Raw genomic sequence first — 72,089 nt, 5'->3', positions numbered from 1 at the left:
AACAAAGCATCTCTGGCAAGCCAAAGAATGTGTTCAAAGTCTCGTCAGGAGGAGTGCAGATGATTTAAAGACATGCACATACCCATCCACACACACACATAAATAAGTAAGGAGCCCTCACCTGTCTGCAGTTCATTCGCTGTCCACTATGTGGCAGTAGTTTTAGCACTCAACCCCCCCCCGTGCAAAGGAAGCAGAGTCCAAGCGAGGGAACAGCGCCACCAGGGGAGGAGCTGCAGGACTGCAGCCACGTATTTCTGGGGAATCTGGATGGAGGGGGTTTAATCAGACAGGGAGAGAGAGAGAGATAAAAGGAGAGGCTTTTCAGAACTGCCCATATATAAGCTCTGCGTTGGTGGGGGTGCATGCAAGGGGGGATGTGAATAAAATTTGCATAAGTGCCAAGCTGAGAACCGTCCCCCTTAATCCCCTTTCCTACACTTGTCAGTTACACTCACGCTGGAGAGTTCAAAGATGTTTTACCGGATGAATAATTTACAGGAAAATGTGTTTTGTGTAAGTCTCATATTTCGCTTCACCTTCAACAGAACATTTGGGGCATATTTACTAATTTAAGACATGACAGGTGGCTTTCAAACGCGACACAGTATCTGAGAGATTCCCCCCCCCCCCCGCCCTCCTTTTGCTTTGTTGAGAAAGTGCAGGACCGCCTTGCAAAAGCTCGTGCCACGTTCTCGCACCCGCCATCCGCTGCGGGGGCATCTTTCTGCCTCTGTTTCTGGAAGGTGTGCAGAAGAAGTCATTCAGGAACCAGCAACTGGCCGTCAGAGGACTTATTCTGGGCCCAAAGGGCTGGTCTGCAACATCACCCTCACCGTCCCCTGCCTTCCATTATGCATTTCGGCTGCTTCCTACATTCCGTGCATCACAAAATTACGGCCGGAGGCACTTTGACGCTTTCCTCCAGTCTCTTCAGAATGAACAACATTGGAGGCTTGAGCAAAGTCTATCCAGTAGGCAGCACCAGCCTGGTGACTTCCAGAAGTTCTGAACTGCAACTGTTGGCTAAGGTGGTTGCAAGCTACAGTCCTGAACATCTGAGGGCACCAGGGTGGAGTAGGAGCTAGGGCAGAGATAGGAGGCCTATGGTTCTCCAGATGTTGTTGGACTCATGGGAGTCATGGGAGTTGAAGTCCAACAAATATTGGGGGAGTGGGAACACAAATATTGGGGGACGGCTGAAGTGGGGGGGGTACAAAAGGAGCACAGTAGAGGACCTGCTCCTCCAAGAGCTCCGAGCAAACCATTAAGGTTAGGCAAGTGATCTTCTCCCCCTATTAGAAAGAGCACATTAACCTTCTGATCTGGGGTAGCACAAGTTTGGGTACCAGCAGAGCAAATCCTGGGGGTTGGTAAAGATGGGCAAATCTGTCAATTTCAGTTTCTCCCCCCCCCCCAATCATTTCTGCACATTTCTACATAGGTTTGCCTTTTTTAAAAAAAAGTCCTCATGAAAATTCATCAGCATTGTGGGAGTGAGTGAATGTGCATTTTTTACATGCAATCTTGCCTGGTATACACATTTTGGCAAGGCACGTTTTCCCAAAATGCCTTTTTGCATTTTGTTCTCACCGCTATATGTATTTTTATGCACCCTAGGGTGTGCATTTTGGGGAACACCTTACTTGGCCGGAGAACAACATTGCAAAATTCAGAGGAGTGCAAATTACGAAGGGCCTGCTCTATTTTGGTACACATACGGTTTGAGAAAGTGTGAGTTTGGTAGGTTCACCTTTCAATGCAAAGTGAAAATTAATTCCTCCTCCATCCATCTCCTCCTGCCTTTTCTCCCCTCCAGCTGGCCACTCACTGTGGCTCCCTGATCTTGGGTTTCCAAAAAACTGGGGCAGTGGACAGAGCCCTTTCTTGCTTGCTTGGGGTGGGCTTCTGTTCTTAGGGAGAATTCACACCCTTGAGAGCCAGCGCTAGCTGTGCAGGACATTTACTGAGCACTACCGCTCACTTTGTAGACAGACGGGTGCTGACAGCCGCCACCACTCAGTATTTATCTATTTATTTTTAAAACGGCAGGCTGCTTTTCAAATAAAACGTTTCCCGAAAGCAGATTAAAAAGAATATGCCCAAACAAATAAAGACCTAATACAATTTCTAAACCAAGACATTTTAGAACAGCAACAAAGGGTTGTAGCCAACATTTGTCATACCATGATCCATGGAGATTAATGGGCATGAATAACATTAAGGCCATTAATTTCAATGGATCGACTCAAGAGTCTGATTTCGTTTCATACAACCGTTAATATATTACTAAAAAGGACCATGAACTAACATAGCCATACTAACAATCCTAGACTGTATCCTTCTTTCCATCCCATTCCTTCATTTGCCCCTTCCTTTTTCCTTTCTTTCTGTTTCCTGCTTCCTTCCGTCCTTCCTGATCTGGCCAATGGATCAAGCTGACTATGACCTAGTTGAGGTGGTTTGCTCCTCCCTTTGCAGAAACTGGAAAGCAAGTCAGGGAAGCAAAGCTAAACCATTACATGCAAAATATGAACTATGGTTTGGTTGGTTTTGTATAGGCTGCTTAAAATATAAAAAAATGGCTTCCTAACCAGCCAGAATCCGTAGGCAGCTTTAAACCATATATCCTGGTTTCTTTGGAAGTATTAACCATAGTATCTTACCTGTTTCGGATGCAACAGGAAGCTATAGGTAACTACGGCTTCTGTCAGAAATGAGCCAACGCCTAGTGTAACTTTACAGTCTGCTGCAGAACAGAGAGAGTTAGATCTGACACAGGCTGAACAGCAGTTCAGACAGGCGCGAACAGGAAAGGAAAGAGTTCGCCACAGCAAGAAGAGGTGGGAGCTAATCCAATCAGTCTGAGGAGTCGACGAATGGGAGGGCTGCTAGAGAGGAAGCAAAACAAGCGACGTAAGGGGCAAAAGTTCAATATCTTCTGTCAACATAGGAAGAAGTCTTCAGAAGGGTCATCTTGAGTAATGATTTTTGTCAGAGCTGTCCGGAACTATCTGTTTGTTTTTGCAATATATCCTCCTTTTTAATTACCTACGCTTACTGTGTTATCAAGCTAGGAACGTGGACTCCTGACAGCTTCCTGACTCACACAAAAGATCTCATGCACAGCCCAATTTATTAAGCCAAGACTCACTAGTCCAAACACAGCCTACTGTATATGTAATATCCAACTTTCAGAAACCAAAGCGAAAGTCCGTTTGGACCTAATTTGTGAGGTTGAGCTAATTCATCTCTGTAAAAGAGGAGTAACTAATCTCAGTTGTGTTGAGGGCCCCATTTCCCCAAGGGTAGTCTGTCGGGGACAGCCTCCTAGTAGGGTGGGTGACCAATGGTGGGCAGGGTGAGAGCCAGGAGTGGGGATGCCGCCTCTTTTTCTCTCTTTACAATACATACTTTTCCCTTCTCTTCCTTTCTGACACCCCGTTTTCTCCCCACTCACCCAAAGGGCTGTCAGGAGAGGGAAAGATTGTTCTCTCCAGACGTCTGAGCTGATTGATGGCAGAGGCCTTTTGAAATCAGACTGAGGACTTTAGGTTGACCACCACTGCTGTAAATAATTTGCAGGGAGCAATGACTCGATCTTGATCAGGACATGACCAGGTATCATCCCAGGACCTGATTGTTTTTGCGGGCTTTCAGGGTGCAGTAGAGAGTCACCCTATCGATATAACTGTTAGCGCTGGTTGTGTTATGCTTTGATTATTGCATATTAGAAGGTGGTTTTAATTTTGCTTTTACAGTTGCGTTTTTGCATGCTGTGAGCTGCCTAGGGCTCTGAACAAGGAAGGAAAATATGATATAACAATAATTCACTGGTTAATATTTAAGAGCAGTCCTGGTGGAACAGACGGAATATCCACCCAGGGCAGAATCCTGTTTCCAGCTACGCTGGCTGTGAAGCCGTCTATTTGAAGGCATTCTCCCGTTGAGGGCTCTCCAATCCAAGTTTGCTTTAAAGATAAAGAACCAGAAGGCAGGAAAACAGGTGGTGGGTCTTGGAAGTGTCCCATCAACAATTAACAGCTTCCTCCACTATGATGGTATATATATTGTATTTCTATATAAATTACAGTCGTACCTCGGAAGTCGAACGCCTTGCGAGTTGAATGGCTCCTGGACGCTGCAAACCCAGAAGTGAGTGTTCCAGTTTGCAAACGTTCTTTGGAACCCAAATGTCCGACGTGAGTTCCGCAGCTTCCGATTGGCTGCAGGAGCTTCCTGCAACCAATCAGAAGCCATGCCTTGGTTTCCGAACGTTTTGGAAGTCAAACAGACTTCCAGAACGGATTCCAGTCAACTTCTGAGGTACGACTGTATAGCCATTCTTTCTAAATGTTTATCTATGCTTATACATTTACGCATGCAAATTTCATGTAAATCCATGCCACTTTTTGGATGAGGCATTTCCTCTTGCTACCCAATTGGCAGTGACCCATGACAGGACATTCTCGGTGGTGGCTCCCTGCTTTGATGAATGCCCTTTCTAGTGAGGTGCCTTTGTCTCCCTCACTATTAGCTTTTAAGAGACATTTAGGACTCAAACATGAACCAGGAAAGAGAGGCTTGTGTGAAGCTGCTGGTTTATTAAAAAAAAAAGTTCAAGCAACAATACACACCTCTCATCCAACTCTTATTTATTTTGGGATCATAAAGAGACAACCCCCTGCTCTCTCTCACACACACATAAGGGATTATGGAGGGAAATTAAATTTTATTTTCCCCACAAAATGTTCCCAGAGTATTTGTAATTTGGTAGGCTTAATTCATTCTTGAGGGGATCCTGCACCTGCAAATTTCATCCACTTTGGCTAAGAAGCAGGGAGTTGTAGCCAATTTTAGATTCCCCATTTGAGAACACAGAGCTTCATTTTATGCTGTGCAACTTGGAACCCAAAATGCAGATAGATGCAACTGATGCAGAGCACAAAGCAACTCAGATGCTGATACAAAGTAACTCTTGGGGCCCATGAATATTCCAGTTTATGGAAGTTGCAGTTAGCTACTATAGCTAGTAGTCATGAACACCGTGCACATCTTTTGAACTTCGAGCAAGCACACTGGAGACACCGCTTGTGGATTATTTCAAAACCTAGGAAATCTCCATCACAACCTGTCGTGTCCCCTTTCATTAGGCAACCAGGTGATGTGATCATCAGCCTGTAACAGCAAGTCTAGGATAGCAGCTGAACAACTTGTGACTCTATCTGCCCTAATAATTTATCTCTGGATCTTACTTTGCAATGCACACTTTGGAAGAGGGGAAACATGCCAGGGAAAAAATCTGCATTGCAAAATAAAGTTACAAGCAGTGTAAGAGTTACAGGCAATTGAGTCTTATCGTGTAAGCCAAGCATGTGAATTAGCTCTAATTATTTTATTCATTCCTGCTTCTAACCTATCCCTTTGCAAGGACTTAAGATGGGCAAAAAGACTTTAAAAGCCAATTATAACCTGATAAAGCCATGATAATATTTCAATTAAAATACATGTGCCAAAGCAAATTAACAAGACTTCATGACTGCTTAGGTCTGGCCATTAAGGGCAGCAATGCAAGTCTTTCTTGGCATGAAAAGGAACAAGTATGCCAGCCCAGCTTAAGACATTTTGCCGCCCGAGGCAGAGGAAATGCTGCTGGATTCCCCACCAAATTTAGGAGCATAGCACCCAGCACTGCTCATCCTATATAGATGCCTTGTGCAGCACCTCTCCTACTCCCTAGCAGTAAAAATACGACAACAAACTGGGGTGACTGGTGACCACTGGGACTGGAAGACAAAAGGCAGGGAGCCCAGCCTATAGCCAATGGCAGGTGGAGCCAGCTAATTCTGGTTCCCTCCCCATCTTCTTATGTGTTGAGTTCTGCAAGAGGCAATGCTGACACTACGGACACTGGCAGCCAATGCCACCCCCTGGACCAGCTGCAAGTGGAAACCAGTTTAGGTTAGTGGGGCAGCACCCCATCTGCCCTAATGAACGAGCCTGATAAGACTACTACAGCCCTAGCCCTCTAATTTAGTTCTTTCTCTGTAACATTGAGGACAGTGGTTCCCAAACTTCCCCCTCCCCTTAGACCACTCAAAAGCTGCTGACCCCTGGGCAGACCTCTTTGTGGATTCGTGCCGTGCTAGACATTGCTTGGTTTTGAGTTGTATCTTTATGGATGCACTGCAGACCCCCTAAGTGAAGCTCACGGACCACTGCTAATCCCCTGCTTTAGGGGACACTCGCTGTAATGATCTCAGGCAGGCAGGCAGGCAAGCCATGATAAGAATTAATGAGTCTCTGGCAGTTTTATGGTAAGTTTATTTACAATTAGCATCCAGAGCGTGGCTCTGAGCCTGCTGCTCTTAGCTATGAGTTGGGCAAACTAACAATCAGCTTCTAAATCTGGCCCGGACGGTCCGGGAATCAGTGTGTTTTTACATGAGTAGAATGTGTGCTTTTATTTAAAATGTATCTCTGGGTTTTTCTGCCAAAATATAGTCCAGCCCTCCACAAGGTCTGAGGGACAGTGGACCGGCCCCCTGCTGAAAAAGTTTGCTGACCCCTGGCACTCTGAGTCTCTGCCCCTTTCGCAACACGAAGGGTGCCAAAGTCCCATCCTTCCTCTCTTGTACTTCCGTTGCATATTAACCCTTTCAGCTCTCCTGGTTCGGGGAGAAGGTGAGTGAACTCACCTCCCCCTACTATCAAACAAAGATCCCTCTAAACATAGCCTCCCTCCTGGTTGCATAGCACCCCCCTCAATGTTGTCTAGCTCCTCCTCTCCCTCTGCCTGCAATCTCTCCAAGTCTGCTGCTCTGGGAACTCTTGATGAAGCGAGGCCAAACTAACCCACTCCTGCTCTGTCTGTGGCTGCAATCCCATGGCTCCAGAGTCGGGCTCTGGCTCCCTCTGTACTTTGGGTTAAGTACTTAATTCGTTCTGGAGGTCCGTTCTTAACCTGAAACTGTTCTTGACCTGAAGCACCACTTTAGCTAATGGGGCCTCCTGCTGCTGCCACACCGCCGGAGCACGATTTCTGTTCTCATCTTGAAGCAAAGTTCTTAACCCGAGGTAATATTTCTGGGTCAGTGGAGTCTGTAACCTGAAGCGTATGTAACCTGAAGCATATGTAACCCGAGGTACCACTGTACTGGCATTCCTTCATCTCCATCAGACTCTTCCCAGGCATTCGATTCAGCCATGTCCCTGACACCCACCTTGGTCAAGACAGCATTACAAAACACATGCCCCCAATCCCTACTCCTGGGACGGGGAAATGCATAGCACAACCGGCAAACCGATAACAACCACACATACATTGAGAGAACAAGTGTGGGGCTCGCCCCACGCCACATCAGCACACCCCAGCCTTGCCTCCTCCTGCCACCCACAGGGGAAAGTCTTCTGCACTAACAAGGTGTGGTCAATAGCTCTGCATCCTCTGACCAGGCTCACATGGAGCAGCTCAATGCATGTGCATCAGCCCACACAGAGACCTCTTTCTCACACCTGCTGGAGGTGTGCAACTCTAGAGTGCTCCAGCATGGTGGCAAAACACCTCAACACTTTTTTTCAACACAGGTAAAGATGTGTAAACGCTAATGAGTAGAGTGGAGAAGATGCTTTGGCATGAACCACCAGGTGGGAGTAAAAAAAAATTCCTTCCAGTAGCACCTTAAAGACCAACTAAGTTAGTTCTTGGTATGAGCTTTTGTGTGCATGCACACTTCTTCAGATACACTGAAACAGAAGTTGCCAGGTCCTTCTATATAGTGAGAAGGTGGGGAGGGGTATTACTCAGAAGGGTGGTGGGAATGGGTGATTGGCAGATAGCTGAGATGAGCCTGTTGACGACTCTTAACGACTGCAATAGGTCTTACAGGAAAAGGCAAGGGGTGAGAAGGTGAAAAATGGCTTAGTCATGTATAATGAGATAAGAATCCAATGTCTCTGTTCAGACCAGGTCTCTCCATGGTTTTAAGTTTGGTAATGAGTTGCAATTATAGAAGTGTGCATGCACACAAAAGCTCATACCAAGAACTAACTTAGTTGGTCTTTAAGGTGCTACTGGAAGGAATTTTTTTTTTATTTTGACTATGGCAGACCAACACGGCTACCTATCTGTCACCAGGTGGGAGGTTAGTGCATTGAGCAATATGTGTGGTTTGGTTTTTGTGTTTTAAAGCATCATGGGGATGCCAGTTTCTTCAGCGGCACTTGGGTCAACTTTGATGGCTAGATCAGCACCAAGTGATCTGGTGCCCACCCATCTCTTGGTTGAACTACAACTGCGATCACCCGGGACTGTTGGCCATGGTGGTTGAGGGCCGATGTGTATTCCAGGAGGTTGGACAAGATGACACTTGGGGTTTTGTCCGACTCTACAATTCTGTGATGGTTAAAAGCATCTGATGGTCACCACGTTGAGGGAGGCTGCTCCAGAGATGCCTTGGACAGCGAGGAAGAAACCCTAAGACTCACAATTTTCTGCATCACTAGGAGGAAAGGGCATTGCAAAAACCAACAAGGACTTTATCCTCAAGGATTTTCAAAACTGGAAATGCAAGGCACTGACCCAATGATGTACCAGTGAGGTACAGACCTTTCCACAAAAGAGGAGCCACAAAAGTTAGCTCAGTTAGTTAAGAGAATGCTGATAATGACACCAAGGTTGCCAGTTTGAACCCCATCTGGACCACCTGCATATTCCTCATTGCAGGGAGTTGAACTAACTCAATGATTCTAAGCTACGAATAACACTGGAGCTTTTTTCGACTGTACCGCCTATTCATCTGACATTTTACCAGGCACTGTCTCCACCCATTTTCAAACCCGTGTGCAGTGCCATATGGACTAGAAACTTGGTTTCATTTTATTATTGCTAATTTTTTTTTTATAAGGAGCTGAAATAATTGCAGTGCAAGGGTTCTACAGTGGTTCTACAAAATTGCGAACATAAAGAATCACAGGCTACACAAAGCCTGGCTTATTCCAGACAAAGAGTTTGCATGAAAGAATCTGACTTGAGAACGAATGCAATAGGGAGTCCTTGTCAGTAGGGCGGGGGGGGGGCAGTTAATAATGCAGGAAGCACAACTCTGAAATAGTTTTCCACCCCCCTCTTCCTTCCCCCTCCCCCCGAAAAAAAAATCAAGTACGCTTTTTGTGTATTTAAGACAAAGGCCTGTTTGGTGGATTTGACAGATGGTAAGAGGCTTTTAAAAACAGACTTGCATATTTCAGGTTTCAGGAGTGAACATACTGGCTGCTAATATGACAGGTTACAAACATCAGAAGATTTTGCTGTTAATTAGCCATTTGACAAATACCACATTCCAGAATTTCACTCAAATGCTTTTTTTTTGTAGCACTTGGGCGACATCTGGTGGCCCAACCCAGATGCGTTCAATCACACAGACCTCGTTTGGTCACACTATATTTAAACATTTCTAAAGGGAGACAACAGAGCTTCTCTCCCCCCAAAAAACACCCAGAAGCCCCCAAGGTGTCTCTGAAAGTGAAATGCAGCAATACGTGTGACAAGAGTCCAGCGAGATCCTCCGTGACTCTGACTTTGTTTATGAGCTGCCGTTTTGAGTTCTTAAGGGAACAAGCTTGTTTTCTCCTGTTCTTGAAGATAGAACACAAACCAGTGGCTTCAAGTTACAAGGGGATTCCAACAAAACATCAGGAAGAACTTTGTGGCAGTAAGAGCTGTTCAACAGTGGAATGGTCTCCTTTGGAAGGTGGTGGACTCTCCTTCCTTGGAGGTTTTGAAGCAGAGGTTGGATGGCCATCTGTCATGGATGCTTCAGCCGAGATTCCTGCATTGCAGGGGTTGGGCTAGATGACCCTTCCGACTCTACGATTCTAAGTCCTTCTCGTTCAGGGCACTCGGTGTGAATGAGCAAAAGCCACCAACAGAGATCCTGCAGTGTAGGGAGCAGGGGCAAGTGGACTTCCCTATGGCCCCTTTCTACTGCCATCAACTCCAGCCTGGGTACCAATGCCCAGGGATGATGAGAGTTGCAGTCCATCAGCATCTGGAGGGCTGCAGCTCAGGGGGAGGCCTTGGCCCAGTGGCTGAGTGTCTGCCTTGTGTGCAGAAGGTCCCAGGTTCAATCCCCCGTGGCGTCTCCAGGTATGGATGGGAAATATTCCCTGCCTGGAGAACCACTGTGTCAGAGACTGGTTTGGATTTGATATCCCGCTTTATCACTGCCCTAAGGAGTCTCAAAGCAGATAACATTCTCCTTTTCCCTTCATGCCCCACAACAAACACTCTGTGAGGTGAGTGGGGCTGAGAGACTTCAGAGAAGTGTGACTAGCCCAAGGTCACCCAGCAGCTGCATGTGGAGGAGCAGGGATGCAAACCCGGTTCACCAGATTACGAGTCCACCGCTCTTAACCACCACATCGCGCTGGCTCTCGTTGGACCATGAGAGCTGGGAGGCACCAGTCAGGGAAACACCCCCCCCCCAGGGAAACCCCAGAGGAGGAAGACTCAGAGCCCCAGGGATTGGTGGCAGGACAATGAGGAGAGATCACATGGGGAAGATTGGGAGGAAGTGCTGGATGCTGAAGGGGCAACAGGGTTTAGTGAGCAGGGGGAACCTGTGACAGAGAGCAGTTCAGCAGTTTCAGGAGGATTAGAGCGCAGTTTTCAACCTGTGGGTCCCCAGACGTTGTTGGACTACAACTCCCATCATCCCTGAGATCTGGCCTTGCTAGCTAGGGGTGATGGGAGTTGTAGTTCAACAACATCTGGGGACCCACAGGTTGAGAAAGGCTGGATTAGACAGATTCGTGGAGGATAAGGCTATCAATGGCTACGAAACCATGGCACCTTCAAAGGCCAGTCACTGGGAATCACAGGTGGGAAGGAGTACTGTTTCACAGAATTATAAAACTGGAAGGGTCCTGGGGGGTCATCTAGTCTAACCCCCCTGCAATGCAGACTTCCCACTGTGAGGAAAGGCCTCGCTTCCTGTTTGTTTAGGTTACATTTATTTATTTTAAGCAGAAATATTTCTGGCTCCAAACACTTCCCAGTGACTATCGTTATAAACAACTAAATGAGCCTATGTATGCAGAATAGCAGGTCAAAAGCACAAGTCCCATTACTGAACAACAAAAGGTGATTTATTTACCTGTGTTATAATGTTGCTATAGTTATGAAAGGTAGGGGGTTTTTTTACATTAAAAAAACAAAAAACCCACAGCAAATGCTCTTAAAAATCTATTGTCTTCCCGAGTCTTGTATGGACAGAGAGAGGGTCATTCCATCTCACACAAGAACTTTTTTGGGGGGAGAAACGTTTTCTTCCTTAGCAGTGAAGGAATTTTTAACACCTCACTTTTAGGGAAGGACATAAAATAGCTTTATGAGATAGATCTACGCCACCGGACCACTCGCTGGCTATTCTTTAACCCAAATAAATAAATACTTAATTTCAGCAACCAAAGAATTGCCACAGCTCAGCAAATCAAGATGTTCTGCAAATCCACTCATTAGAAAGAAAGAAAGAAAGAAAGAAAGAAAGAAAGATCATTATGGTTATATGAAATATAGCTCACTAGAGGGGGAAGAGGAGAAAAATGTGCCAAGATCAAATGGAGTCTCGATGAATATGTATTATCTGCAGGCCTGCTGCTTTTCCAGGAAAACGCCATTTGATTTCTTTCCCAGATAGACTAGAAACAGAACAGATAAGATCTTGATCCCCCCCCCCAACACTCTCTCCTCTTGCATAGAAGGAAGCAAGTCCTCAAATTATTTGGACAGCTTGGCTTGCAAGAAATGGGTGCAAGAAATAAGTCACAGTTTTCTCTACCGGGCCTTGCCACCTTTCCACTTTAAATATGAAAGACTGAATTTGCATCTGTCTTAAGTGGGGAAGTTGGGGGGGGGGCGTGTTGTGTTGTTGTTTTAAAACATTTTCCATTTCAGTCATTCTGAGTTTTAAAGAGCGAGATTGGAAAATGTTGTATGTACTGAGAATTCAAAGCAGCTGCTGATATATTTGCACCTTTTAAAGAGAAGGATCACAAATCAGAGGCCCAATTTGTGTGTTACAAAGTGCAGTCCTGTGGCAATTTGCCCAGAACTGGGGGCGAAGAGGACCGGTGTGTGTGTGTGTGTGTGTACAGCAGTGCTTCAGTACCTAGCAGACCCGACTTAGCAGGTCACGAGTTCGAGAGGCGCGCCTTAAACACAAACATGCAGCGTCCCATACAGTTCTTCAGATTTCATCCCCGGTAGCGCATCCCTCTGCGAGGAAGATTCAATCATCGCGCAGTTGACACTTGTTTACACACCAGGCTCTTCCAACCCGCTTCCCAGCTGGAAAAAGCACTCGCGTATCACACCAGTGATATGTAGCATGGATCAGGCCGTAAGAAGTAGAGAAGGGCCACTTGAAACTGCTTACACATTAAAACTTGCAGAAATGTGTCAAGTTGCTTTGTTCTTCCTCTTGCCTAACTGCGATTCATTTCAACGAGCAAGATTTGTCAAAACTGGGGGGAAAACATGGATAACTGACATCTGGGACAAAGTATAAGAGGGCAGAAAGTAATATATGATGAAATAGTCTTTTTCTAATGCATCGGAGTAATAAGCTACAGGATCATGCAACCCTGCTCTGTGTTACTTGTAACCTTGCAAAACTGAACCATTAAAAAAAATTATTTTCCAACAGAAATTTGCCTGCTGAGTTCGGTTCAAGATATCCTTTTTAGTTTTATCTGCTGTTTTTTTATATAGTTTTCTATGTTCCATTTGGGACGCGGGTGGCGCTATGGGTTAAACCACAGAGCCTAGAACTTGCCAATCAGAAGGTCGGCGGTTCGAATCCCCGCGATGGGGTGAGCTCCCGTTGCTCGGTCCCAGCTCCTGCCAACCTAGCAGTTCGAAAGCACGTCAAAGTGCAAGTAGATAAATAGGTACCGCTCTAGTGGGAAGGTAAACGGCGTATCCGTGTGCTGCTCTGGTTCACCAGAAGCGGCTTAGTCATGCTGGCCACATGACCCGGAAACTGTACGCCGGCTCCCTCGGCCAATAAAGCGAGATGAGTGCTGCAACCCCAGAGTCGGCCACGACTGGACCTAACGGTCAGGGGTCCCTTTACCTTTATGTTCCATTTAAAAAATAGTACCTATCTCAAAATAGTACATATTTCCAGCAGATTTCCATGTAATACCACAGTGCTGGGCCCAAACAATAGTATGTAGGCTATAGATTTTAAAAATGCTAGATTAGTCTTCCCCATCTCACACCCCAAAAGAGAACTGTTGCGAAAGCACAGACCAGCCCTTGTTCTAATATAGACATGGATACATTGCCTGAGATTTGATGTTAGGCATACGCAGAACACAACCATTAAAGTCAATGGACTTGGGTTCATTGATTTTAATAGATCTATTCAAAGTACAGCTTAGTTGGCTATAGTCCATTTATCCTCTTTGGCATAAGTCCATTCTGAAGAAGTGCCATTTTCAAAGGTGACAACATGATCTTCCATTTTTTAAAAAAGCAAAAACCATCAATTTGTTACAAACCCCAACTTTAGGAATGGTCATTCCTCTAGAAGGTAAAATGGTACTTTTGGAAGTCTTGGGGTAATCTCCTGGTTCCTGGCAGCAGCTGTAAAATTTAGTATGAAATTGTTGGTAAGATGTTACCAGCAGTATTGTGTTAGCATTGCACTGTAAAATAAAATTATAGCCTACCCATTTCTGGGGTCTGTGCTTTGATAAGAAATCCCACGCACCCCCATCACCAATAAAAGAACACGCAGGACTGAAAGGGCACCAGCTTCCATTTCACCAAATTTGGGAGGTCAGGATGTTAATGGCAACAGTTTGCTCTTGCAAATGATGGAAGCCAACCCCTTTGGAGTAACTGCAGACACACTGCTTGGGGAATTCTGAAAGTCTTGAGCCGACTGATCAAAACTCAGCCGTGATTTCCCCTGAGTGAGGCTGTCCAAAGTGCTCTGAGTGACGAAAAAGAGGTAAAGCGAAGCAGTGCCTATAAACAAGGTATTCAGACCCATCAGGGAAAAAGACTGGCAGAAAGACCCAGTTCAGCAGCCTATTCCAAGGATGATGCACAACCCCTTCCAGATGACCTTTCTATCATGCATTCGTGATTATTTGTGCTCATGATGGTACCAACCCCACATTCAACGCTGTGAGTGCCGGCAGAAGTTTGAGGCTTCGTTTCCAGGCGGGTCAGCGACCCCTCAGTGAAAGTGCTAACATTAGGGAGGCAGCCAAATGAACTGAACTTCTGCTTCAGTTCTCGGTTTCCACAATTTCAGCTAAATTTTGCAATATTCTTAGGACAGAAGTTATGTGCAACTGTACCTGAATTGCCTAGGCCCAAGACCTCTTCAGCAAAGTGTATGTTTGCACGCAAGTATCGTCGTTGTTGTTTAGTCGTTTAGTCGTGTCCGACTCTTCATAACCCCATGGACCAGAGCACGCCAGGCACTCCTGTCTTCCACTGCCTCCCGCAGTTTCGTCAAACTCATGCTGGTAGCTTCAAGAACACTGTCCAACCACCTCATCCTCTGTTGTCCCCTTCTCCTTGTGCCCTCCATCTTCCCCAGCATCAGGGACTTTTCCAGGGAGTCTTCTCTTCTCGTGAGGTGGCCAAAGTACTGGAGTCTCAGCTTCAGGATCTGTCCTTCCAGTGAGCACTCAGGGCTGATTTCCTTCAGAATGGAGAGGTTTGATCTTCTTGCAGTCCACGGGACTCTCAAGAGTCTCCTCCAGCACCATAATTCAAAAGCATCAATTCTTCGGCATGCAAGTATTATTACCTAATAATTAGATGATTATATTATCTAATTAACGCATTTAAAGCCCACCTTATTTCCAAAGAGCTCATACATGGTTCTCTCCATCACTGTTTTTTCCTCCCAACAACCCTATTAGGTAGGTTATGAGATATTGCGTTAGCCCAACACCACCCAGTGGGTGCCGCACCAGTAAAGTTTGACTGGACTTGACTGTCCAGGGTCCTTTACCTCTATGTGCTTGAGGCAGGATTTGAATCTTACTCTGGTGCAACACACTAGTCTAAACAATAGTTCCCAAACTTTTTCGGGGTTCCACTCCCTTGGTTCCATAAACTCTTCCCCGAAGCCCACTACTATAGAAAAAAGCATTATTCAGAACAGTGGATTTGCACAACCCACTAACATAATTAATTGCACATTTGTTCAAAAGCCAATTAAAACTAATTTAATTTGTTCAACAAAATTAATGAACTTGATCCAGTGGTAGCCGTTTGTAATAGCCAGGTGGCTATTTGCACCGCCTGCATAATCCCACCCCGATATAGAGGGTGGTACCACACATTTCAGGAACCACTGCTCTAACCACTAGAGAGCATTGCTGTACTGTATACTGATTATACAAATAATCAAACTGGAAAAGCTCCTTTAAGGTCACAACAGACAGAGAGCAAAATGGACAGTAGATGTCATCCAATATCCTATCCAAATAAAGTAAAAAAAGCTAATTGGTTCATGACTGGTGCTATGAACCAGGACAAGATTATATAAAATAACTCAAAAAATGCTTCCTAATAATTCCAGTTCCAATAGATGAGGACTAATGAGAAACATAAAGAAGGGATCTACCAGCGGGGGTTTTCTTCCTGGAAGAGACAAATTTAAAGCCAAATTATGCCCACCAAGTGCCTGTGTTTTATTTCTTCTGCAGTTTAATAAAGATGGTATTCTAGGCCAAGTTTCCAACGGGCAGAAAGCAGGAACTGAGACAACCGCTGCTTGAATTTCAAATAACCAACTGAAGCCCAATACGCTGAGGGACACAGAATTTGTGACATGAATATTTTCAAATTAAGATATTTCTTAAACAGCTGGCTGAGAACTCAGCAAAGGATCAAGGCAGTTGGGGGTTTAAAAAAAAAACTTTTGAAAATTACCGTATTTTTTGCACCATAACACTCACTTTTTTCCTCCTAGACAGTAAGGGGAAATGTCTGTGCGTGTTATGGAGCGAATGCCTGTGGGTGGCGGGGGGGGGGGGGATCTGCTGCAGTCGTGAGCAGAGGATCCATGGTTCCCCTTCCTTCCCTCCTCTGTGGTTACAAAGCATGGATCCACATGGATCCTCAGGATTTTTGCATTGGGCTACTCCAAACTCACTGTCAGATCACTTGTCTGTGGCCGCAGCATGAACCACAAAAATCATATATCCACTATTTCGTTTAGAATATTTTTTTCTTGTTTTCCTCCTCTAAAAACTATGTGCGTGTTATGGTCTGGTGCATGTTATAGAGCGAAAAATAAGGTATATGGGAGGCCAGGGTGCAAAAAGTCCCTGCCTCTCAGCTTAACCTGCCACACAGGCTTGTTGTGGGAATAAAATAGGGAGGGGTGAAGAACCATGTATGCCACCTTGAGTTTTTGGGAGGAAAAGTGGGATATAAATGATGATGATGATGATAAATGTAATAATGCTACAAAATGGGAAGTAATGACTGGAATACCAGATACCAGCATATACATTGGGGCTAACGTTAACAAGTATGCAGTATGTTCATTGAACTTATAAACGACCTGGTATCCTAACCCAACTCAGAATAGCTAGAATTTATAACACCAGTAATGACAGCTATTGGAAAGCGGGGGAAGTTAAGATCAGATTTCACTCACTGCTGGTGGAATTGCCCTGAAGCTGAAAAGCACTGACAGGAAATCATATCTAATATAAAGCAAAGTATTGAAATGCCCTGTTCAGCTAAACCCCGAAAACATTTCCATTAAACTTACCTGAAAGACGCAGCCCCAAAAGACAGGGAGAAACTCTAGTTTCACGTGATTTTGGCAGGAATGATCTAATTATATGCAAAGCTAATGGGTGCGGGACAGAGCTCCCCGCTTAATGGAATGCTGCAATTTTAGTTCAAGAACTGGCAATTTTGAGCAAAACCATCGGAATCTTAGGGGTCTGGCAGAGGGGGAGGGAGACAAAGGAAGAGTTTTGAGAAGGAAGAGGGACGTTTAAAGAACTTCGGAACAGCAAGCTTTTTTCGGTCATTTGAGATGTCCTTCTTCAAATACTGAATACCCAGGCAGTGTGTGTAATGGATAAACCACGCAATGACAGGTGGGAAGACCCGTAATTCAAATCCACACATGGCCATAAAGTCTGCCAAGAGACCGGGACCCATCATTTTTGCTCCACATCACCTACTTCAAAGCACTGCCAAGTATAAAAGAGGTTGAAAGACCAGAATATGCCATTTGTATAACTTTTAAGCTTCTTGGAAGAAGGATTTGATGAAAAATGTTTTAAAAAAGAAGCCACTAACTTTTTATCATGAAGTCTTTTAAGTCCTGCAAACATGTGTGGACTAGGCAACTGCTCTATTTCAAAGGGAATATGCCAGGACTGTTCATCAGGAAAAACAAGTGTTCGTCTCTAACCTCAAAGGGATTTTTTTTAAAACAAAAAACAAAAACCTGTAGCACTACAAATTCAGGGGACAACATGCAAGGCCAGGATTCTTCTAGACGGCTGCTTGCAAAACCCATTAATCTTCAGTGCAAACGTTGAGTTGTCTCTTTTACCGCCGATAGCCATTACACATAAATAGCAATTATTGTGCCTGGCAAAGGGGCTGACAAGCTGCCTCTTTATGGTTTTGTATTTTAATCTCCTGATTTCTTAGCACTCACCCCCCATAAGAAATATTTAACAACGGCACACAATTTCCTCTCTGAGGCAGGTTTTATATATATATATATATATATATATATATATATATATATATATATATATATATATATAAAGGAAAAAATGGAAGAGAGTTATGAATGCAATAAAGACAAGGATGCTACTAGAAGGCATCCATGATGAATTGCTTGAAGGCAGCGTAGGCACGAAACCTTGCAAAATAAAGGTCTGCAAGCCTTGCACATTTAATTTAGTGGACACTCCAGCAGGTGGCAAGTTAAAGCTAATTTTAAAAAATCTGCTACATGCGCTTTACTAAGGGGATAGGAGATAATCTTTGCACATGCTTCTGGAATAGATTCTTACGTCTCCAGGACTTTGTGCACTGCACCGTTGGTGGCTGCATTTGTACAGAGCGCCAAGAAACTAAATTACATTATTGCTCACTGGAGCCAGAGTTGAGATGGGATGGCAAGAACAGAAATATGCCTGTACTGTATAGCCATCCTGGTTGGCAGAACAAGCGTAGCTGCCCAATGAACGTGATGGAATTAGAGACGCCACTGCAGCAGGGAGGTGGCCACTCCCGGAGCAAAAGCACTACGTAATCCATCAGGCTCCTGCCTCCTTCAGCAGTCACTTGGCAAGCAACTGTTCCATCAGGCTGCTGCAGAAGGAGAAAAAGCAGAGCCACTCCATTGGCTCTGCTGAGAGACCAGCTCCATTTGCGGGCGACGCGACCACCCCAGCTGCTTACTTTTAAGAACTGGTGCCAGAATACACTATTAATTTTATTTTTATTATTATTATTACTGAAAAACCTTTTCAACTTAGGAGCAATGAAAGGAACCCACCTTTTATTAGAATAGGAAAAGTGAATTGCAGGACTATCTGACCCATGGGGCACTTTCCAATTTTATGATTCTATGAGGTTCTGACGGGGGGAAAACATGCAGGGATTTCTCAGTAAATAACGTGGTGGTAGAACAAGTCCCCACCCCGCTAAATGAAAGGAAACTCTGAATGCCACTCCTCTTATTTGAACTGCTAACAGTATCCATCTTCAAAGCAGCAATTTGCCAGGAAAGTTCACACCGGGATTCTCAGAATCAGGACGTCTCTAGCTGCGCCAGGTAAATGTGAAATTGTGGAATTCTGTGGCTGGTGGAAGGGTCCCACAAATTCAGTTTTCATTCATGCACACACACAAAAAGTAGGAGCCAAGTTACTAGACCTCAAGATATGCATACAGACTTTGCCCAAGAGGATGGTGGGAATTTCACACAGTGTAGGTACTCTAGCATATTGCTGCCTGCCCCCTGCGCCCCCCCCATCCAAAACTCTCGGCCTTTCTTTCTCAGAAAGCTTGAACAGAAGATCACACATTCTTCAAGTACGCAAAGTAACTTTATCCACATTTAAAAGTTTTATTCCTGGCACGCACACACACGCACACACGAGAGAGAAGTCAGCCTCGGAGAAAGTGATCACACTGGTCCTAAGCCAGGGGACAAGCGGACCACCCCTAAAGAAGGGGCAGGACGACACTGATGCACACGGGGTGAATCTTAAGACTCCCTGCAGGACAAGCCCCAAGAAGCAAGAAAACTTACAGATAGATAAAAGAGCTGTTGTCCTCTTGACCCTGTCACCGACACCACAACAAACACAAGGAACAAGAAAAGGGAGCTTGGGGGCGGGGGGAGAGAGAGAAGGAAAGGAAGGCAGAGAGGCTCAGAGGGCTCAGATGTGGCCTACAAATCACCCTGAGAATGGGACCATATTAAAAAAAAAGAAGACGACAGTTCCAGAGCAAGTGCAGGAGCAACACCACCAAATCCGAACCGAACTAGCATCTCCATCTTTTATTAGTACTAAAGAGTCTCGTGTACAAGGGATTGCTTTTGTACTGTAGGGTGATCTAGTAGCCACCTAGTAGATTTTCTCCCCCCCTCCCCCCAAGTTGCAATGATTTAAAACTTTACTGGACTTCCACAAATCAAATATATAGGCCAGTTTCCAACACACCCCTCTTCTTCCCAATATAATGGGGATTTAGAGCTTTTTTTAAAAAAGGCTGAAGGAGGAATAGTCTCAAGGTTGTCGTTTTTTTTGGAAGAAATGTTGTAACTGCTCTCGTTATGGCATTGGGTTTCTTTGTACATTCAAAGCATTATTGCATCAGAGAGGGGGGGGGGAATGGAACATGCATTTTTTATGTTTTCAGACAAAAAAGTTTAACCTGTATTATTCTCTTCTGTTTCTAGCTACATTTCAAAAGGTGCACCAATTCTACAGTTTTATACTTCTTGTTTAGTCGCATGCTTTGCCTATGCGCATGCGTTTTTAAGATAATAAATATTAAATACAGGAAAGAACATTAGAAAACGAAAAGAAAAGGGGGGGAGGGGGGAACCAACGACTGACATCGGGAATATTTTGTGGCAGGTCCGCCGGTTAAGGAGCATGTCAGAAAAAAATGTTTGAGGTAATTGTGTTGGCCACACTGCTCCTCCAAGACTCGTTTTGAAATCCATGGAAGTTTCTCAGAAAATTCAAGTACACAAAATACCAGCCAGGGCTCTTCGAAAATGCTGAAAGGAGTAGCTTCTCTCTTTCCTCCTCTTCCTTTTTATTAGTCTATTAGCCGGCATTCGCAGAGCTCCTTGTAAATCCTTTTTCGCACCCGAGGCATGTCTTCCTGGGAGAACTGAAAAGGCTGGTCTAAGGCGAGGCACTTGCAGTACTGCGGGAGGGGAGAGAAATGAGAGAGAGGCTTAGGAACCAGAACCGAAAATTATTACAAGGAAGATTCTAAAGAGGGAGGAAGCCCACACAAAAATAAAAAAATATAAAAAAATGATTGTGTCCTTACCTGGAGCACAAAAACTCCACAGTCACTGTCGTTTTTCTGTTGTGGAATGCACTAGAAGGGGAAGAGGGGTGGGGGGAAACGCAAACAAATTTCAAACATCCATAGAATGATTCCCCATTCAAGACTCTCCTCCAAATGAAAGCTGGGGGAGCAGCCTCCGCACTTCCTAGCCACACCTGCCCAAAGGGTGATACAAGAGAAAGAACCCTGGGTGCACAGGTGGGAAGAGAGCTGTCCTGCAGGTATCCAATTGGCCACTGAGAGAACAGAGTGCTGGACCTGATGCTGGGATAGCTCAGTTGGTAAAGCATGAGACTCCTAATCTCAGGATCGTGGGTTCAAGCCCCACGCTGAGCAAAAGATTCCTGCATTGCAGGGAGTTGGAATAAATGACCCTCGTGGTCCCTACCAGCTCTACAAGTCTATGACTAGATGGGCCTTGGGCTGATCAGGCAGCCACTTTTCTTATATACTCCTCTTCGTGGCACAAGTCCTTTGCCAATTGGGCTTGTGGGACACCAGGCAGATAACCACTTGCGCTCTTCGACTGCTTGCAGGATGATCCAGTAGCAGCGAGCAAGGGGTACCCAGCAGTTGCTGATCAACCACTCTCATATTTTTCTGCACTGTCTCACATCTCGACTCTCCCTACTTTGCTCTCGTCTGGAGCCAGCAAAGAGGAGTGACTCCTAGCAGCAATGTGGAGAGGGAGAGAGAGAGCAGCCAACACCTCATCACTTCTACACTGTGCCAGGGAAGGAATGTTTTTGCAGGAGCAACAGCATCTGCAGACTCAGAAGGTGGAACCCAACATAGCACTAACTCCCTTGTCCTGTCAGCACAAAGAACGCCCCCTCTTTTGCTCTTGCTCCCTAAATCTGTCCTGGAAGTTCCCCCAAACTTCTGGAGCAGATGGAGGGGGCGTGGGACACATACAAGTAGATTGGAAATCCCTGGGATCCCAGAGCAAGGGTGGATTCGTCCCAGGACCTTTTGGGATGAAGTCTATATCCACATCAACCAGAAATTCAGCTATAATTCAACAGCAAAACATTTCTTTCTTCCATTTTGAAGAGAAGGAAACAGTTCTAACAGTTCAGGGATGGGGAACCTGCAACCATCTCTGACCACAGGCCATTCTGGCCGGGTCTAAGGGCCTCAGGTTCCCCATCCTTGTTTCTTTTTTTTAAAAAAAGAGAGAGAGTAGCTTATTTTAGGGGATGGTCCTCTGAAGCGAATCAAAGCCAAGAGGTCACGACAGACTGGGCTGTGTCACACAGCCCATGCATTCTATACTCAAGGAGGTGCTCAGATCCTTGCATGGATCGGGCCAAGTAATTTAACACAAATACACATTTTATAATAGAAAACAAATTACATCTCCCAGCCCAGCACCTAATTTTTAATGACCTCAGCAGGATAGTTTCTCCTCAATTATTCTGAGTAAATATTTGAACATTGCTATCTGCTTTACACAGGAAGAATTTGTTTCGTGCTTGCACACTGGTGCCCGCAGAAGCCCAAATGTGCCAGATCAGAGAAGCATTTGTCTCTAGGCTTCATGGGGGGGGGGGGTGAGGGAGGGAGAGAGAGATTTCTGCATCCCACCTCCTTAACAGCTTTAGAAAGCTACAAAGGCATAAAGCTATGGCAAATGGAAGTATTTTAGAGTGATTAGCCTGCATATCAATGCCAGTAATTTGAAGGTTTGGTACGGGACACATTTTTACTCATCGGTTCTGTGGGAACCAAGTCAGTGTGTTTCAGGCTAATCTGTAGCAGGTGCTCAAAGAGGCACAGAAAGCAGCCCAACATCACGGGCCTAATCCTCAGCAACACGGCCACAAGCACTTTCTAGTGTTGGAAAGAAGGAAAGTAAGTTCTGGCTGGGTCTTAGTGGGGCTAATCGACGGCTGCTTCATGCATTATGCCAGTGTTTCTCAAAGTTGGGTCCTCAGCCATTGCTGGACTACAACTCCCATCATCCCTGACCACTGGCCCTCCTCGCTAGGGATGATGGGAGTTGTAGTCCCAACAACAGCTGGGGGCTCAAGTTTGATCAACAGTGGCATAATGCATGAAGTGACAAGTATGTTTTTGCAACCAAATGACCATTCTACAGCCCCGTGTTTTTACTGTGCTTTGGCACCCGCCACCCCCAGCCAGAGCCTGTGGGCCCCGGCAACTAGCCCACCTGCCTGCATCCAAGGTCCCCTCTGCAGGTCTGGTTGGTGTGTGCCATTATCCGATCCACCCCTCCCCAAAATTGCTACGTCCATGCAAGCTTCCCCCAGTGAATCCTGGAGACCTGTTTCATAAGTATACAAGGAAGGAGAGAACTGGGTTTCTTAAGGAAGACTTCGGCAATATGTCCACTAGGCCAAGTAGGACAGCCACCCACCACCCTGAGTCACTCCCTACAAACATACAACAATTATTTATATCCCATCTTTCAGGATATGAATCCTACCAAAGTGGCTTACAAGTAATATGAAATTAAATAGGTTCTCCTTTTACTTCCTCCATGGTGCAAATAGTCTTTAGATTGTAAGCACAGGGAGAAGGGCCTGTCAGATCTATATTTTTGAACAGTGCAGTTTTAGGTACAATAATATTCAAAATATATATTTAAAAAGGCAGGTGCCACAGTTGCATCTCTGTTATTTTTAGGTGTGCACTTGAAAAACACAACGCGAGGATAGGTCCTGAATGTCCTGCTCCCTGCAGCAATTACAACAAAGCCAAGCTGGCTTGGGAACACTCCAGCTTTGCCAGCACATCTTCCAGATTCTCCAGACATAAAAATCACCAGACACTCCAGAGGTTAGGTTATGTCCTAGACCTCAAACTACCTCCCCGCCCCCAGGGCTGCAGAGAGTCACTTTTTTGGGGGGGTGGGGGTGGAGGAGAAGTGAGAGAACTTCCTCATGCAGTAATAAAGCCTCAAGATGCCTCATTGTACCAGGAAGCCGTTGGGAGACAGCTTAATGTTCAATGACCCATTTTATCTCTTCAGAACTATTACAGGATATGGTTATGCAAGTCACAAATTCCCTCGTTTGCACTTCACACAAGTTGTTCCCTTTTATCACTGCCAGACTACATCTGGTTGCAAGCGGCTGTCGTACTGGAGTAACGTGGATGTCTTGGTAGCTTGGGGGGGGGGGAGTCACTTCCACCACTTTTAAACCCCCCCCCCGCCATTCACTGCAGCAGCCCCCCAGGCACCTCAGATAAGATGTGCTTCTTTCGGTCATGCAACACGCCGTTGCCTACAATCTGCTAACTCCATCCAAGCAAAGCCATGAACCCACAGCAGTTTTGAACGTAAAATACTGCCCAACTCTAATTTCCCCATTCTACCTCCACCACAGATTTTTTCCATTTCACAATTTCATTTATTTCACCAGAATTACTGTATTTTTTGCTCTATAAGATGCACCAGAATGTAAGACGCACGTAGTTTTTGGAAGAAGAAAACAAGAAAAAAAATATTCCGAATCCCAGAAGCCAGGGCAGCCAGCGGAATCCCTGCACAGCGATCGCGCTGGCTGTCCTGGCTTATGGGATAGCCGCGCGCAGCCTCTCCCAGGCAGCGGGAGCCTTCCCCCCCCCCCCCTTAGCTGCGCGCGGCTAAGACTCCCCCAAGAGCCGCGCTCCCTTTAAAGAGTGCACAGAGTGTGTGTGCGGCTCTTTAAAGGGAGCGCTGAGCAGAGCCTCCCACCTGCAGTCACTCCCTAAGACACACATTTCCCGTTACTTTTTAGGAGGGGAAAAGTGAGTCTTATAGAGCAAAAAATATGGACTCCGTAAGACGCACACACATTTCCCCTTACTTTTTAGGAGGGGAAAAGTGAGTCTTATAGAGCAAAAAATACGGTATATACTGCCTGGTTGCAAATGGAGGCAACTAGTTTGGCTGCGGCTGAATCCCTGGGAATCCCTGCCCATTCTCACGCAGAAGCAAGAGGCATCATTGCAGCGCAGATAGAGCTTGTGGCAAGCCAACCCCCCCCCAATGCTTCTCACTGGCTGCCAGCCCTGGTGGTTATGTTCTGCCTACCCTGTCAAGAGGCAGCAATGCTTCTGAATAGTAGTTGCTGGAAAATGCAGGAGGGAGAGTGTTTTGTGCTCAGGTACTGCTCAGGAACCCTAAAGGCATCTGGTTGGCCACTAGGAGACCAGTATGCTGGACCAGAGAGGTCACTGGCTGATCCAGCAGGTTATTCTTATGCTCACTGTGCCTTCCAGATGTCCCTGGACTCCATTTCCCATAATTCCTGAGCATTGGCTACACCAGGAGGAGCTGATGAGAGTTGTAGTCCCAAAGAATCTGGGGGGCTACAGGCTCCCCATCCCTGCATTCTTAGTTTGGTGGGAACACGTCACATGTTGAGGGTTTTCGTAGCAAACGCTCTCTGGGCTTCCTGGAGAAAGGCGGAGATTTCTGACTTCCGGTGAATTTTGTGTGTTTCATCTTACTCAACAAAGCCATCATTCTAAAAACCACACAGGTGGTCCTTACCTTTGTAACAGCAGTCTGCCAATCCTGAAGGAAATCGGGGTGGTTCTTTTCTCTAGCTTCTGTCAGCAAGTATTTGCGTATGTTCTTTAAAGAAGAGGGGGTGGGGGACATGAATAAGGGCCATTTGAATACTGCTATGAAAACTTCTTAACTGAGTGCTTCCCTGCAGAGGATACCTGTGGGTATAGTGAAGAGTTTTCGGCTTGGACTGAAGGAGACTGGGATTAATTCTGCAATAGCCCATCGTGTGAAGCTGGGAGACCCCAAGCTCACAAGAACACCGAGCAGGCCCAATGCAAAAATGAAATAAACATCATACACAGGGCCTTGACTGAAGGGAGCGGGGTAGAAGTGGGACTGATGAAGGGCATAAACTATTTCGAAGCTATTTAGGATTAATTTAGATACACTGGATAGGAACTGTCACTTTCGTGAATGTGGGGTATGCACGAAATGTACTGCTGGAGAAGCAAGTCTTGAAATTATATAAACTCCTAGGGTTTGTGGCTGCAGCAGAGTTGCAAGAACAAAAGGTTTTGGGCAGAGCCAAGACAAGCTTCAAGACAAGGAAACGCTACCAAACAATATAGCACCTGGCCTGGGATCCTTGAGACTGGTATGTCACTTGCCTGAAGATTAGAGTCTAATTCGCACAACAACTTCTGAACTACATCTGGGCCAGTTTCCACACTGACAGTGCTCTCTCTTTTGGGCCAAAGAGTCCTGAAATGTGTAGATTAGAAGCTTCAAAGGATTACCGAAAAAATCAGAGCCCTGTGAAAGGATTGGGGGGGGGGCTAAGTGCTTTTTCTAAGGCCGACGCTGTTTAGTAGAACAGCTATAACAACAAGTTGCTCTTACCTCGACACAGAACTTAAAGTGAATGCCTTGAGAGTCGTAAAACGAAATAATTCGGTTAGGGAGATTCACAGTAATTAGTGACCAGTGGACTTCCAGATGAATAGGAATTAACAAGAGCGTCTTTTTGAAGAGGTCCACCTAGTGAAGGGGAAGAGAGCACCCATCACCACAAAATACAAAGTCATGTGCAATTCAGACAGAATGATCCCAAACCACCGTAGGAAGAGAACAGCCTGAAAACGTTTCACCCTGTGTGTATTTAAGTCACCGAAAAGCAAGTGGGTGGAGCAGCCTATTTCTCATAAGACACATTCTTCCTTCCCCTATACTATGAAATCAAAAAACAGGGATCCAGTGAAGCAGCAACAACTACAATGATTTTTCTTGAAAATGAATGTTCTGTTGTCAGGTGTAAAAGCATGTAAGCTGTGTTACTCTTGAGTTACTCTACTCATTGTAGGCTTGGAAGGCCATTGTCTTCTCAGACTTGGAGCAGGGAGACCCAGGTTCAAACGGCCACTCACTGTGCAGTCTTCAGTCACCATATCTAATTTTATAGAGTCATAAACTGCGACAAAACAACCATCCCTTAGCTCCTTAGAAGAAAGAGAGCATACAAAATGTGATAAAAATCAGGTAGTGGTGGCACATTCTGGTTTCTGACAAAGCCAAATTAAACAAAACAAAACCCACTAGCCTTGGAGGCAGCAATGATTACCAGGCAAGTACTACACAGACATTGAACTAGGCAAGACTTTCCAAGTGGAAGCAAGCCCTCTTGCCCCAGCCATACCCACCCAGTACATTTCCGAGCACAATTCAAAGTGTTGGTGCTGACCTTTAAAGCCCTAAACGGCCTTGGTCCTGTATACCTGAAGGAGCGTCTCCACCCCCATCGTTCAGCCCGGACACTGAGGTCCAGCACCGAGGGCTTTCTGGTAGTTCCCTCCCTGCGAGAAGGGAGGTTACAGGGAACCAGGCAGAGGGCCTTCTTGGTAGTGGCGCCTGCCCTGTAAGGCAATAAACTACTATCTTATCTTTAAAAGACATCTGAAGGCAGCCCTGTTTAGGGAAAATGTTAATATTTAATGCTGTAATGTTTTTAACACTCGATTGGGAGCCACCCAGAGCCGCCCAACAAGATGGGTGGGGTATAAATAAATTGTTGTTGTTGTTATACAGGTAAGAGCATACATGCATGAGAACACACCCAATTATTTCTTTGCAATCCAGTGTTCTAAGTTTGGCAGCGAATGCAAGCCCCACCGCTTTCAGCAGGAGTCTGACCCGCTCAGCATAAAGGCTGGTGCATGGGCTAAGGCCCTTCTGGTGATACCGCAACTGCACAGAGCAGTACCAACAGGAAAGCTCTTGTTTCCAAGTCTGCTCCAAGTATTTGTGGGAAAACCAGAGGTGAAATGTTCTTCCTCCAATCCCTCGCAAGCCAGCTCCATTCCTTCCACTAGTTGAGACCTGATCTACACCCTATAAAGGCTACAGGTCGAAGAAAGTGGCATTTTCAATGCTCCCCACAAAAAACACTCCCAACACAGTAAAATAAAGTAAGAAAAGCAGCACGTCAGCGAGAAAGGTTCTCACTCAGCCCACTTTCTGCTCTGTTGGTTTTCTTCTTGCAAGGAGTATTGGAAAAATATGACTCTCACCCCCACCCCCTGCCTGCGATATAAAGTCCATTCTACTGCTTCGAATTTGCTTCTTTATGTAGATTAAGCCTTAGAGCTTATAGACATTCACTTTGGGTTCCGTTTTCCTCCTCAGACGCAATTTATTTGATGCCATTTGCTTATTTAAACAGATGCTTCAATTTATTTATTTTTAAGCAGCGCGGCTGTTACTGCTTTACATCTCTTCATGCTGAATTATTCAAAATCAATATTTTTTGACAAGTGTGCTATGAGATGGCATTGGGTTTTAAGCATGAAATTAGCATTCCTAAGAGACAGCCTTCCGCACGTGAACGCACGCAGCATCAGCAGCACAACGCAGCCAAAAGACAACGAAGGAGCTCTGCATTCTGCATCTAGCCTACGAGTGAAGATGTCGAAGGCATATAGAGAGGTGGAAACAGCCTTGGGCGAGTGATGAGGATGGCAGCTTAATGGATAGGACAAACATTTATGCAAGGCAGGCTGCATGCGTTTAATACTTGATGCTGCAAGCAAAACTGCTAAAGAACATGGAAGGGATGAATAGGACCCAACTGTCTAAGTTACGGTTTTATGCATACACAAAAAAGGAGCACACTTCTACGGAAAGGGATGCCCGTCCCATTGCTCCTGGTGTGTGCACACCGGCAAGAATGCCCAATTGTGTAAGGCAAAGAATTAGGTACACTTCTAGTGTTCTCAGCTATTGCAAGGTTGTTTTCTAGCTCTTGTGCCTGCAGAGAAAAGCCTGAAACAAGGAATTTCTCAGGGCAGGCACCCTTGCCCATGTGGTGGGAGCAGCAGAAAGGCCCCCACCAAGCACATAACATCCCATGAAGTAGTTGCCCAATACCCAAGGTGCCAACTCGTGAATGGCCAGAGGCAAGTTGCCACATTGCTGTTTTCACTTAAGAGAAACTGCTTCAGTCCAAAGCAATGGAGGTGCTTTCCTCAGCAACCAATTAAGACACCCGTTCCCACAAAAAGGTGTGGGAAGTAGAAAAACCAGGTACAAACTACTAAGGTTCCGCGACTATAAAATACTGGGCTTGGATGTAGGAAGTCTCAGTTCTAAACCTGGGTGAACCATTTATCTTTTTGCTCGACCCACCTCAGAGGATTACGCTAAAATGTAAGGAGGGAGTAATATTTAGCGTTTGCAGAGAGCACTTGCAGCTGTTTGCACGCATTATTTTGGTGAAGTCCTTACAATCACCCTACAAGGTAGGTCAGTATCACTGCCATATCGCAGGTGGGGCACATAAGCTGAAAAGAAGAGGCTTGAGGTGAGATTTGAACAGGGGGCTTCCTGGTGTGTAGTTTAACCTTAGCCATTCTTATATACAAGCTCCTTGAGGTCATGGTGAGAATTAGCATTTGCTTTGAGGAAGAAGTGAGAGCAATCTTATCACAAGCGTCAAAAATCAGATACTCTTATTCTGGGGCAAAAGATGGAAAGCGAATGCACCCCAAGTTTAATTAAAATTCAGTCAGGTGAAACAGATGTTTGCTGCAGACTTTGAAATGCTGCACAAGGCATGAACAAAACAAAAGCAGAGATCTAGTATGCAAGCTAAGTAACAAAATCCAATTTAGCTTCCCATTCCAAGAAGCAGAACAGCACATTTCAATTTATGAGGCCCCGTTTTAAATGAATCCTTACAAAAGAGGATTGACTTTCTATCTCAAAAAAGAAAGACAAGAAAGAAAGAAAAGGAGGAGGGATGGAAGAGATCACACTCAGTAGCTACTGAGGAGATCACATTTTTGCCAAAGCAGAAGTACAACAGACAGCTGAACCTCAAAGAGAGTTTGGGAACAAAATTGTGACAGCATCAGAGGGTGCAAAGGTTTCAAAAACAAGACAATTTCAAGTTAACAAAAATAAAAATAAAGGCTGACTTAAATAATTGATTTAATCAATATTCCATCTGATAATTCATGTGCTTCCGACAAAGTGACTACTTGACCCTTGTTATCAACTAAAAACAATTTCATTTACACCTGCTGCACTCTACATACAGTTCTGAACACTTTCCATTTTTACCTACAGAGGGCATACTTTTAAAATATCCCCATAGAGAGACTTTCTTATCAAAAAGAAGCCGTATCAGTTTTGAGCTAAGGGGAGGACTGTAGGAAGCTATGCTCTTAGAGACTTCCGGGTTGGCGCGATCTGGAAATGGCGGATTCCCTCCGAGCTCCGGAGGGAATCGGCTCAGCGGTGGATGGGTCTTTGCCGTGCCGGCGACACGGGGACCCTTAAAAACCGCAGGCGCGGATGCCTGCGGACTGAAGACTCGGCGGGTGCCTTAAGCGCCCCCCCTGATCCGCGAAAGGGGATACGGGGGACGGCGCGGCACTGAGAGTCGTCTACTACCGCCGCTGAGAGAAGCCGCGAGCCATAACTGGAGAGCGCTGACTTCCTTCCTTGAAATTTGGACTGAAAAAAAAGAACCCGTGAGTAATCTGGAACCGAACTTTAAAAATTTTACCTTCTGAATTAGAGACGACCGGGGGGTGTGCTAAAAGGAAGTCCCCACACCCCCCCTTGCAGAAGATCCAGAGCAACGATTTATGAACTAAGCTGGAGTGCCTACCCGGTAAAGGGTGAGTTTCAAAGAGACAGTAACTTCCAAGATTTGGAAAGGTAAATTTGAGCAGGAGAGTGGAGTGTTGGAAGAGCCTTCGTTTTGTGGTAAACAACCCTCCCTCCCGGGCCCGGGAGCGACCTGCTTTGGAGCCTGTACAGAGGAGCAGAATTTGACAGCTGTCAAAGCTGTCAAATGGACGGTTAATAGTGGAAAAATTGCTATTTAAGACCTCTCCGGATTAAAAGGAGCTACAATTGAATCAAAAGTGGGGGAAACAAAGAAACAATAACAGGACAGAGGATTGTTGGAGAAAAGACTATTAAGTAACCAGATTCCCTCTAGGGGGAACTCTGTGGAATTACAATGGCTGTGGGTGGAAAGATACTGAGAGAAATCGAAAGGATGTTTGTACTGGTGGGAACCTTACAGGAGCAGACTACAGTTATGACTGAACAATTGATGACCTTGAATTTGGAAACAAGTAGTTCTGCTGAATGTGATGAGGACCAGAGTGAGAAGGAACCCACAGCTGAATTTGAAATAATAAATAAAGAAGAGGAAAAGACAAAACAAGAAAGAGAACAAGTTATGTGGGAAAATACAAACCAGAAGCCGACATCTGGAGAACACAAGCAAGGAGACTACTGGATTAAATCCATTTTAAGCCTACGAAAGATACAGAAGACGAAAGTGGAGGCCCTGGGAGTTTATAAAATTCAGGAATTTGAAATAAAGAAGTACAAATGGGGCCTCCACATAGACTTTGATTTCGACTATCATCAAGACTTAGGCCTTGTGGAAATTTTTCAGCAGTTGTCTTTAAATATGGGAAGAGACTATGGACTGACTGGATTGATCGCTAAAGAAATCTTTCGAGATCTGATGACCGACAAAAAGGGCTACCAACGAAACTGGCGGAGAGGGACTGAAAGGGATTTGAGAGCCTCGGATGTGCGGAATCCAGGCTAAAAACTGTTATTTTGGACATGCTTTGGGAAAGGACGCAAAGCGGGGATGGGAGGGAGGGAAGCATTTAAATTGAAACAACACTCAAGACCAGGGGGTTTAGTTAATAAGAAAACTAGTCAAGAAAAAATGAGAATCGAGGGAAGAGAATTGGGGTCCAACTTAGGGAAAATTTATTTTTGTTTTTATAAAAGGATTAATATTAAGATGGAAAGAAACGCTAACTTGCTGACATAAATTTGGGAATAGGGATGCAAGGGAGGGGGTGGGGGGAAGTCAAGGACCAGGGTTAGAAAATAAGATTTTTGGGAATTATACATGTTTGTTGTCTTTTATGTCTGTTTTGGTGTTATGTGTTTTGTCTTTGTCTATATAAAATGTGAAAACCCAATAATTTTTTTTTTTTTTTTTTAAAGGAAGCTATGCTCTTATCTAAAACTTTGCCTATTGCTTCCAGCACTGCTTCTTTCTGCTTCACTCTGCCTTGGCTGACCCAGCCCTGTCTTCACAGAAACAGAGCAGCAAAACGAACTAGTGCTTGTGATCAAAGGCTGGGATAGCTCAGCTGGTAGAGCACGAGGCTCTTAATCTCAGGGCTGTGGGTTCGAGCCCCACACTGGGCAAAAGATTCCTGCACTGCAGGGGGCTCGAATGGATGACCCTCGCTGTCCCTTCCGGCTCTAGAATTCTATGCACAGGCTGAAGGAAGGCCTGAGAGTCACTGGGCAGGTTAGAGCAACCCTGTCTTCACAGGGTCAATATACAGTGCCCATGGGCCGCATCTAATGTTTACTGTCGACTCGCACAAAGGTGAGTTTTAATGTTGAGCAGAGGACGCCAATGCAACCACTGCAATAGCAGAAACTCGTTGCAGAGGATTGTGGAACTTGCTCCACAAGACTGCGCAACGAAATTACCAGCAACCTTTTGGTGCGATCCTCTTGCGCAACGACGTCCCGCTGGAATAAAACATTTCGCGAGCGGCACAAGTTTACCGCTAAGTGACTTTGATTTGGGGCAAACATTGGATACAACCCTATGTTTCGAAAGTGGGCAAGACATTCCAGAAGTGGGCCCCACCAACAAAAAATGTTGGGAGCGCAGAATGCTCTCATTCATTGTGCCAACCAGCTGCACTCCTTTTTATGCCTCCACCTCGGTTTCCTCCCCCTGCAACAGTCAGTATTGCACACACAAGCCAAGCAAGCTCAGTTCTTGCTGGATGTTTTGGAGTCTCTCCCCCACTTTAAGTCCTAAAGGCAACGTATGTCTGCAAGCCTTAACAAAATAAAAAGATTCAGATATCTGAAGAAGTGTGAAGGCACACAAAAGCTCATACCAATAACAAACTTAGTTGATCTCTAAGGTGCTACTGGAAGGAATCTTTTTATTTTGTTTTGACTACAGCAGACCAACACGGCTACCTACCTGCAAGCCTTAAGTTTCCCAAAGCCTGACAGTACTTCATTTTGCACATAGATGGTGCCATTTTGCCTACATAAGGATAGCGAACTCCGTTCTCCAAGTGACCAAGTACAAAGGATACTTTGGAAATGATCAACATGCTTCTTCATTCGCACAGAAAAGTCTCAGCGTATCTGGTAGGGACATTGATTAGCTTTATGGTTTAACGGCAGGGCTAGCTTTGCTAATATTAATCTGAATGTAAGTTATTCCTCAAGAAACAAAAGTATTTTTACATAATAAAATAAAAAGCTTATTGATTGATTGATTGATCGATCGATAGAAGGAACCTGCTTTTATTCACTCTGAAGTATTTCCAAGATTTAAGGATGTGCCTTAAATAAACATTTAATAAACATCTCAAGTCTACTTTAAGCCTCTCTGCAAACAAAGCCCATTTCAGTGTTCAGGGAAGTTTTTAATCTGTGATAGTTTACTGTATTTTGGTTTCTATGGAAGCCGCCCAGAGTGGCTGGGGAAACCCAGCCAGATGGGCGGGGTACAAATAATAAATTTATTATTATTATTATTATTATTATTATTATTATTATTATTATTATTATTATTATTTGTTGTTGTTGTTGTTGTTGTTGTTGTTGTTGTTGTTGTTGTGATTTAAGCAAACATTAAGCAAACACCTAGAATGCTCTGGAGTACTTCAGCCCAAACACTTTGCTACATGGCTCCATATATAATTCTTAGTGCTGAGTTGCTGAGCTTCCTGTAGGTTGAGGAACAAAAGCCAAGGCTGTATACTCTAAGGAGGCCATCTTTTCCGATCCTGAAGCTTGCTAGACCCTTTCTTTCTGTCTTTCTTTCACACACCTCTCTAAATATTTTAATCAGTCAACTCAGTTGGATATAGAAAGTCTTTCCTGTTACCCAGAGGTTTTTCCATCCGCCATATTAGAGAGGAACATTCTATCTGGCAAAGACTCCCTGGGCGGGTTTATTCTGCACTATCAAGTTTACTATTTGGGGCTTGGAAGGGTATTTCCACTAGGTCAGTGATGCCGGAGGGTAATTCCCCAGCTATGTGTGATGCTTGCAACCAGCACTTCTAGCACAAAGATGCTTTCCTCGCTTCTGCTTTTGGTTCGTGGCTATGTATATTCTGCAGCCGAGCCTGGGACCGTCTTTCATGCAAAACCTGTATTTTATCAGGAAACTACAGCATCTCAGATCTATCTTAAGCAGCCAAAGACACTCATTTATTTAAGACATTTACATGTCATTTAATCCTAAACCCTTCTAAGTTATGTACATTTAAAAAAACAAATAAAGTTGAATTAAAAAATAAAAGAATAAAAACTCATCATAAAACCAAATGCTACTTTAAGATGCCTGCTGGAACAAGGAAGTCTCAGTCATGTGCCTGAAATTCTGCAAAGAGGGCGCCTGTCTAATTTCAGCTGGGAAGGAGCTCCACAGGCTCACATCCACTACAATGAATGCAATGTGTCTAATAATTATGAGCCATGCATTTGAGTCATTGGGGACGAGCTGACTGGGACGAAATATAAGGAATCAGATGGTCCTTATGATATCCCGGACCCAGATTAAGGTCTTGGAAATTAATACAAGAACCTTGAACCCAGCCCGATAATTTAGCTATACACCTGTCCTGTTCCTTTAATAAACAGGGCGTTCATTTCAAATTCATTCTTCGAAATAGTTCAGTATTTCTCAGCTGTTAAGGGCTTTCAGAGCACACAGAAGCCTACCTTTTTAGTCCATCGTTTTACTCCATTATATCCTTTGGTTACCAGCTGTCTATGGAAAAAGCTGTTGAAGAAATGAACCTACAAAAGGCAGAAGAGGTCGATGACTGATCACATTCGAAGCCTCCAGTTCTAGCACAATGAACTCCAGCTGAATGCAAAGCAAGATCTGCTGCACCCCAACTAAGGAAGGTTTATTTTATTAAGAGCATTTTTATACCACAGTAAAAACCTCTTAACTAGTGAAGGAGGGGAGCTTCAGCTCATAAACCATGCTGTGTGATTCTGAAGGTCCAATTTTATTATTTTAACTGTTTTGTTATGCTTGTTTTATTGCATATTTTAATTAAGGGTGTTTTAATTCTCCAGTGGATTTGTTATTGTGTCTCTCGGTTATGTGTTGATTTACAGCTGTAAACTGCTTACATGAAATTTTGGTGTGTAAGCAATATATAAATTAAATAATAGTAGACGAATGTCCATACATAGCCAGTGTGTGCTGTAGAGTGGAGTTCATATGTAAATAAACAGCCAGCAGATTAAAGGATTGACTACTCCCTCCCCCTGTGCAAAGTTAGGAATAACTGCCCCCATAATTGCCCCTCTCCATTTCCCCTTAGGACTAATACTTTTAAGCCACCTTTCCCCCCCAATTGAGCTACTGTTGCATAATACAGAACCAAGTAAAAGAAGCTCACCTTGTCAGGGACTGCGTCCATTATTAGCTCGCCATACATGTTGATAATCTGAAAGAATTTAGAGAAGAAGAAAGTTGAAACTTTATTAGGGATGAAAATCACATTATATTTGTGAATCACTCCTCTGCAATGCTCAATGTATCTGGTCATTCTCTGAATGCATTCCTAGAAGCCAGGATACATATACTGCACATTGAAAATAGATTCTGCACAATCCAACAACAAAGAAAGCTGAATTCTTCAACCTGAACCATTTAGAATGAATGAATTTACTCTGTTTTTGCTAGTAGCAATGAGTTACGCTGGAGACTGAAAGTCTTATTCTCTGGAGGTTTATTCTGCCACCTTTTCAGCTTCTGAGACTGCAGCAGCTACTGCCCCCAAACATACAAGATTGCAACCGTGAGGACTGGAATCCCAACCACCCACAGTGCCAGATTTAAAACAGAGACTGCCCCAAATGGCAGCTCGCTCCATCTTGCAAGAGGTGTGATTTCTGCTCTTTAAAAAAAGAAGCACATGTTCGTTTTGTACCAGTGTACTCCCAACATTTTTCCACCAAAAAAGAAGGGGAATATGGCTCTGTTCTCTATGGCAGAGGCAGTTCTTCTTCCTCCAATTACATTCACATAGACAATGTGTTCAGGAATACGTTTACAACGCTGCTATGTCCTTCATTTATTTTATCTAAAGCATTTTAACTTTGCTTTTCAACCAAAAGGGCTCCCAGAGTGGCTTACATCTGATTAGTACAAACTTACTTACAGGCTTACAATCTAAACTGCACAACACAAGAGCAGCCTGGGGGGAGGAGGGAAGACCAACAAATAAAGCAAACCCACACACCAATTCTTAAAGTTGCACAGTAATTCTTAGAATGACCAGATATACAGTGGTGCCTCGCAAGACGAAATTAATTCGTTCCGCAAGTTTTTTCTTCTTGCGAGTTTTTCGTCTTGCGATGCACGGTTTCCCATAGGAATGCATTGAAAATCAATTAATGCGTTCCTAGGGAAACCGCTTGCCAGGCTGGCGGTGCGGAGAAGGGCTTTTCTCCGCACCGCAAGCCTTCAGGACAGGTACGGGAACAGAGGGGAAGGCGCGCAGCGCTTTCCCTCTGTTCCTGGGGCTTGCGTGGGAGGAGGGTTTTTCCTCCCCACCGCCAACATTCAGAACAGCATTCTGAATGTTGGCGGTGGGAAGGAAAACCCTCCTCCTACCCCAAGTCTTCAGGAAAGCCATCCGATGCCGGGCGGCGGGAGGAGGCTTCCCCCCCCCACCCGGCATCGGAGCTTCGTTCCGATGCCCGGCGGCAGGAGAAGGCTTCCCCCCCCCCGCCCGGCATCGGAGCTTCGTTCCGATGCCCGGCGGCGGGAGAAGGCTCACCCCCCCCGCCCGGCATCAGAGCTTCGTTCCGATGCCTGGCGGCGGGAGAAGGCTTCCCCCCCCCCCTGCCGCCCAGCATCGGAGCTTCGGCGGGACGAGGTCCGAGGACAGTGGGGAAGACGCGCTGCGCTTCCCCGCTGTCCCGGAGATTTCCCTATGGGCTTTCGTCTTGCGAAGCAAGCCCATAGGGAAATTCGTTTTGCGAAGCGCCTCCAAAACGGAAAACCCTTTCGTCTAGCGGGTTTTCCGTCTTGCGAGGCGTTCGTCTTGCGGGGTACCACTGTAGTATGCACAGCTTTACCTCTATGAAGCTCAGAGAGCCAGACCTGAGAAAACCGTGATCTAATTGAGCCTTTCTTCATTAAGTCAGGTAGCTCAGTGAAGATTAACATATTCGTATGTATCCAAGGAGATTAAGGGACACTTGTGACCTGCAGTTACACCCTGGCACTGAGGGAAATGACTTTGTGGGTGTATTGTAGCAGATTTGACACATGCAGTGTTAGAAACTCAGATATACACTGGTACCTCTGGTTAAGTACTTAATTCGTTCCGGAGGTCCGTACTTAACCTGAAACTGTTCTTAACCTGAAGCACCACTTTAGCTAATGGGGCCTCCTCCTGCCGCCGCGCCACCAGAGCACGATTTCTGTTCTCATCCTGAAGCAAAGTTCTTAACCTGAAGCACTATTTCTGGGTTAGCTGAGTCTGTAACCTGAAGCATATGTAACCTGACGCATATGTAACCTGAGGTACCACTGTGTAAGCTAGACACCAAACGCCTCCTTAAACCAGGATTACAGTTGCAAAAAAGAATGCCTAGTTGCCATTTTGGGGCCAGACAGCTCAAAAGTCATATTTTTCAATACAAGTTTTTGATTTCTGAAATTCATTCTGATTGTGCAGATAAAATATAATGGATAAAATTTTACAGGATGTGTTGCTAGTGCGTGGAAACGGTCAAAATCCAAGGATCCCCAGGCATGCACCTCCAGACGGTGGAGACGTCAGGCACCATCCTGGCACCCGGGCATCTTCACTTGGTCACAAGTGGCCGATTGCCAGGTGCAAAGTGCGTCTGGCACATTTCAAAGGCTGGACACATTACTTACTGGCTTGATATGCAGCAGATGGGAAGAGTCCTTTGTGAAGCAGAAATTCTCTTCTCAATCCAGAAAGAGGCTACTATTTTACATTGTATACAGATTTCCACAAATATGCAAAAGCATTTGGTATAACAGGAATCTAGACCTGACCACACAAGATAGGGTGTAAGGATGTAAATATTTTTTCCCCCTAGACCGAGACGACAGAGCGAGTTCCATGCTCACATCTTGTCTTAGAGAATTTTCAAATCTCATTTTTAGGCAGCGATGCGAATCACCACTGAATGCGGCAGACAAGTATGAGAAGGAAGCAGTCATGGTTATTTGCTTTACAATTTTGTCTTATTCTACTGTTGCAGTCAACCATCTTTGCAAGCTTCATTTTCTCATTCCGCTAAGTAAGAATGCAAATTTTGAAGGATGCACTAATCCTAGCCTGGATTACATGTTTCAAACCCAGCATTCCAATTCTAATTAGACAGTCTAGTTCTGTACAAATCAAGCCACTTACTTACACCATAGCAATCTAACCAATTTGAACCCAGAACCAGATTAAGGGGGCAATTCTATAACAAGGTCTACTAGGATGAACTCCAATGAAGCTGAGAGGTTATCCTGTCTTAACTTCCTCATACTCAACTCAGATATCCACTGGCTTATCTCCCCCACGGAAGGGCATTCCATAATAGTCATGCCTCGGATTGAAGTAGCTTCGGGATAAGTATTTTCGGGTTGCGCGCTGCGGCGACACAGAAGTAAGCGTGCTACTTCTGGGTTTCGCCGCTTGTGCATGCGCAGACGGTCAAAATGACATCACATGCATGCGCGGAAGCGGCGAATCGTGACCCGCAGACGCGGGTTGCGTTCGCTTCTGGATGCGAATGGGGCTCCGGAACGGATCCCGTTCGCATCCAGAGGTACCACTGTATAGGACCAACCAGTCATGAGGTCAACTAATGCACACATGACAGTGGCCAAACCGACCCTGTTCAGGAAAGGGGTTATTGGTATATCCATGTAAGCTGATAATAGGCGCTCCTCACTTGAGAGATCACCTGAACCTCTGGTGACAAATATGGACCTAGGAACACCCTTGAATGTACACACACAAACATGCACCAATCAATTATATTAGTAGGGACTTGAATGGTTCCTTTCCTCCCAAATCACACACCCTTCCAGCAGTATGCCAACTGGGTAGGAGAGACTTTTGAATAAATGTGTTTTTTAAAAAGTTTTTTTTTAATAAAAAAAGATGACCTTGGGTGGGAGTTTTAACAGACGTTAATGAAGATCAGTGAATTCTTGCATTGCAGACGCCTCTACTGGATAACCCTTGCCTTTTCTATACTCTAGAACTCATTTCCCCACAATAAGGACAAGATCCATGAAGACAGTATAGAAGCAGGTTAATGTTTTCCACCCTGCTCCAAAGAAAACCCAACATCCCTTCAACCTGGAAGCAAGGCAACAGGACCACGATGGTGTGACTGAAGGCACCATTTTAAGCAGCAGAACCTGCAATTGCTCTCACCTGATCGTTTAGCCAGTTCTGACCATCCAACGTTGTCAAATCATCCATATCCAGCATGTGCTTGTTATAGAAGACTCGGAAATTGCAAGTGGAAGATTTGGGATGCCTCGTCTGATACTTCATGATTTCCTTGGTGATGAATGGCTTTCTGGAACAGGCAGCCGAGAAAGAGATAAGACAATGTGAAGTTATCCCAGCACATTTGATATGCAGCTCTGCATAGCCATAGGGAGCCAGTGGAATCCGGAAGGTGAATCAGCAGAGCGAAGAATTAAGAGATAGCTACTAACCTATAGGAGAAGTCTTCATTAAAGACTTCCTTTAATCTTCCCATAACATCCTTTTCACAGAGTGGAATTAGACTGCCATATTTCTTCATTACTTCATCTAGGAATCCTTATAAATAGAGAGAGGGGTTTTTTTGAAGAAGAAAAAGTATGCATAGGAGCAGCAGTTGCATAGGAATCAGGTGACTTATTTCTATGGTTGAGTTTCTACGACCCATTTTCAAGTCAGAATGGGAACAGTACAAAATTGACGTACAAGGTTGACAACGACGCAATGACAAGTCCCAGACTTGGACCCCTGTTCAAATGAGCATAGACATACACTTTCTGCAGAGCCACAGTGTCTCTGTAGTACTGTGAGGGAGAGCAAGCATGCACTCATGAAGGACTTAGCACCCTAGTCCCTCCTAGAGAGCAAAAAGCATAAAATGGTTTCTAGGGCTTGCCTAAAATAAACCTGATATTCCTAAACCCAACCCAATCCTAAATCCAACCCAAAAGAGAAGCATGCTACAATCTCTGCCCAGATATGAGGCTTCCTGCAGCCTAAGTGAAACGAATTTTTTTTGGGGGGAGGGGCGTGTCACACAGCTGTAGTGCTTAATTAATTGCACCTTTGGTATATAGCATTTCTAGGCAGATGAAAGAGTTTCCAATCAGCACATCATCAATTTACATTACATGGCTTGGGAGAAGAGATACATACCCCTAACATCTGGATGAAATTGCGGTTCTGTTCGCATACCGTTACGCTGAGGCAGAGATGGACAAAAAATAAACGTGGAATACGCAGCCCTTTAGATGGCAGCAATCAGACTGCGTTTCTCGAAACGTAACATCTTAAATTTTGAAAGACCAGTTGGGGATAATTGCAGGGAGGGGAAGAAGCCTACAGGGTCTGAATGCAGGACAGGTGCTATACTGGCCCTGACTGAAATCAACCCAAATCAATTAGATGTGTTATTATTTGATTGTTTATTTGATTGTTGTTAGCCGCCCTGAGCCCGGCTTTGGCTGGGGAGGGCGGGATATAAATAAAAATTATTATTATTAATTATTATTAGATGTTCAGAGAATAGAGTCATGGGAATGCACACCAAATCAGTTTCAAAATTGTGGGACCCTCTACTTACATTGTGACAAGGAGAAATATTTTTAAACCCATTGTACACGCCAAGTAACCACCGACACCATGGAACATTTCTAGCAGGAATTGCTACAAGCCAAGGACTCAATCACCCCTGCATTCCAGAATGGAATTGGCCTGTGCCAGATGGATACCACTAAGGACACACCAACAGCCCAATCTACACTGGGCTGCCAAGAGGTGAGTACAAGGGATACAGATCTCCTGAGCTCACAGTCAGCAAGTACAGTGGTGCCTCGCAAGACGAAATTAATTCGTTCCGTGAGTTTTTTCGTCTAGCGAATTTTTCGTCTTGCGAAGCACGGTGTCGGAAAAGTTTTGGAAAAGCTTCAAAAATCACCAAAGTCTTCAAAAACCTCAAAAAAGGCTACCACACCACGTTCTATGAGTTGCTCCTCGAAGTCAAGTCGCAACTGTATTAACGGTGTTAAGAAAAAGGAAACAAACTTGCAAGACGTTTTCGTCTTGCGAAGCAAGCCCATAGGGAAATTCATCTTGCGAAGCAGCTCAAAACCGCAAAACCCTTTCGTCTAGCGAGTTTTCCGTCTTGCGAGGCATTCGTCTTGCGGGGCACCACTGTAGCTTCACTCCTTTCATTACCCATCTCATTAAGCACTCAGATTCTTATTTCAATATGGAAGACGGGCAACTCTAGCATGTATTGAGATTAAGCCTCCAGTCTGGGTTCTCCTAAGTAACTGGGGCCACAATAAGCAGACAAAGCGTTCTGAAGAGTTAAACTGCCTCTTGATTTTGGCTCCAACCCCCAATTGCGCCAGTCTCAATTTCGTCCCATAACAAGCCCATCAAATGAAACACCACCACCAATGCACTGTGATTGCAACCCACAGGTTTATCATGCAACTGCACTATCAAAGGGCAGGCCTGTACGATCTGTAACCCATCAAGCTTAATACAGCCCAGCAGCCATTACTAAGGTCCATTAGGTACTAAGACTGCAGCTCTTGCAAACCCAGACAGGCAAGCAAAAGCCAGAGCTTCGCTGCATTCCTGCAAAAGCCACAGTACGTGGCTTGGAGGATCACAAGAATGACAAGGACAGGCCAGCTGAACTGCTGTGTGTGCAACATCCTAATCTCAAACCCACAATAAATATAGCAAGAAGTACAACAGTGCATAAAATGTCATTATAATCTACAGGGACAGCACCCAGATTCATAGCATAAATAAACAAAACCAGCAATAAGCATTAAGAGTGTTGCTATATACCACAAAGCCACACAGCCAACTGCTCGTCAGTGACGCAAGAAGCTCTCTGGCTGCTTCTTTTCCCACTCTTTTGGGTCCCTGATTTCTGTCCTGTGCTTCCTCTCAGAGGCTCATCATGAGGGCTTTTACAGTACGGGTGATCTAAGAGCTCTGCGCCAAATACGTCCATGCTCATGGGCCCTTCCACCTCCATCTGACCACTGTCCTCATTTTGCGCTAGCTCCACGGAAGCAGGCCCATTAGCAGAGCCGTCGTTTGTGCCCAAATCTGCCTTGGAGGGCCCCAGCACTGTCTCGCCGGCACCCGTAAACTGATTCGTTCCTCGATCTCCTGGACCTAAAACCGAGCTTTCTTTCTCCGTCACAGAGATGAAACTATCAGGGCAGCTGTCCAGTGCGGGTGCCTTCTGCGCTTCCTCTTTGTGAGTAGGCTGTGCTCCACATGCCGCTTCTGCTCCATGCAACTCCGGCACGCAGGGCTCAGCGATGCCATTTTGGTCTCTGGGCGCAAGTTCCTTGTAATGGAGCTCCCTGCAGGGCAAGCGTGCGCCCTGGGTGAGGCAGGCGTCAGGCAGGTGTGTTTGACTCTCCTCAATCAATGGTCCTGGCATATGACTGTTCATATCTGACAAGCTGAACAGGTTCCAGGGAGATTTACTTTTCAGTTTCCAAGAGGGAAGCGAGGCCCCAGAGACTCCTCGGCGGAGGTCCTCTTGCCAATCTCTGCTTACTTTCTCCACCCAGCTCGGCCTCCTTATGCTCAACTTGCACGTCTTGCCTCTCCAAAACCTGGGACGAGATTTCGCGATTCTAATCCAAAACTTGACCGCAGAAAGTTTCTTATACATCATAAATAGAGATCTGTTTTTTAAAGTACACCTTTTAAATCTAGGCCTCCTCCTAATCGTCAGGAGGTCACAAGTTCCATTTTGCTCCAGGCCTTGGCAGCAGCACTTCCTTCTGGAGTTGTTCAGAACCTCAACGCCACTGTTATTGCTCTCGCCCACCTGCCGAGCAAGACCATCCTCTTTTACCAGGAAGGTAGTATTGCTGGTCTCGGTGCTGTGCTGCTTGCTTTGAGAAGGCTTTGGGTCAACCGTTAAACTGCAAAATTTATTCAGAAGTTCTTCGCTGTGAAAGGATGTGCCACCCAGCTCCTCTGCCACTGTAACAGGTCCTCCACTTTTGCACCAAGGAAAAAAGCTTCTGTGTATGTTTTGTGGAAAGGTGCAGTTTTCAAAAGGTACAACTTGCTGGGGGTTTGCATTTAGGAACACTTCAGGAGCCCACTTCCTCTGGAGCCAAAGACTCTTGCTTCTGCAGGGCTTCGTTTGTTTCAGGCTCACAGAGGTCCAAGTGCCTCGCCTCCCTCCTTTAAGTAGAGAAAGACGGTTCCTTTGGAAGCAGTACTGCTTCAGCCCCCAAAATCCCACCGTCCATTTTCGATAACCGGCCAGCAACCGACTTCTCCGCTGTATTTTTCTCCTATGCTCTTTCATTTTTCTGCTGCATTATGATCTCGAAGTGCAGCTGCAACAGCAAAGGAAACACAAGAAAGAAACAAGTTACACCACAGAGAACTTAAAAAGTTCCATCATTCAAAGCCCTCCAGCAACACAAACTGTTCAGAACCCGTTTTTTGCATGCAGCAAGGTAAGTTTCCTGAGGAAGACTGCAGAGACATACCAGGGACTATGACTTCTTTCCTGGTCATTAAAAACTTGCTGTTTGATTGGACGAGAGGCAACCACACCCTTGCTCATCGGTGCAATGCAGAAGAACTCAAGTCTCTCCTGTTTACTGATCTGTGTTAAAGATGCCCATTTCACCAGAGCTACACTTGACATGGTTCAAATTTTGACTTCCGCCCCAATTTGTTGAGCCACTCCTTATTCCTCCAGTCGCCAATGTGCCCCCAATTCTGCATGTGTATTTGCATCCCTTTGCAAACCAGATCATAGCTGTTAATGTTTTCCTTTTTTTAAGGGAAATTCCCTTATTCTGAATAGGATTTCTCACAAGGGAAAAGTTGACAGCTATGAACCAGATGCCTACTGTGCTGCCAGGAAGGCAAGAGGTTATGGGAAAATTTGAGAAAGGCATGTTGGGAAATAAGCTACTTTTCCTTTAAGATCCGGTGGGAGAGCAGAGGCTAGGAATACAGGACAGTTTCTCATCCCAGGCACAGGTGTCCTCAAAATGCCACTAAGCTCAGGGTCATGGCCCCATCTGCAATATGGCAGCAATGCTAGCCTACCTTGCAGGGTTACTGAGAAATTGTTTGTGAAGTGTTTCCAACACCTGAGGCATTATTCCAGCCTTCCTCATCTGGAGGGAACAGCTTCCATCAGACTGCCAGCACAACTGGGAGCTGTGATCCAAACCTTCTAGAGTGCACCAGGTTGTGAAAGGCAACACCATGCAAATACTTATGTAGTATATAACCTCACCCCTAGCCAGTTTGAACAGTCTTATTTTTTCAGCACAGTGAAAAATTGCACAGTGTTGCAGGCTATTTGTAACTGGTATTACTATTATTATTATTATTATTATTATTATTATTATTATTATTATTATTTTAAAAAGGAGAAAACAACCCAAATATGCTAAACAGAATTAGGAAGCAGTCAGAAAAAAGAACAGAAATTGTCATATGTGGTGGACATGCCAATTTCCAAAGAAAAAAGGGGGGGAGACCCTAATAAGAATGACAGGACATGAGATTGTGTTGGATCTCATTTTTGTTTTTTTAATTAAACTATGCAGGTGGTTCAGAAAAGAGCTAACAAATAAACAAAAATAGGAAGCATCAACTACAGAGCAAAGGGGCTAGATTGAAAGTTACAGTCTGCTTAAATAGCCCAATTAAAATTAAAATGTGCTTTTGAAAAGAACTGGATTTCTGTTATTCTTTTCAAGTAATTAATTAGTATATTTAAAGAAGATTTACAAGAATTGCTGTATTTAATTAGTTATTAGTGCATAGGTTTAGCTATTAAGTTTATTTATTGAAGAGCTGTATTTAGAATTTGCAGATATAAACTTTACGCAATCTTTTTTAAATAAAAATCACTATAAAACTGCAAATACACATTGTGAGCAAGGCTGGAAAAATCCCATTTAGTGCCTTCAGTTTACTTTGCTCCTTAACTTGAGCCTTATTTGTGTGTTCTGATACCCCCGCAACATTAGATCTGTGGAAGGAAGAGTGCAGACCAACAAGCTAGCTCTGCCTCACCTGGCAGTCCTCATCTCCATTCATATATTGGAGGCAAACGTCTGCAAAAGGGAGAAGACAGGTGGGGTCCCCTGTGAAATTTGGAACTCCTGAAAGATCAGGTTTCCAAGTTGCACAGGCAGCCTGGGCAAAGAGAAATGACTCTTCTCTTCAGGGCAATGTGACAGGGTGCAGTTCACGAGGGATTAGGATGCATAAAGGGCTCTGTAACACCCTGGAAAAGATCCCTCAAACATGCCAACACCTGGACAAGTCCTGTGCTTCCAAGAAGTATGTCACGCTTTTGTCCACCATAAGGGAGACAAAAGCAGAACTAGCAGTTCTGCCAGGAAGTAGATAGTAGTTTGATGTGACAGTGGAAACTTAAGCCCTTCCCTGTGACCCAAATTATTCATTCTTGGCCACTTTATTTTACCTTGGCTTTATACTGCCAGGGTCCTTTACAGACCTTCCCTTCAAGTCTCCGCCAGTCCAACCCCACTGCCATGGTGATGTGTAATGCAAGAGCATGAACAGTGAAAGCTTCTTCTGTTACAGTTAGACACAGGAGCAATCGGCAACCAGTAAAGAGGACCTCTTGAGGAGAAGGGTATGTTGATTAGTGCATAGCTCAATACAACAAAAGTCAGAACAAAGTTGAAGGAAGGAAATAAGGGGAAGGTAACGGAAAAGCAAGGGAGGGAAGCTTAACAGACTACAGGAAGAACGAGAGTCATACTTTCAGGGACTGTCAATGCCTGCTTGCTGAAGAGGTTCGAGTGGAAAGAAGGCAGGTGGCTCGCTGAATAGGAACGGTGAAAAAGTAATCCTTTAAGCATCGCTGAAGAGAGATGAAAAGTACATTTGGAGGGTACCCAATGCTTTTCGAAATGTGCAGCTGCTGATGAAAGTGCAAGAGAGGATCAAAAATAGTTTCTGTTGCACACTTGAGAGCAAGAGGAAGGAAGGAAGGAAGGAAGGAAGGAAGGAAGGAAGGAAGGAAGGAAGGAAGGGGGGGGGAAGCCAAGGGCAAAGGCAGTGGTGCTCAGCAGCCCACATATCCTTCTGAATACACAAGAAGCAACTTATTGCCTCTCACCTAGATATATTTTCCCAGGCTCAAATAAGCTACCTTTCAAGGTTGCCATGCTATGAAACTTAATGTGATCCGTCACTTGACATGTGCTCTTAAAAATCGGTGCAGCTAGGGCCTCTCTTCAGGAGTCGGTGTGGCAAAATTAGGAGCATTAGATGTCAGAATGTAAGAGCCATGGTGGATCAGACCAGACACCTGCCTAGTTCAGCATCCCACTTCCCACAGTGAGAAACCAAAAGCATATGGGAAGCATATGGGGAAACCAAAAGTAGAACGTTGATAAAACTGCCTTCTCTCACAGCTGTTCCCCAGCAGCTGGTATTCAGAGGCATATTGTCTGAACCTGGAGGGAGTATATAGGCATCATGACTATACTGTATATTGCTGCAGAACCAAACTGAGAACAAGAACGATAAGACAGTACATAGGCATGATAATAGCCTTCTTATAGGCAACAAAAGAGCCTGGCATCTCCACCATCTGGAGGCGCATTTCTGGAAATCATTGGATCCTGACTGTTTTCACACACTTCTGCCCCATCCTGTAGAATTCTATCAAGTTATATTTTATCTGAACAATCAGAATGAATGTCAGGAGCCCAAATACTTTTTCTGTGCACACTGAGCAGGAGCAGTGAACAAATTATAGCTAATTGGTGTAGCTTCTCTTCAATTACCCCACCGCCCTGCTCACAGTTGTGAAGAATATTATTACGTTATGAATGGTCAGTGCCACCATTAAGAAAGAGAGGGGGGAATAGGCCAATGTATATGTGTGTGGACTTTCCCTGGATTACGTGACTTTTCTTCTTTAAGTTCTCAAAGTTCCTAACGTAGCTCAAGGCTGTCATCTGAACTATCCAGATGTTTAACTGAGAATCAATCACAGTCTGTCCATCATTTGAAAAAAGAAGACTAGGCATTCCGTTTTGGTGACTGAAACGTTGGTTCAAGGAGCCATTTGGCCCCTACCTTATATATCTTGGGTTTCTAACACTGGACTCTGTAGGACTAGGACCTAGAAGACCTGGGTTCAAATCCCCACTCAGTCATGAATTTCACTGTGTGTTACTGTCCTCTCTGTATATCCTATTTTGCTATGGCTGGTTACAACCCTCCAAATACCACTAATTGCAAAAGGAACCAAATAAATTCTTTACAAAAAAATAAATAGAGAGTGCTGCTACATTGGGGGGGGGGGGACTAGCCATTCTGTTTTTGCACATATAACCCAGGTTCCAGGAGCCATGTGGTGAACAGCTTTTAAATCCCAGTTTCTAACACTGCCTGTCTGGTTGCTTTAGATTCTCAACTCCCATCAGGTCCAGCCAGTATAGCCAATGGCCAAGAACAATAGGCACTGGAGTCGAACAATATCTGGAAAAGAGTTTTGTCCAACTCTGCTTAGGGGTGGGTAAAAGGTTCTGAGTATGCACATACTATTAACATTAAAATGGCTTGCTGCTGCTCTTTCCCCCATTCCCATGCCAGTACCAAAAACCGCAACAAAGCATGAAGATAGAAGCACAAACAGAACAGAAAGTTCAACTCATTAGCCTCTGTTTTCACTGCTCAGACAACAGTGAGCAGCAGAAATTCTTATGCATGGAAAGTTCCGCACATTCAAAGAGGCTACTGAAGCCTTCCTAGAGTTTTGTCCACACTTTTTCTTTTTTGGAAGCTTTCGTGACAATAAAAGCTTCAATATACTATCCACAGAAGGGCAGAGCATCAGGAGTTCTAGCTGACACCATGAACTGCACAAAATCAATTCATTTTACACATTTAAAAGTTAAAACTATATCACATCAGTGTTTTGTTTTTAGGAGACTTGTATGTGCTGCACAAGACATTACTGCAAACAAGACATTTTATTCTAGTACCAACATTTAAGGGCTGACCGCATCATTGGCAAGTGGCAAAAGCAACAAATGCAAACTTCAAAAGCAGAAGTGGACAACTTACTCAGTGCCAGGAGGCAAACTGGAAAGATGTGACTAGAAAACAGTTGCTAATCAGCGGTTTTTGCTACTTTAAGAAGTTTAATCATCATGAAAATGAGAAAGTATTGAAACAAGTATATGTGCAGCAGAACTTCCTAGAGAGGATAATCAACATTATCTAACACATATTCGGGAAATTTTGTTTGCCACTAATTTGGACATCTTTTAACCAAATTTTGCATGACTCTTCCCAAGATTAATGGGTAGGTGTTTATCCATGCTCTGATATATTTGGACACCACTTTGAATCATGATGGTAACGTAAACGAAACCTTTCCAAACTGCACTGATTTTTCGGGGGGGGGGTGTCTTATAATTCCCATGCAACGCTTGGCACAAATAAGACTGCTAGTACAAAACGGACTGAAAAAATATTATTTCTGACTGGCACAGCAGGTGGGTAATTTTTTTCATCCTTCCTCTACAATAACCATTGCCATAGGGAAATCCCGATTCAATAAAAAAAAAATCAAAATGGGTTTAAATACTAAAACATATTCAAGTATGTAACACTGCTCACAGAGGAGGAATTAGGTTTTAACGTACAGAATATAACCGGGGTGGGGTGGGGAGGACTACTCTATAGTCACACAAACATTTTGGGGTGAAAGGGGCGCTGCATGTTATTATCCCACCCTAAATAACTGGAGACTCCTCATATTGCTTTGTTATTTTGTTCACTGCATCAGCAAGAGAATTTCTGCAGATCTTCATGGTATTCACAGTGAACTTACCGTATTTTTAGCTCTATAAGACGCACCTAGTTTTTGGAGGAGGAAAACAAAAGAAAAAATATTCTGAATCCCAGAAGCCATAACAGCAAGAGGGATCGCTGTGCAGCGATCCCTCTTGCTGTTCTGGCTTCTGGGATAGCTGTGCAGCCTGCATTCGCTCCATAAGACGCACACACATTTCTCCTTACTTTTTACGAGGGAAAAAGTGCGTCTTACAGAGCGAAAAATACGGTACTTTGCAAAACTGGTAGTGCACTTCTTCCTTAATCAATCTCTGCTGGTGAAGCACTATGCACTCTTGTCCTTCTGCACCAAGTTCCCAACACAAAAAGTTATTTTATATAAAGTATATTTCCCCCCAAAAAAATATTTGTTCACTCAAATATACAATACGCTTGGGTGCTGCATTCAAGGATGCTCAATAGAAGCTACTATCCCCATTCTCCCAATCTGTTCCTTCTCCTCCTCAGTTTCACACTCCTTTCTCCTGTACCTTGAAAAGCATGATCATCAACGTATAGGACTCCTGCCCAAGTTCTAAATTGCTGAAGATCTAGTTGTTCACACCTAAATAATTTCATTTTGCCAGGCTCTTTCAGCAGTCTTTATTGTGTAAACTAGATATATCCCTGAAGTCAGATGAATCTGACTTGTAATTACATGTTAGGCCTCAGTTTATGGAGTCAGGAAGAACAACTTGCATCAGCTTTGTCTTCTTCCCACCTGCATCACCTCCACCACAGATGCACTGCCATGTAGTTCATTGCTGCACATGGACTTGAAAGGCGTTAAGTTCTCATACCAACACCGATAATGTTCTGCAAAACAACTTTATAATTCTTGTCCTTTAGATTTTTCAATAAGAAACTAGGAGGCCTGTAAGAGGAGGGAAATACAGAAAAGCAGAGCCAAGACTGTCCAAACATCTTAAAACCAGCCAGATCCCAAATCTTGTTCTTCCCTCCTCCAATAAGCTGTATAAATTGGCCTAGGGCATCCTGGAATGCAGGGACTCTGTACGTCTCATTCCTTTCCAGCCCAAGTCACTCAATTGATTTTCTGTACTTCCCATACATCCCAATCCTATACAAATTTACTCAGAAGAACCCACTCCTCCATTTCAGAAAAAAATATTTGCAAGAATGCACAGAACTGCAGGTCACTTGAAAAGAAGTAGCACTCCATAAAGAAGGCTGATCTCCGAAGAATTGACGCCTTTGAATTATTGTGCTGGAGGAGACTCTTGAGAGTCCCATGGACTGCAAGAAGATCAAATCTATCCATTCTTAAGGAAATCAGCCCTGAGTGCTCACTGGAAGGACAGATCCTGAAGCTGAGGCTCCAGTACTTTGGCCACCTCATGAGAAGAGAAGACTCCCTGGAAAAGACCCTGATGTTGGGAAAGATGGAGGGCACAAGGAGAAGGGGACGACAGAGGACGAGATGGTGGGACGGTGTTCTCGAAGCTACCAGCATGACTCTGACCAAACTGCGGGAGGCAGTGGAAGACAGGAGTGCCTGGCGTGCTCTGGTCCATGGGGTCACGAAGAGTCAGACTCGACAAAACAACAACAAGCACTCCATTATTGATCCCGTTATTATTCCTGCATATTATCTTGCAAATGTTGCTTTAAAACTTCCTGTTCTCATTAGTTTAATCAAGAACCGCTTAAAACTCAAAGGCTTTCTGTGACATATCAATAAACAAAGCACATCTGAATTGCAGTACACACTTTACAAATTTAAGAATGCTTATAAGTACTTCAAGGTCCAACCTGCAGAACTGCTACCAAACAGTAACCGAAGTTACTTTTTCATAATATTTGTTCTTATTGTTTTAAAAGATCTCTGATCTGCATAGACCTCAATGGTAACCCATAAGGAAGTCACAAGTAACTTCTTCTTAACATTTTTAAATAATAAAGCACAGCAATGCAGAGGTTAAATTACTGTAAAGAAGTAACATATATATATATGAGAGAATATATATATATGATATTATGGAAAGACCTCTGCTGGATGCCAAGGAGAGCCACCGCCAGTCAAGAGTAGACAATTGGGCAACACGGACAAGTAGTCTGGCCAGGCATAGAACAGCTTGCACAAGTGAAGATTATGAAGCCAATTAAACACCTTGCGTTCAGCAACAAAAGCTTTTAATGAATCAACAAGGATTTAGAGGTGTTCTGAGCCAAGTTAGAATTCCTCAACAGAAGCTACAAAAATAGTAAGGCCTTTTTGGAATTATACATTATGACACAAACATGAGTTGAATATATGCTACTTTAGCCAAATGTAGCAAGCGTTTCTATCCAATTCTGAAGAAACCGTGACAGATATTATGTAGAATTTGCATTTTGCTTCAGTATGAATTAGGTTATAACTACTGAACTCACTACACTTTCTAGAATTCCACCACAACAAAGGGGTCACTGAGATTATGACTGTTGTTTTTATATCACATATAATGCCAACAAATAATTGCTCCCTACTCTGCTCATGTCTAAATACTTCTTGAAGGTATTAGTGTATATTCAGTACAAACAGCATGCATATTCATAAGAACCCAGCTCTACCCACCTATGACCAGGCTCTTTACCCTGGGAATGGTCAAAGAGACATTACCAAGCCACTTGTGGCACAATGGGGCAGTGCATCTGGCTGTTAACCAGAAGGTTGATGGTTTGAGCCCATGCAGAGATGGCTGCAGGCAGGGTTTCTGAATTGCAGGGGGCTGAACTAGATGACCCTTGGGGTCCTTTCCAACTCTACACAGAGTAAACTTTCATTGATGCAAACTTCAGACAAACGAGTTTGGACATAAGAAAAGCTGTGCTGGATTAGATCAAAGGCCCATGTATTCCAGCGGAGTGTTCGAAACTCACATTGTTCTAGGAGCATTTTATGACAGGGAATTTCATTAGTGTGAGCAGTTTCTGAGCTTTGGATGCAGTACTGTGCCTAAGATTTCAGATTTAAACTGAAGAGTGGAAGGAGAGGATGACCTTTTTCTGCCTCCTCATTTCCACCTACTCTCTGAAGACTGGAGAAGAGACCCTCTTAAGAATATCAGGGGGGTGGGAAGGGGAAGGACTAGACCATGTGCAAATGAACATAATAGTTGCAGTTCATTTTCAGCTTTGTATTCTTGTTATAAAAAAGCACGCCTAGACATTCCATTGCTGTGCCCTTAACCTAGGTTTAAGGTGCCGTTTAGCTCCTAGCTTTCATATCTCTGTTTCTAACACTGTTCTAGCATTCCATTTCCCAAGGAGCCACCTAGATGCCTCTGAAGTCCACAACTAGGGCATGGAGGCAACAGTCCTCTCACACTGCCACTCCCCAACAGGTGGTATTCAATGGCAGAGTGTCTCTGAATCTGATGACTTCATACAGCCATCATGACCAGTAACCAGAAATACAATTTATGGAAAATAAGGCTCTCTAACCCCCTTTAAAGCCATCTAAACTAGCAGTCACCACAGTAGCTCGTAGCAGCCCAATTGCATAAAATTATGTGTGGAAAAATTAATTGTCTGTCTTGAATATCCTACTGATAACCTCAAGTACTAGTATTATGAGCTAGGGATAAAGGTATTGTTTCTAGCATTTCTTTGAATGAAGAACAAATGCTTGAATACACCTGAGGACATAAATGTTTGCAAGTATCTGAGGACATACTCAGCTGTTTCCCTTGTAGTGTGCATGAGCAAACCATCTCTGCCTTTGGTGAAACTATGCAGGAAAGCTTTGTCGCTTATCTCATGCATAAAAAATAAAACCAGAATACAGGAATTCAGTCCCACATCCCTTCATACACTCCTTTACCCTATAAAACTATAAACCCTATAGTCCTTGCTATGCACTACACAATACTTCATAACATCAGTCTACCTGCATGCTCATAGTACTCGCTCTCTCTTCAGGATCTTCCCGAAAGCTCACCTTCCCTGTGAATCCTTTGACTTAGCATCTTAATCCACATTCTCACCTGTCAGCGTGTCTAGGCACATGTAAACATACTGCCTCATAGTCACCCCTCGTTTCATATTCATCTTTCCATCTCCACTCGTCTCAAATATAAGTAAGTAGGTTGTCAACACTTGGGGGTAGTTATCTTTTATTATTATCTATATTATTATATTCTCTTGGACGTCATATATTTTGATGGGTAGGATATAAACATTATTTCCACATCTTTCCCTCTCACTATATGATTAGTTTCTGCTGCCGCTCCACCTTTAACTGTTCCCATTCTCTCTAATGAAGAGCCAGCAAAATCACAAAACATTTTTGTCCCAGGAGTAGCACTAAAGAAATGCACCCACTTGCTTAGCAACAGCAAATTCCCAGACACATCTCAACGGCCCCCTTCCCATGGGAAAACCTCAACTGCTTTGCAAAAAGAGAAGTGCTGCACCCTCTTGAACATCCTTTCTCAAACTTGGGTCCCCCAACGATGTTGGACTATAACTCCCATCATCCCTAGCAACCAGGACCAGTAGTCAGGGATGATGGGAGTTGCAATCCTACAACATCTGGGGGCCAAAATTTGAGAAAGGCTGCTCTTGAAGGATGACCTTGCAGCAAGGCACCCACCCTCTCTACTCTAGCCTGACCCCTCCCCAAGAAGGCCAGTTCCCACACATAAGAGCCCTTCTGGATCAGGCTAATGGTCCATCCAGCCCAGCATCCTGGTCTCCCAGCAACCAATCAGATGCCCCTATGAGGAAGCCTGAAGACATCACACAGCTGCAACAGCAACTCTCCCCATTTGCGACTCCCAGCAAATGTCACTGAGGGACATGATGCCTCTGAAAGGGGAAGTAGAACACAGCTAGTGGTTGGCTAGTAGGCTTATCCCACCCCATCATGACTCTGCCGTATCATCTTTTAAAGCCATATTGGGGTCACCACTACCTCCCACAGAAGTGAATTCCAGGGTTAACTATGCCCCTGTGTGTGCAGAAGAGCTTTCTTTTATCTTTTATCTGGATAGCCTTGGGTTCTTCTATTATTATTATTATTATTATTATTATTATTATTATTAAAAGTAATAATAATAACAATCTCAATTGGTAGAGCATGAGACTCTTAGAATCAGAGAACCATAAATCAGTGAGAGTTGGAAGTGACCCCGAGGGTCATCAAGTGCAACCAATGCCACGCAGGAATCTTTTACCCAACACGGGGCTCGATCCCACGACCAAAAGCCTCACGCTCTAGTGATGGAGCTATCCAGCCCCACGTTGGGCAAAAAGATAAAGACTCCTGCATTGGAGCGGGTTTTGCTGGATGGCCCTCGTGGTCCCTTCCAACGACAAACGTGATGACCCAAGGGCGTGCAGTCAGAAGACAAAAGAAAGCCCTTCCACATACGCGGGGGGGGGAGGGGGCACGGTGACGGGGGAGGGAGAATGGAAAGCTTCTCCGGCCATGCATAAAAACTTATCACGTCGTCTGGCCCACCTTCTTTCCAAACTAAAAAAAAGGGGGGGAGCCCACCCGCCCGCAAAAAGACACAACCGTTATGAGGAAGGAATCGAAAGGTTTCCAGCAGGAGGCCGCCCCCCCCCCGCCCCTCAGGTCAGGGGGGCTGACTAGGCCAGATAGCCTCCCCCCACCCTCAGGCACGACCCCCTGCGAACCTGCTCGGCCCCCTCACCTCTGAGGAGAATATGGGGAGGGGGGCGTGAAGAGAAGGGGAAACAAAACACACGGACCCCGCCCCCCACCCGCCCCTCGAGCCGCCCGTACCTTTGTCGCTTGGCGCATCCCGGCCGCGAAAAGGGGCCTCTCCCCGCCCCCCGCAAACACCCGCCCCCCTCTCTCTTTCCGCCCCCCTCCTCCCAACACCACGAGCGCGACGGCCACGGCAGACGCTCGGCGACACCTCACGTGGGTCCGGTTCCCACAACCTACACGGCAGCGGCCGGCCCAGCGCCTCTACACGTCACTCTCCCGCGACGAGAGCTTCCGGATCGAGAGGCGGGGGTGGAGGAAGTGAGAGGGAGGGGATTAGGAGCGGTTTCTTGCCGGACCTGTTTGCGCATGCGTGCAAGAAAAGGGACTGAAGGGGAGGGGCGGAGGAGGAGGAATGAGCCGCTAGGCTCCACCATCTTTTGGTCCGGGAAAGGGAGGAGGAGTGCGCATGCGTTGGGGGGAAGCAAGCGGGGAGGAAGGGGCGGCCGTTCTCGTTGCGCGTGCGCGGTTGGTTTCTCGTTGCTAGGAGATGGGTGGGTTTCCACCCCACCCCCGTATTTGCATATTAATTGCTGGGGGCGGAGGGACGACGGTGGATTTAAAGATCAATATAACTTCCTAAAAGAAAAAAACAATGCAAAATAACCATTTAGAGATAAGCCCTTTATCTCTAGTCATTTAAAGATAATCATCATTAAATTAATCTCGACTAATTAGTCATTACTTTCGTGCTGATGGTGTTCATTTAATCTGGCTTGATATTTTGCCACCTAATTTGTGTTTAGATTTTTTGTTAATTAGATTGCTCTGCGTCGCCTGGAGAACTGGATTAACAGGCAACTAAACATGCTAATAATTACTTATTGTTATTATTATTATTATTAAAATTACCTGGGTACTATTAGAGTCCAAGTGACTTAGCAAGCTGTTGCACTATGCTAGTGAAGGGTGAAGGGTAGGCCAGTCAGCCATGGATGCTGCCTTCAGTCTACTCAGGAATGTATTATTATTATTATTATTATTATTATTATTAATAATAATGGAGCATTATGATTTGAGATCCCCTAACAGCTGCCCGAAGTGATGCATTCCAGGAATGGGGTTTGCACCTCTAAAGAAATTAAGGCCCTCAAAAGGAACCCTGAGTCAAAAAAGTTTCAACCAGCAATGGTGAATAGAAACTGGATCAGGTCAGCTCCTTCTCTTGCAGAGAAATCAAAATGATGACAACAAAGGGTGCAAAGCAGCTGCGCTTGCAGGGCAAAATCTGTTACAAGTTCCCTCCTGATCGGTGTGCGAGGCAGTTTTCTTTTGATGATTGGCATCTGTCAGGATGACAGTTCATGCTAAGAATCTTTTCAGCATTCAGAAAAGCCGTCTTGCACAAGAAATAATAATAAGAGGAAAGTGCCCTTGTGGGATGGAGCCCAGAAGTAGGGATAGGGTTGAGACTTGCAACCATGGCAAGCAGATCCAGCGCCAGTTTGGAAGCCTGCCCCCTTTGCACCCCAAACAAAGCAGCTGCTGCTACAGACTTGAAGCTACAAGGGTACACTTTGAAAGAATGAACACTGACACCCTCTCAATGGTGTGTGTCTTGGATTCGAATGCTGGAACAGGAAGGATTATGCTCCAGCAGATCCAAACGCAAACATGCAAATAAAAAGCTGGCAGAGCTGGTGCCAGGCTTAGCCATAGGCGCCGACTCCATGGGGCCTGAGGGGGCTCGAGCCCCCTCAAAAAAATCTCGGGCGCCCTTCCAGCAGAGCACCGCCACCGTCCCCCGCCTCCTCCCCACCTGCTCCCTCGCCAGCCAGCCAGCCAGCCGCGCGCCCTAGTCGGAGAGCCCCGGCTGTCCCCCGTGAGATTAGGGAATCCCCGGGGGCGGGGGCTCCTGCCTCGCTGCTTCGCAGCACCACCGCCACTGCCAAGGCACTGCCGGGGGGAATTTCCTTCCTCCTGGCCCCCCGCGAGAACAGGCTGGCTGGGGGGGTGTGGCTTGCCCTATTTAGGGCCGGAGCCACTTTATTTGCATATTCATGAGCTTATTTATTATTCATGAGCTTTCCCGGGCCCCCCCAATATTTTTTATAAGTCCGCGTCCCTGGGCTTAGCAGGGACTAGGACATGGCAATCATTATTATTATTGTTATTATTAATTTAATGCATTTATATCCCACCTTTCTGCTTTCTTGAAGGACCATCTTTTACCACGAGTCTGTCAGTTTGCATTTCTTAGTGCAGAAAGTATTGATCTGATTTGTGGAGATCTTTCCTATTCTACTTATTTCAAGGGGGTTCTGGAAGCTTCTCTGCATGAAATAAATAAGCAGAGGGTTCATGATGTTTGGGTTATTCCTTCTGGGAAGCTGAGTACAGCTGGTGTGAACTGGTTCTGTTACCTCTTCTGTCATGGTCATGCTGACTATAATAATAGGCCAGAAGGAGCGTGCGCTTCACTTTCTCCATCTCTTTTCCTTCTGGTGTGGTGTTCTGCACATAGTATGCTTAGCATTAAGGTTTAGACTTATTATAAGTTATTGTAAGTTTAAGCGAAGTCTGCTGCAACTGGATTTCTTATAGAAAGTGCCAATGCTGAACGTATTGGATTTGTGTCCATTATGCTCATTTGCCTTCAGTACCAGAAAAGCTCTGCTGGATGGAATATTAATTTCATCTGGTCTATTTTGGGGGGAATCCTGCAACATGTTTAAGTTTTTAATCTGCTAACTATACGTTGAAATCTGCTCTGGATCAATATTGAGTAGAATTTCAATGACAGAGTTTGCCTGCCCTCAACTTGCAACAATGCCCGGGACGTAGACAGGGCCTTCTTCATAGTGGCACCAATCTTGTGGAAGGATTAGCTCCCTCCTTTTTAACCTTTAGGCCAGGATTGGGGAACCTGTGCCCCCTCCCCAGATGTTGCTGGACTACCAGTTCCCATCATCCCTAACCATTGGCCATGCTACTAGCTGGCCACAGGTTCCCCTGCAATCTGGTTTTATTTAATCTTGTACTTGAGTTGCTTTTCATTTTCACCTCAATGCAATAGGTGGCTTTAGCGTTGCTCTGTTTTTGCACTCTTGGTTTCATTGTATTTGTTTTGCTTCATTGTACATTTTGTATCTGTTGGGGACTCTTGGAATGGAGAGGTATGATATACATTTCCTAATAAATAAATCGATTTGTGCACTACTATTTTATATCAACCTCGTACCAAAACTCCCTCCCCCCCAAAAAAATAATTCTGGGAATTGTAGTTTGGCGATGTGGGTACTGAGAATTCTTTGTCTGAAATCCTTTCCCCTCTGCCCAGAACTAGTTTTCCAAGATTCCTCTGGGGAGAAAAACTGATTATTAATGGGGGGGCACATAACTCCCCACCCCGCTGGGGTCAGGATTAGCTTAATTCACTATTTGTATACATCATTCCACACAACCAGAGACATTCCAAAGTGATTTGCAGTTACAACAAAATACATAGGAAATTCTCATCTGTGGCTCTTATCAGTGCAATTGGAGGTGACTTCATTATCATGGTCAAGGCTGAATAGGCCACTAACAGGCAATCAGAGTCCTTCTGCTCATCACATCACAGTGCCTCATGGCAATTTCTTATCTTTCAGATCGTATTGTGATGGACACCCCCAATCTCCAAGCGGCGAGAGATTTTGGGGTGCCAGCACTAACCTCAAGTGTGGTTTCCTTGGAATGAAGGTCAGTGGAGATGGTGGTGTCTTGATGATATATGGTTTAATGTGCTCATAGATGTAGGCTGAACATAAGTGCTCACTGTATTAGGACTTCAGCAGATACTTCTCTCCCGTTAGGTTTCTAGGGAGGCTCTTGGTTTCAGCACAGATTCAGGCTTCTGTTTCCCCCCCTCCTGCAGACTATACGGACTATTGATTCCTTACACTCACCAGTGACATCACCTCCACCCAGGCAAGATGGGGAAGGCTTCTTGGAGCATCTCCATCTTGTAGTTTCTGTGGCAAACCAGTCAGCTCTATCTACTCTTTGCAAGAGATACTTAACATATAATGCTAGCTTAACAAAGAGAACATCTTAAAAAGCAGAGACATCACCTTGCCAACAAAGGCCCGTATAGTTAAAGCTATGGTTTTCCCAGTAGTGATGTATGGAAGTGAGAGCTGGACCATAAATAAGGCTGATCGCCAAAGAATTTATGCTTTTAAATTATGGTGCTGGAGGAGACGCTTGAGAGTCCCATGGACTGCAAGAAGATCAAACCTCTCCATTCTGAAGGAAATCAGCCCTGAGTGCTCACTGGAAGGACAGATCGTGAAGCTGAGGCTCCAGTACTTTGGCCACCTCGTGAGAAGAGAAGACTCCCTGGAAAAGACCCTGATGTTGGGAAAGATTGAGGGCACAAGAAGAAGGGGACGACAGAGGACGAGATGGTGGGACAGTGTTCGCAAAGTTACTAACATGAGTTTGGCTGAACTGTGGGAGGCAGTGGAAGAGAGGAGTGCCTGGCATGCTCTGGTCCATGGGGTCACAAAGAGTCGGACACGACTAAACGACAACAACAAAGAGACTGGTCTGACCACTTTAGCAGCCTCTCTTTCTATGGTGCTCAAACTTATTTTCCTCTGGGCCACACTTTCATGCCCTCCAACATTTCCTCGATGAAAATAAGGACATCCCATTCCATAATGATAATTCTACTATTTATACCCCACACATCTGACTGGGTTGCCCCAGCACTCTGGGCAGCTTCCAACACATACAAAAACATAATAAAGACTTAAACACTACAAAAATAAATAAATCCCTATACAGGATTACCTCCAGTTGGCTCAGGGGTTGGATAACTCCATTCCCTCCAACATTTCTCCTAAGGAAAAGCGGGACATTCTGGGATCAAATCAGAAATCGGGATGGCTTCTGCAAATCAGGGACATCCCTGGAAAATAGATACTGAAATATACTCAGAGTCGCAAAGTGATTTCATGCTCTTTATCCAGCTCATAGTGGTGAGGAGGAGTGAATGGAAGTCCCCTCACAGTATCTGCTTTATATACATTATTTACACAATGGGCTGCACATGATTGGCTAATTCCGGAATTCTACTGTAAGCCAATCAGGTTGTGGATTCACTTCTATCTGGAGCAGGATTGGGTGGTTCCTGCCAACCAATCATACTGCTGCATTGTTCTAGGACCAATCAGACTACTGCATTCTGGATCCTATTGTTCTAGGACCAATCAGACTGCTGCATTTTGGATCCTATTGTTCTAGGACCAATCAGACTGCTGCAGTTTGGATCCTATTCAACTCAGAACATAACAGATACACTTGGAGGGTCTGCAGTTTCAGAATAAAAATCTGTTTGCACCACATACGTTTGGGGTGCTGTGTGAGATTGCGCCCCCGAAAAAGCATTTTTTGGAGCGAGATCTTGGTGCGAAACTGCAAAATCACAGTGCCCAAAATGGCTGCCATGCTCTCGCAGGGGGAACTGGGATTTTTTTTCAGGGCACTTGCAGGTATGCCCCAAAGATGTCTTCCAGTCCAATCCTCATGATAGTTCTCCATACATTGCACACACATCACATCACCAGTGGGGAAAGCGAGACAATTTAGGTTTTTTATGATGAATGAAAGCCCCTGTCCTTGGCATTATATATCTGGTCAACTCTTTAATAACAGCACCATGAGCTGAAATAACAAGCACATAAAGGGAGATGGGCGCAGAAAAATGAATTCAAACAAAGATGACTACAAGGTACACATTATTTCAACATGTGGAAGATGAACACGTGCAGTGCAATTCTATACATGTACACTCAGAATTGCTTTGGCTCAGTTGTAGAGCATTTCTTTTTCATGCAAAAGGTCCCAGGTTCATTCCCCAGCAACTCCAAAGTAGAGCTGGGAATCTATAGGATTTTAGGCTCAGCCGAAGAAGTGAGCAAACACCAACAAAGACATTGGAAGCACATTCTGTGCTGATTTGCAGGTTAAGAAACTGAGAGCAAAACTGATGTTTGAGCAGCATGTTAAGAAAACCATGCATGATGCCTTGCTTATTGTTAGGGCCTTTTATTATCTCCTCAAACAGGCGGATAGATCAGTTGGAGAAGATGCCCAATCTCTACAGGTCCTGCACTGTGCTGCTAAGCAATTAACATTCATAAAATGCTATCGCTGGAATCAGTTTCCCAGAGAAGTTAAGGATGAAAGAGACGACTCCAGTGCCATCTTCTGGGCTCTTGCGGCTGTTGCTCTGTTCTTGTACTTTATTTGGATCATAAAAGAAAAGGTACAAACACTTAGGACAGTTCCATCTTTCAGGCACACAGACACACACAAAACAGATGTATCAAACAACAGCAAAAAGGGAAATGAGAAGAAAGAAAGAAAAACTACCCAGCAGCACAACCCCCCCCCCAAATGATAATAAAATGACTTTCAGATGAAATGTTATCCTATCATCAATAGCAATATCAACATCACGAAACAGGAGATTTACTCCTCCGCCGTTAGATTAACGCCATTCATCTTTTGCCACTCTTGACTTTCTTGGGGAATTCTCACATATGCATTTGACCTTTTAAAGCATTATTATTATTCTACAAAGGAAACCCCAGCGGTATCCAGTTTGATTCTTGCCTCAGAGCACAACTGAGAAATTTCAAGGGCTGTCTATTATCGAGTGTTTGCAGGGAAAGATCAGATAAGAGTTGTTCCCTGTGATCTCAAGCTGCCTCTGTGTCTCCTCGGGGCCCCGGTAAACATGCTGGAAGGATGCTGAACGCTGTCCTTTATTTTCTAATGAACACAGACATTTCATGCAGGTTTTTGGGGTGAGGAAAGGCTCTCTGACTACAGCACTGCAGCTAGGTCGTTTTAGACCCTGGCCTCAGTTGCAAAGCACACAATTAACATTTCTCTTCTACTTCAACATTCCTTGGTATGTTAGAAAGAAAGAAAATGCAAAAAAATAAAATAATAAATAAATACTCTGAGCATGTTCAGTTTTGCATTTGAAAGTCCCTCAGATCATAGCACTATCACAGCTGCTTCTGCTGCCCTGATGTTGAACCTATTTACTTGGGGATAAGCACTGTTTGTTGTAGAAAAAGATGGTTACAGCATTTAAAACCAAAAGTAATAAAATGAGCATGGGGAAACAAGCCCATGCCCAGCCCTGAAGAAGAAAGGAAGGATGCTGCAGTGGTCAGCATCAGTTTCCTGCTGCCCCCATCATCCCTTGGGATGGGGCACTGCCTCTTTCTCCTGCTAGGTGGGACATCTGCACTGGGCATACCCACGAACCAAGAAAGGCTGGTGAGAAGAGGCATCATCGTGGTCCTGGACCCCCGTAGCAGCATCGCAGGAATGCCAACAGAGCCCATCCAGGATTCCTGGAGATGACTGGCAGAATTAGGGACCAGGGAGAAGAGCAAGTGGAAGAAGACTGGGGGAAATTTAAAATCTATTTGCAGAAACATTGTAAAATTTTTGAATGTTGAGGACATTGAAATGAACGGTGGGGGCTCTAGTAACAAGATAAAATTTAAGATTAAACTAACAATTAACAATAGATAAACTAAGTGCTATGAATTTGCTGAACCAACTTTTAAAAGGGATACAAGAACGGGGGATGTGAGGAAGTCAGGAAAATATGTGAATTTAAGATATAAAATCAAGAAAGAGGGAATTTTTGTGGGGTTTTTTTTTCTATATGTGCTTTTTCTTTTCTATTATTAGTTTTTTAATGTATGTATTTTTGTAACTTTGTGATTGTTTGTGTTGCTGTATTTTGTAGTATGTATGTGGTGTTTCTATATTTTTCCTGTTGTTGTCTTTTTTCGTTTATAATGTCTATTGTTAAAACTGAATAAAAAATTTCATTAAAAAAAAGTATTCCTGCTGGTGCACCCGAACCACAGGACTGCTGCCCTGCCCCACACCATCTCAGTGGTCCTGCTTCAGGGAGCCCAGGTCTCCTCCAACCAAGCTCTCTGACTCTAATTCTCTTTGGGAAATCATCATTCCTGATCCTAACCTCGTCCGTGCAATTTTCAACCTTTTGGATATTCTTTTTCTCCAAATATCATAAACTGCGAGGCATCTCCACCCTTCTCCTTTGAGCACAGAATTTGGGAGTTATTTTATGTGCGCAGGATGCACCGGCGGCCCAGTATATATCTGCAAACTGATCTCAAAGACAAGGTGAACTACGGCAGTGGCAGAAGGAGCAGCCTGGGGAATAAACCTCATCTAAATGGAAATGCGGAGCTGTTAAAAGGATATCTCATGATGAGGTTGGGGTTGGGCTAAGTGGGTTTGGGGGGTCCCCTCCAACCAGAGTATGGATAATAGAATCATAGAGTTGGAAGGGACCGCAAGGATCATCTAGCCCAACCCCCTGAAATGCAGGAATCTTTCCCCCAACGTGGGGCTTGAACCCATGAACCTGAGGTTAAGAGTCTCATGCTCTACTGACTGAGCTATCCACTACCCTGTGATTCTGGCTGCAAAAAGAGACTGCTAAAGAGGTCAAACGTGTCTGGCTCTGTTATGGCCACATACAGGCAATCTGTTGCCAAAGGAGCTAGTTCATAGAGATTCCTTCCAGAACAGGTCATGTGTTTCCCCACTGCTTGCTCCTCGCAGGAGGTGATGTCACAGAGGTCCATGGGATCTCTACACTATGGACAATATTTCACTAAATAACTGTGCAAGTAGAACAATTTCCATTTGCACAATGGGACTCGGTCGGTCAACCAGCTACAAATCCACAGTTACTTCATCCAGCCCACATGTTACTAGATTCTCCACAAGAAACTTATGGGGGATTTTGTCAAAAGCCTTACTGAAATCAAGATATACTATGTCCACAGCATTCCCCTGATCCACCCAGCTTGTTACTCTGTTTTTAACTCTGTTCTCTTTTTGAGAAAACCATGCTGGGTCCTAGTAATCACAGCATCCTTTTCTAAATGCTCAGAGACCAATTCAGAGGGTTGGACTTGAGTCTCATTGCCAAGGGCATATTGTTGTCAGCACAGGCACAAACAGATACACACATCCTGGGGCAGGGGGGCACATGATTGCAAACACAATCTTCTCTCTTGGGACAGGAACCACACAAATGATGTACCCTACCCCATTCCTTTAAAAGTCAAACAGGAGGCACAGGTCATGTGTTGGGACAAGGTCTTCACTTACTCCTGGTCATGTATCTTAGTCCCTGCCTGCACCTTTTGAACTGTGTAACCTGAACCTTGAGCTGAGGCCAACGTCACGTACTGAATTTTTAAATAAAACTTTGAGATTTTCTGAAATGAGGGTGAGTCTTTTGTCCAGGGGTGGGAGCCAGCACAGAGAAGCGTTGGGAGTGTTTTCACCCAATGTGCATTACTTGTTTGGTTCCCCTGCACACACACACATCCCAAACTCCTATTCACGATGCTCCCATCTGCACATGTGCTGTCATCTATACTTGCAAAACGAATGCTTCAAATGTACACACCTCAACTTGATCGCGAAGTGAATGTGGCTTTCGTTTTTCAAATCGGATGGAAGCTGGTTTGATGGGAAAAACATCAGGCAATGGTGTTTCTCAAGAATAGATAGATTTGGATAGTGGGTGACATCTTGAGTACATGGCTTCATGCACCAGAGGTGGCGGTATGCTGGAGCCAGAGTAAGCAGTAATGTTACCCAGCCTAAGAGAATTCTGAAGGAGAGCAGGAGGAAACCAGGGCTGGCTCAAGGCCTTTTGCCACCTGAGGCAAAGATGGCGCTTCACTCTCCCCATGGCAGGCATGGAAGCTGACTGGACTGGCCGTTGACTCTTACGTCAGGACAGTCAATGGAATAGTCTTCTTCACTGCACCTGAGGGGAGCGGGCCAGTTCTAGAGGGGCAGACCAGGCTTCGTGGCACACACAGTCTGTCCTTCAGCTGAATGCTTTGGCCAGGGAGTTATGGAAAAACAGCTGCCTCTGCTGCCCATCCCCCAGCATTTGCCACCTGAGATGGCTGCCTCACTCTGCCTGATGAAAGGGCCGGCCTTGAGAAAATCATATCCCCAATAAACTAGCATCTGCTTTGCATGTAGAAAGGGCTGGAGAAGACTCTTGTTTGAAACCCCAGAGAGCTGCCACCAGTCAGCTAGATCAGGGGGCAGCAAACTTTTGCAGCAGGGGGCCAGTCCACTGTCCCTCAGACCTGGTACACTGTCCCTTGTGGGGGGGCGGACTATATTGGGGGGCAAATGAACAAATTCCTATGCCCCACAAATAACCCAGAGATTCATTTTAAATAAAAGCACACATTCTACTCATGTAAAAACACCAGGCAGGCCCCACAAATAACCCAGAGGTGCATTTTAAATAAAAGGGCACATTCTACTCATGTAAAACACAGATTCCCTGACTGTCCATGGGCCAGATTTAGAAGGCGAGTGGGCCTTAGCCCCTGGGCATTAGTTTGCCTACCCATGAGCTAGATGGACTAATGGCTTGATAAGACAGCTTCCTATGCCCTTATTGTTCGAAGAGCTTGGAAGGTGGAATGCGATGGGGGGGGGCGGTAAACAACCTTAAATTGGAAATAGTGTTCTCATTTCGCTACTTCTGTCGCTGAGCTTCTCCCCCAGATAAAATCTCCTCTCTCTCTTTCTCTCTCTGTGCCATGGATTAGGTAGATACAGCAGCCATCGCTTCACCATCCAGCAGTTCTGAGAATTGTTTCTTCCTTGCTGAAGTGTATTAATAGCCGGCTCTTGAGCCTGGGATTAAAAGTGTGCTCCTAAAAGTGGATTCTCTGGTGGTTAATAAAACTCACTTCTCTTCCCTCTCCCTGCCTCCCTCTTTCCTTCTCTCTCTCTCTTTGCCGACAGAGTGCTTCTGAGGAAGATGACTCATTCTCAAAGCGGGAACCCAAATGAACAGAGACGCTGTGATGTATGGTCGCGCCGCTGAGAGAGAAATATGAACTCACCCTAAAGGACTGCATCTGCCATCTTTAGTGTAGCAAAACATTTTACGGGGATGGTTTGAAATGCACTGTGTGGATCGTGCATCTCCAAGGGACAGCTGCCGTTTTTGCGGATGCTGTTATGTTATGTTATGTTATGTTATGTTATGTTATGTTATGTTATGTTATGTTATGTTATGTTATGTTATGTTATGTTATGTTATGGCATAGCATAGCATTATATTCTTTTTTCTTGCGGGTGGGGGCTTGTTAAAGGATGGTGCATTTTGTAACACTCTGCAGAGGAAAGCCATGGTCTGGCTTGCGCGTAATGCTAAGCTGTGGTTCTGATTTTATGTTAATGTAGTATACATTTGATGTTAGCCGCTCTGAGCCCGGCTTCGGCTGGGGAGGGCGGGATATAAATAAAAATTATTATTATTATTATTATTATTATTATTATTATTATTATTATGGTTTGTTTTACAAACAAGTTAAGCAGGAGCCATCCCACAGATGACAAAAGAAACCATGGTTTGTTTCTTCAAAGTTTGTTTCAATTTTCAGCAGCTCTCGCCTTGTACCTTTGTAGATTGGGCAACCTCTGGAATAGGGTGCCCATGGTTAAGGAAGGGTTCACACGCAACACCAAGCCATAAACAAACCAAGATGAGTTAGCCAACAACAAACCATAGCTACAGATCTTGGTTTGTTAGTGTTAGAGAGGCCAGAGTTTAGCTGCTGGCCGGGGTTTAATAAACCAGGGCTAAGTGTTATGTGTAAACCAGGCCAATAGTTTGGATTTATACCTGTAAACGTGGGAACTGCAAGAGGGCTTCTGATCCTTTCTTTGTACCTTGCCCTTGAAAAGGATGAATTAGAGCTGCCAGAAAAGGAAGTGCCTGGCATTACCAAATAAAGTAAGGAAGGGATTTACTGTTTGCCAAACAGCTGTTGAGCTGGTGATGGGTTCTTCTTGCCACCTGTTTATCTACTTGTAGTGGTATGCTTTCAAACTCCTAAGTTGGCAGAAGCTGAGACAGAGCAACAGGAGCTCACCTCGTTGTAGGGATTCGAACTGCCGACCTTCCGATATACATTATATAAAGCAAGTCTGTGTGAATAGAAGCAGGTTCCTTGAATGAGCCCCTGCCCATGGATGCCCATCAGCAGGTAAGAAATCTAATACACCATGATTTTTTATTGATTTTTTAATTAAATCTGGAGCCAGCATTCAATTTACTGCCCAGTATTAAGCTATGAGCATCCCCCCTGCATGGCATAATACATATTAGGAAGACATGCAGGTCTGGGATAGCTCAGTTGGTAGAGCATGAGACTCTTAATCTCAGGGTTGTGTGTTCGAGCACCACACTGGGCAAAAGATTCCTGCATTGCAGGGGGTTGGACTAGATGACTTTAGTAGTCCCTTCCAACTCTGCCTTTCTATGATGCTGCAAACTCGATGACTATTAATAACAAAGAAAAGCCTGAGTAAACCGCTCAAGCATACAATTCATAGAAGGAGAGGTTATTTGTGCGAGAGAAATGCGTGGAGATGGTTATCTGGGCCAGGGAGGCAATGCAAAAGGGACAAAACGAGATGAGAATGGAACACAGGAAGAATATTGGTGCCTAAGCAGCTACCTATCTGCAGAGGGGAAGGTTGCTATTTCCCCTGCCCTGCTTCTGTTTCCTGCATTCTCAAGCCCAAGACAGGAGCTAAATTAATGTTAAGCAGTGGCAGTAAATGTCCCTCAATTCATCTCTGTGGCAAGAAGCCAAACGACCTTCCCTTTCAGAGTCGAGCTGCCCTCATTTTTTTCAAAAAACGGAAGATTATTCCATTTCCTCCTAATAGCCTCCCTGAATTGGAGGCTCGTAACACTTGGATATTACATTACCTTCTGCCCCAACACTTTTATTTTGTAGCCGATTATCATGGTAATAAGGCGATTCCATCTCTAATTGTGTCCTCTGTGTTTTGCCGGCAGTGGGTGGCGGGTGGAGAGAGAGAGAGAGTCACTAGCCGTTCATTAGATACCTCCACCACCATGTGAACCGACCAGGGAGCTTAGCAGGCCTCAGTGCAGAATTCAGAAGCCACAGAGACACACATCCGTCATCATAACGAGCAGTTTAAAAGTGCAGGATGGGGGGGGGCACCAGCCAGCAGAGCTGGTCCTACCATTAGACGCAATAACCATTAGACGCAATGGGGTAGTGGAGGGATCCAATATGTTGTGAGTTGGGCAGGGGACACCCCTCTAAACCCTAGAAATTAATAAATGGTAGGATTTTGATTATTTGGAGTACTGAAGGGAAGATTGGAGGCTAGTGGAAAAATACAGGCTAAGCTTCCTTTCCAAGCCAAAACCTCACCTGGGATAGAGGCATTAACATGTCAAAAGGTGTTGATGGCCCATTTGAGAGGAATTCTTGGGCCTGGGCAGACAGAAGGTTACCAGGGTAACGGTGTGAGGCAGGGATGCCAACTTGAACAAAATATTTGGTGGGGCAGGTAAGCTCTAGCCCACATAATCGATTACACAATGTGGCACGCACACACCATTTGAATGGCAATGGCCATTCATTTGCAGGGAGTGGCCCCCTCAAATGTTTCATGGGGGGGGAATGAAGGGCCTTAGGACCCTAGGAATTGGCTTCGATGGTGTGAGGTGATATGAAAAGAGAAACATGTAAGCGAGTAAACTTGAAGATGAACCGGATACTACTCAAAGTTCAACCGCAAAATGAACTTATTTCACATTATGTCACTTACGGGACCTACTTTCAATTGTAGTTCAGAGATTCTTGAACTAATTCTGTGAACTTTGTTAAACCAAACTAGTTTGTTCCAAATACCAGTCATGGAGAGTAGTCAGCCTTATTTTCTATGAATGCCTCTATAGTCGTACCTCGGGTTACAGACGCTTCAGGTTGTGGGGGTTTTTTGGGTTACGGACCCGCCGAAACCCGGAATTACAGGAACAGGTTAATTCCAGGTTTCGGCGGTCGCACATGCGCAGAAGTGCTAAATTGTGCTTTGTGCATGCGCAGAAGCGCCGAATCGCAACCCGCGCGTGTTCAGACGCAGCACTGCGGGTTGCGAACGCTGCGGGTTGCGAACGTGCCTCCCGCATGGATCACGTTCACAACCTGAGCGTCCACTGTAATCCAATTTAAAGTCATCTGGTTTGTTGGCCATCATGGCCTCCTTTGGGAGCAAGTTCCATCATTTCACTATGCGCCGTGTGAAGACATTGTTTGCTTTTGCCTGTCCTGAATTTTTCAGCTAGCTAGGAACGAACCACCCACCTGAGACATAGCTGAAGGAGCAGTCGTGTTGTGAGAAGAGAAACTTACCAAATAAGCCCAAAACGTTAACGAATGTTGCCCACTGGAGGGGCAGAAGATGCTGGAAGCGCCGTAAATAAAATGGAGAGATGAAGTGGCCCTTCTGAAGGGGAGCGCTAGTCTCGATTGCTACACAGGCGCTTTGCCACGTTTCTGTTTCTTCACCTCTTTAACCTCTCCTTCTGCATCATCCATCTGTGCCAGACGAAAAGTAGAAGTTGAAAAGCGTTAATGCAGGCGCTGGGTTCTTTTCTCGGCAACAGCCGCACGGCATCCACCAGATGAAGAGTTGCAGATCTTGGATTGTAAAATGATGGATGCCTATGAGCCTGAGAGTCTAATGAAAGTCTCGGGTCTCGTTTGTTTAAAAAATATCCAGTTGGGGAAAGCGGCTCTTCGAAGGAGGGGAAAGCAGAGGAGCTCCTTTGCAAGATGGAAGGGATTGCCAAACCAGATCAGGCTGCCTTTCCATCTCCTTCAAGGCCTTCTCCTGGGATATTTTCATCTTCCTCGCAGCCCCTTGATGATGCCACCCACCGGGAGGCGAACGTGATTTCTGTATGTACAGGAATGCAGAAATGAACCGACTTAATTTGCACTTTTCAAAACAACGTGGAAGCCCAAACACTGCTTGTTCTGCTCCCGTCCAAGAACAATGACAGGTGCACTTTCTTGCAAGTAAAGAAGCCAAGCTTTCGTCTAGCAGACTGACGATGAAAATTCAGCAACAGGAGACAAACAGAAATTAGTTCAGGTGCCCTTGGGCACTAGCGATGAGGCTACGATAAAAACCAGCTTAGGAAAGGTGCTCCAGGGTTCTCCAAATGCAGTTCAGGGCTAAGGCCAGGGGTCAGGATTCCATGATCAACAACTGGCTGCACCTACCTACCACGCTTTTAAACAGAAACATGGAAAGTCTAGCTCAGGGGTCAGCAACCTTTTTCAGCCATGGGCCGGTCCACTGTCCCTTAGACCATGTGGTGGGCTAGACTATTTTTTTTTGGGGGGGGATGAACAAATCTATGCCCCACAAATAACCCAGAGATGCATTTTAAATAAAAGGGCACATTCTACTCATGTAAAAACACACTGATTCCCAGACTGTCCGCAGGCCGGATTGAGAAGGCTATTGGGCCGCATCTGGCCCACGGGCCTTAGGTTGCCTACCCCTGGTCCAGCTACTCATTAGAATGCCTGTCTAGTCAATAACTTCTGGCCTGCCCAGGTCCTTCTTGGGGTTTGGGTCTGATCTTGACTCTTGATGTGCCACCATTCCCTCAGAGACAAGGCCTGACTTTCCCTGCTCCCCTGATAACATGGAACAAAATCAAGGTATAATTTGAGTTTTGTCTGTCATACTTCAGGCCTTGTACATAGCAGGGAGACATTCAACCAAATATACAGAGGAAATACTGAAGAACTACACAGCAAATCAGAGCACATTCTACGTCAGTAGACATAATGCACTTTCTTCAGATTGCAAAGCAACACCTCCACCACAACTCTCTTGGTTAGCTGACTTCCTGATAATAAGATTGACCCTTAGGTTGCAAACTGAATAATTCAAGTAGCAAGCAATGCGGTTTAGGTTTTTATGTAGCTCAGGAACTTTCCTCTTCCTGGTCCCAGAAAGGGACTATAAGCTTGTTCACCATTGCGGAGCTACACTGACTTCTCAGGTTTCCTCTCCTGCTGGGAGAGTTCGGCAGATTGGCTTTCTGGCGATGAGTCATCAGGTAGCCAAACACAACAAAATGAAAAAACACCAGCCTTCCGCATTCACCTAGAGTGGAACCTCTCGCTTAATGCAAACTTCTCTGCTTCGCACATGCAAACTTTTACATACATTTTACTTTACTTCAATGCATACAAACATTACATCTTATGCATTTGAAAATTACATCTTTAACACAACTCACATTAACTACAGTAAGCATGTTCAGTAGCCAGGGATGATGGGAGTTGTAGTCCAACAGCACCTAGAAGTCCAACAAATTTCCCACTCCTGATTTAACATAAAACTAGTGTAGCTGTTTCCCCCTGTTGAATATTTAGAGCTAAGCTAAGCTCTAAATATTCGTTGTTTTTCACCCATCAGAACTCAAGTGCCTTGGATGCAGAAGTTTGGCCATGCCCAAACTTGCGTATTTCTTTCCTCACACGACATCCCTTTAGGAATTAAAAAAATGTAGGACAGTTGATTAAAAAGTAAACATGTGTTGCCTTTGGGAAAATATTCTGGCCTTGAATTATGCATTGAAAAATAAAGGAGACAATAAATAACCCTCTTTTTTCCTCCTTTGTGTTGACTCACCCACATTAGGCTGATGAATAGGTCTCGGTAAGAGAGCAAATGGAAGATGAAGAGTCTCTTTCTACTTTTAAAATATGAATCCAAGTACTAAATCTGCACCAGCAACAACACGTCCAGGGCAGGCGCGCTGTTTTCCTGAGGGAAAACTTTTTTTATACAGAAAAAGATATTGATAAGAAATGCAACATTAACAGTTGGCATTTTTCTTTCATCGTTTTTGCGATAACTCCTGAGTTATCACGGCCGCCTTATCCTTTGGATTAATATGACATGTTGTATCTATTTTATTTTTAAAATTCAGCCTGCGTCTCTCAGTCAGTCTCGCCAGCCAAGTTCTAGTGTGTTGTTTTTTAGCAACCCAAACTGCTGTAAGAGTCATAAAGCTTATTTATTGGCTCCCTGGGAGGCTCTTTATCTTGACTGTTTGTTTCTTCCTATCTCAGCTGTTCTCATCTCCCTCTGAGGGGCTGGAGAGGCCTGCTGGCAGTTGGGTCGGCCGAGGCTCCAGCTATCCCGCCTCAATTGCCTTGTCCGGATGCCAGACAGTCTGTCGTGGGGCAGGCCTAAGACTGTTTGCTGCCTGAGGCGAAAGACAAGATGGCGCCCTTCCCCATTCCCCACACAGAAGCCAACTGGGCTGGCAGCTGAGTTTTCCTTCAGTGCTATCAACACTGATAGTGGAGAAGCTTCTCCTGAGGTGGCTTCACGGAGACTGCGCCGCTTGAGAGGCTGCCGATGGGAGATCCAAACTTGGCACGACTGCCGCATTTAAAAACAAAACTCTCTGTCTGTACAAACTTGGCACAGTAGGAAATAGACTGGGGTTGAACCTTTCACCCTGGTATTAGAGGCTTTTGTACATGGGAGAATATTCAAAACCGGTATCTCCACTTCCCTGACGCACAGTCCTGTTGCCTGAAA

At 44.8% G+C, this 72,089-nt stretch overlaps 1 protein-coding gene and 1 long non-coding RNA gene across 4 annotated transcripts; both read right to left on the bottom strand.

The window, feature by feature from the left end:
• Positions 1-19,574: 19,574 nt before the first annotated feature.
• On the bottom strand, positions 19,575-54,909 carry SENP5 (SUMO specific peptidase 5). Of its 3 annotated transcripts, none has more exons than XM_083504104.1 (10): positions 54,756-54,909; positions 41,786-43,314; positions 39,412-39,517; positions 39,122-39,269; positions 35,096-35,143; positions 34,401-34,478; positions 25,986-26,123; positions 25,125-25,208; positions 20,600-20,650; positions 19,575-20,470 (listed from the first exon to the last, which is right to left on the bottom strand). In XM_083504104.1, exons 2-10 carry the CDS (start codon positions 43,281-43,283, stop codon positions 20,360-20,362), a joined length of 2,262 nt encoding a protein of 753 aa, XP_083360230.1. In that variant the 5' UTR covers positions 43,284-43,314; positions 54,756-54,909; the 3' UTR covers positions 19,575-20,359. The 3 variants fall into 3 exon arrangements, 2 of the variants coding, with proteins under 2 accessions (XP_083360230.1, XP_083360231.1); XM_083504105.1 differs by having other exon boundaries at positions 54,591-54,791; XR_014526386.1 differs by lacking the exons at positions 19,575-20,470; positions 20,600-20,650 and adding an exon at positions 21,776-24,146 and having other exon boundaries at positions 24,406-25,208; positions 54,591-54,778.
• Positions 54,910-60,592: 5,683 nt separating this feature from the next.
• LOC310707476 lies at positions 60,593-67,614 on the bottom strand. The gene is made up of 2 exons (XR_014526484.1): positions 67,402-67,614; positions 60,593-60,803 (listed from the first exon to the last, which is right to left on the bottom strand). It is a non-coding gene; the product is annotated as an uncharacterized lncRNA (long non-coding RNA).
• Between the last annotated feature and the right edge of the window lie 4,475 nt (positions 67,615-72,089).

Source organism: Podarcis liolepis, assembly GCF_965112155.1.
Source record: "Podarcis liolepis genome assembly, chromosome: 5".
Lineage (NCBI taxonomy): Eukaryota > Metazoa > Chordata > Lepidosauria > Squamata > Lacertidae > Podarcis > Podarcis liolepis.
The sequence above is the reverse complement of the archived record's forward strand: the minus strand, read 5'-3'. Positions and strand labels throughout refer to the sequence as shown.

Bases quoted from the DNA above. Each gene is read 5' to 3' on its own strand.
- SENP5 (XM_083504104.1), bottom strand. From the start codon at position 43,283: ATGAAAGAGCATAGGAGAAAAATACAGCGGAGAAGTCGGTTGCTGGCC. The intron at 39,270-39,411 runs GTTAGTAGCTAT...TGCCTGTTCCAG, and splicing joins AATGAAGACTTCTCCTATAG to AAAGCCATTCATCACCAAGG. The intron at 34,479-35,095 runs GTGAGCTTCTTT...TGCCTTTTGTAG, and splicing joins TGGACGCAGTCCCTGACAAG to GTTCATTTCTTCAACAGCTT.